A 72,089-nucleotide genomic window follows, 5' to 3' on the forward strand; every position below is an offset into this window, starting at 1 on the left:
ATTTTGTACATTTACACTTTACACTTTTTCTTTTTTTAATTTTTATTTCATAAAACTTATTTTAAACATTTTTACATTATTTACACATTTACACTGACATTTTTGAAATGTAAAGTTTTACACATTTAGACTTTACATTTTTCACTTTTTATTTGACTTTTATTTAAATATTTAGTTCAGGAGTTTTTTAAACTTTACATTTTACACATATTCACTTTAGAATTCTGTAAACTTTACACATTTTATACATTTATGCTGTACATTTTTCTTTTTTAATTTTTAATTTATAAAACTTATTTTGAACATTTGACATATTTACACTAGAATTTTTGAAATGTAATTTTTTAGTTCAGTTTTTTTTACTTTATTTTTTTTTTTACCACATTTACACTTTATATTACACATTTATACATTATATTATTATTATATTATTTTTTATATTTGTAGTTTAGGTTTTTGTTTTAATTTTATAATTTTTTATTTTTTTTACCACATTTTCACTTCAGATTTTTTTTTTAATTTTCAGTTCAGGGTTTTATACTTTTATTTTTAACACTTTTAGACTTTAGATTTTTTTTAGTAATTACACATGTGAATCTGCTCACCGTTTCTGTACAGCAGTAAATGATTTATACATCTTGATCTGAGCTCCTCTTACATGCAGTAGATCACGGTTCCTCTCAGATTGTGTTCTGTTCTACATAAACGTGTCCATGATGTTCTCACATGTTCACCACGTGTTTATGAGGTTGTAACTCTCGGTGTGGATCATCCTGACAGGTCAGGTGTCGGTCAGTCCTGTGGTTATTTACGAGGAACATGATGGACGAGCTGCACACCAGGACGCCACATTCCTCCAGCGCTCTCTAATGAAAGAGGAACCTCAGGAGCTCAGACTAGCATGATCACTCTGCTGGAGCCCAGCAGGCGGCTTTAAACATGATCTACCATCATTTAACCATCGAGCAGTTCAGGCTGGAGGTGAGAGTTTCAATAACTGACTGACCGACTGTGTGACTGTAGCAACACTGGTCAGTTAATCTGGACGTCTGTCCAGTAGGCAGGAACACTGCAGTGAGGAGACGGGGTCCACAAATCCTACAGCATTGTTACAGCTGAGGTCAAAGTTCACATACACTTTGTAGAGGACACGTCCAATATATGGTCAGAAGTATTCGGACACCTGACTATGAACTTTCCGAAAATAGACATCCCAAAACAGAGCGACCTCTGTGTGTTCTTTACAGCTAGAACAACAGCTGCTTTTCTAAGAAGACTCTGAAGTATGTCTGTGGGAATTTCTGACCATTCAAAAAACGTTTTTATGGCTGGTACTGATGTTGATCAAGAAAGCCTCAGTTGATGTTCCGGTTCATTCCAAGAAGAGCTGAGGCTGCTATCCACACTAGCATAAACATACTAAAATAAATAAAAGTATACTCATTTTCTAAAAAAAAAATAAAAGAAAAAAAACTTTTAAACATATCAATATTTATATAGTTTAATTATAAATATTATATAATAATTAAAATTAAATATGTTATATATGTTCTCGCCAGCAGATGGCACTATACCTTCAGTTTGCACCTCAGACATAATATAATATAATAATAATAATAATAATAATAATAATGTGGGTGGCACTGTCACCTCACAGCAAGGAGGTCCCGGGTTTGATTCTCAGGTGGAGTAGTTTGGGGTCCTTTCTGTGTAGAGTTGTTTGTGGGTTTCCTCCGGGTGCTCCTGTTTCCTCTCACAGTCCAAAGACCTGCAGTCAGGTTAACTGGAGAGACTAAATTGCCCTGTGTGTAGGTGTGTGTGTGTGTGTAGGTGTGTGTGTGTGTTTAGGTGTGTGTGTGTGTGTGTGCTCTGTAATTGACTGGTGACTTTTCGCCCGGTGAATCAGATCCATCGTGACCCTAAATAGATCAACAAAGTGGTAAAACAGACAATAAATAAATGAATTAATAAATGAGTAATAATGGGCATCTGGGTGGCACAGCGGTACATTAGGGATTCAGGGTTCGAATCCCCAGTGTTGCCCTGAGTCAGTTGGGCATCTGCGTACAGACATGACTGGTTATGTCACAGTGGGATGTGATCGAGGCCCTGCGACAGATTGGTGTCCTGCATTACACCCAGTGATTCCAAGAAAGCTGGACCCACTGCAACCCTGACCAGGATAACCTGGAGGTAAAACATTAAAATAAAGTGAAAGTGCACTTGCATACACACACACACACACACACACACTTGTGGACTTGCATACACACCAACACACACACACACACTTGTGCACTTGCATACACACCAACATACACATTAACACACGCAAACACATTTGTAAACTTGCATACACACTAACACACACACACACACACACACACACACACTTGTGCACTTGCATACACACCAACATACACATTAACACACGCAAACACATTTGTAAACTTACATACACACTAACACACACACACACACACACTTGTGCACTTGCATACACACTAACACACACACACTTGTGCACTTGAATACACACTAACACACACACACTTGTGCACATGCACACACACAAACACACACTTGTGTATGTGCTTACATACTAACACACACACACACCTGTGGATGTGCTTACATACTAACACACACACACACTTGTGGATGTGCATACACACTAACACACATGCACTTGTGCACGTGCATACACACTAACACACACACTTGTGCACTTGCATACTACACACTAACACACACGTTACACACATTACACACACACTGATGTGTTTATATTTATATATAAATAAAATAATAACGCATTAAGTAGCTATAGCTGAACGTGTGTGTGTGTGTGTGTGTTTAAAGCAGCAGATCTGCAGTGAGTTTCGAGCCGTGCCGAGATCGACCGAACGGTGCGGCGCTCCGGTTGCTGCGATGGCATGGTTGCCATGGTGAATTTCTAGTGCCCTCGGTGTGTCGAGCATCTACCAGTGAACAAGCTTGACGAGAAAATTAGCCACAAAAAGCTGGGCAGAGGAGGCGGGCAGCAGGAAACCGCTCTATTGTGGCTTTTGTGCCAAAGCTTTTCCAAAGACGATCAGAAGCTACAAGCTTCATAATCAGCGGGTTTAGAAAAGTATTCAGACCCCTCGACGTTCTTCACGCTTTATTGTTCTGTGGATCTGAAGTTTGGATGATAGAACCTGTCGTTATACCACCATGATGAAGTAAAATATATTTTTATTCCAAATTCATTTAAAGTCGAACACTGAGATCTGTTTACAGTATTCAGACCCTTCGCCTTGCTGTGTGAATCCAGTCTCTGATCAGGTGCATCTTACTGGCTTTAATTACTCTTGTAATGGGTCGAGAACTCAAGTCCACCCGCTGCAGTTCCAATCTATCAGACATAGTTTGGAAAGGTCCTGACCAGAGTCCACACTGCACGGTCAGGATCCAAACCAAACCAAGAAGTCCAGGGAACTCCACAAAGTCTGTGGAGCTTCATTATCAATCTGTGGCAAGGACATGGTGGCAGTCAGGCCAGATTTGGCATCTAGGTGAGCAGGGTCTTGGTCAGGGAGGTAAGAAGAACCCAGTGGTCAGTCTAGAAGAGCTCCACATGTCCTGTGCAGAGATGAAAGAACATGTTGGATGGACAGCCATCTCTGCAGCCTCCATAAATCAGAGCTTTATGTCAGAGAGGCAAGACGGAAGCCATCGCTGAGTAAAAGACCCAGGCGCTTATCCATAAAGTATGTAGACACCTACTTAAAATTGATGGGTCCTTCACACCAGCAGTGTCCATTCTTCTGGGAGGAAGTTCCACAAGGTTTTGGAGTGCTCTACCTCTGTTCTGACCAAGGAGTACTGTCGACCATGTCGACCACACCTCATCCAGTGCCAGAAATCAGTGCCACAGCTTTTCTGGCTGAATAGGCACATTGGTGACAAATTGGTATTGGCAATCCGGCCATATTTGGCATCCAGGCAAGCAGAGCCCTGGTCAAGAACTCAATGGTCAGTCTAGGGAAGCCCCAAGACAGATGGGCACAGAATGGCTGTTTGGTGACAATGAGAGAGGCGCCAACAAGGTTTTGGATTATCATGTCCAGCCACTCATGGTTAGATGCCCATATTGTTGTTGTAGTTGACCTGGCACACAGAACACTAAGTATAAACAGTGATAAATATTTGGACGGTGTAAAACAGCGCCATGCTCGGTCGCCCTTTCGGTCCCTTTGTATGAGCGACTCGCCTCCCCAGCGCCCAACATGTCACTTCCAACACGGTGGTGTATTCAGCAAAGCTCTCGCTCATCTCACAGCCCTCACAACACCTCCACATTCTCACACTCGCTCCTCCAGCCCGAGGCTGAGAGGAATATTTGTTAGATTCCATTTTTTAAAGATCTACAGCTACGTGGTCACATGACCTCTGGTGTGTTTCTTCAGCACTGGAACCTGTTTACTGTTGATCAAGTTTTACTGGCAAACTGAGAGTCGGTGATCAGAACAGGGTGTGGCGCCCTCGAGCCCTACAACCAAATACATACAACCAAATACAACAAGCACTTAATTACTTGTTTTTATTATTATTTATAATATTTATAATACACCATATAGCCAAAAGTGTTTACCAGTATTTTAGGATTTAATATATACCAGTATGGACCAGTATTTTAAAATGTAATATACACCAGTATGGACCAGTATTTTAAGATGTAATATATACCAGTATGGACCAGTATTTTAGGACTTAATATATACCACTATGGACCAGTATTTTAGGACTTAATATATACCAGTATGGACCAGTATTTTAGGATTTAATATATACCAGTATGGACCAGTATTTTAAAATGTAATATATACCAGTATGGACCAGTATTTTAAGATGTAATATATACCAGTATGGAACAGTATTTTAAGATGTAATATATACCAGTATGGACCAGTATTTTAGGATTTAATATATACCAGTATGGACCAGTATTTTAAGATGTAATATATACCAGTATGGACCAGTATTTTAGGATTTAATATATACCAGTATGGACCAGTATTTTACCAGTATGGACCAACCTCCACTTCTGACGAGGAGGGTTGTAACCGCTTCTTTTCACCTGCATGGAGATCCGAATTGCGCACGGAGAGTCACACACCTATCCCCATTATCCCCCGTCTCTGTGCAGCAGCATTGATCAACCAGCAGAGGTCGTAACTGCAGCAGTTATGATGAACCCCTACGACCCTCTCTCCCTCAGACCAGCCGATCGTGGTCCGTATGAATGACTGAGATTTGAACCCATAAGCTTGAGATGTCAGAAGCGGTGATCTGGTGTGTGAGTGTGTGTGACGGAGATAATGAAGTGGATTTTAATTCCACTGTGGAAACTCCTGACACACTTTCATTAGCTGATGGTTCCTCGACGTTCCTCTGATGCCCCCGACGCCGTTACTGATTAAACATGCAGCAGATGAATTGATGAGAGCAGAACATCTCCGCGTGGGGGTTCCACCTGATTGATCTTTAGTTTCGTTATAATGGCGGTAAACTGTCGCCCCTGGCACAAACCTCAGGAACGTTCTGCTAATCGAGGCGCTGGAGATTCGGAGTTGGCACCATTAAAAGCGTCAGCTTCACAACGAGCGATCTCACGTTCAGTTCAGAAAAAACACAAACGCAGAGCAGAAGAGAACGGAGCGCCGACTCCAACCAGCCTGGAGACAGTTGCCATGGCAACCGCTGGCAAACTAGCATCACTTCGCCTCGCGGATTTTGTGCCCTGCTGCAGCTAAACAGGGCGACAATTCGTGCCAGACCTCAGATACAGAGAATCATTTTAAACCCTGATTTTACATCAGACACTTTCATTGTTTTGAATGGGCACCGATGGGTCGTACCCACTCATACCCCCTCATACCCGCTCATACCCACTCATACTCGCTCATACCCCCTCATACCCACTCATACCCCCTCATACCCGCTCATACCCACTCATACTCGCTCATACCCCCTCATACCCGCTCATACCCACTCATACCCACTCATACCCGCTCATACCCACTCATACCCGCTTATACCCCCTCATACCTCACCCAGGTCACCTTCAGCTCAAACTGGAGAGGAATAGAAATGGAAATATACTCAGTCCTTAAAATACTGGTTCATACTGGTATATATTACATCTTACAATACTGGTCCATACTGGTATATATTACATCTTAAAATACTGGTAAAATACTGGTCCATACTGGTATATATTACATCTAAAATACTGGTCCATACTGGTATATATTACATCTAAGAATACTGGTCCATACTGGTATATATTACATCTTACAATACTGGTCCATACTGGTATATATTACATCTTAAAATACTGGTAAAATACTGGTCCATACTGGTATATATTCCATCTTAAAATACTGGTCCATACTGGTATATATTACATCTTACAATACTGGTCCATACTGGTATATATTACATCGTAAAATACTGGTAAAATACTGGTCCATACTGGTATATATTACATCTAAAATACTGGTCCATACTGGTATATATTACATCTAAAATACTGATATATACTGGAATATATTACATCTAAAATACTGGCAAAATACTGGTCCATACTGGTATATATTACATCTTAAATACTGGTAAAATATTGGTCCATACTGGTATATATTACATCTTAGAATACTGATAAAATACTGGTCCATACTGGTAAATATTACATCTTAAAATACTGGTCCATACTGGTATATATTACATCTTAGAATACTGGTAAAATACTGATCCATACTGGTATATATTACAGCTTAAATACTGGTAAAATACTGGTCCATACTGGTATATATTACATCTAAAACACTGGTCCATACTGGTATATATTACATCTAAAATACTTTTAAAATACTGGTCCATACTGGTATATATTACATCTTAAATACTGGTAAAATACTGGTCCATACTGGTATATATTACATCTAAAATACTGGTAAAATACTGGTCCATACTGGTATATATTACATCTAAAATACTGGTAAAAACTGGTCTATACTGGTAAATATTACATCTTAAAATAAAAAGTAATCACACGTCGTACTGAGACCGAAAGGCGTACAGAGCGCCTCTTTGTTTTCGGCTCTTGCAGATGTCTGCACAGATAAACATCAGCTCAGCCAAAAGTATTCGGACACTGACAGCAAGCTTGTCGGGTGTCTGGTTTTAAAACCAAACTGTAGTAAAACAGAGTGACCGTCTGTGGGAAATGTTCAGCTAGAACGGTGGACACACAAAAGACACTGAAGTAGGTCTGTGGGAATTTGTGTCAAGAGATGACAGTATTTGTATGGCTGGGTGCTGATGTCTGTGTTCCGGTGCTCTGTGCAGGACCTTCCCTGACGTTGCTGCTTTTATATCACTGATTTATTCCACCTTTTAGCAGCTGTTGTGTCTGAAACACATGAGTTTAAACATTAGAAGGGGTGTCCTTTATATTTTTGGAACGTCCTCTGTACTGCGTTCTCCTTCTCTTTCAGTCTCACTTCCGTCCTTTAGTTCTGGTTCCTCGGGGACAGTGCAGAGCTGCAGCGCTCCTGATTTAGGTCGCTTCCCTGACCTACATAAAGCCGCTGATAGCAGCACCGAGCAGACCCAGTTTCCCTGAACTCCAGTCCACAAGCCATGTTCCATCTGTACAGCCGACCAGGAACGGTCACTGCAGGGTGATCAAGCATCCAGTGGGTTCAGATATGAGAAAACAAACAAAGGGTCTGTTAGTAAAAGATGAAGGTGAATGGAAACCCATCAGACTGTCAGATGTTCTCATTCACGCCGGTGCAGATGGGCTGGAGGTCCAGAGAAGCTCCGGAGGTGTCTGGAGGAGGAACACCAACTGTTCCGCAAAATGTTCAGTCTGAAGGAAAAACGACACGCTGCCAAACCGCCGAGAGAAAACGGAACGCTCGGATTTTATTATTATACAAAATCTACAGCGTTTGGAGCTTCAATGCTCAGATTTGAGCTCCCCTTACCATATAGAAGCACTTTGTAGCTCTACAATTACTGACTGTAGTCCATCTGTTTCTCTACATGCTTTTTTACCCTCCTTTCACCCTGTTCTTTAATGGTCAGGACCCCCACAGGACCCCCACAGAGCAGGTATTATTTAGGTGGTGGATCATTGTGTGTTAGTGTGTGTTGTGCTGGTATGAGTGGATCAGACACAGCAGCGCTGCTGGAGTTTTTAAACACCTCACTGTCACTGCTGGACTGAGAATCGTCCACCAACCAAAAATATATCCAGCCAACAGCGTCCCATTCGCAGCGTCCTGTGACCACTGATGAAGATCTAGAAGATGAACGACTAAAACAGCAGCAATAGATGAGCGATCGTCTCTGACTTTACATCTACAAGGTGGACCAACTAGGTAGGAGTGTCTAATAGAGTGGACAGTGAGTGGACACGGTATTTATAAACTCCAGCAGCGGTGCTGTGTCTGATCCACTCATACCAGCACAACACACACTAACACACCACCACCATGTCAGTGTCACTGCAGTGCTGAGAATCATCCACCACCTAAATAATACCTGCTCTGTGGTGGTCCTGTGAGGGTCCTGACCATTGAAGAACAGGGTGAAAGCAGGCTTAAAAAGTATGTAGAGAAACAGATGGACTACAGTCAGTAATTGTAGAACTACAAAGTGCTTCTATATGGTAAGTGTATATACATATAGTATTGGACTGTGTTAAGCCACAACGGTTTTCCGAATTACGTCCGAGCCCACATGGCTGTATTTATCATGGTCTTTCATAGGTCCAGCACATCCAGAAGTGGCTTCCGGCTTGCCTTACACGGACCGAGATCTTTCCAGGTCTTTGAATCTATTTACAATGTTATGTACGGTAGATGGTGAAAGAAATTATTGTCAATTAAATAATGGTTTAAGAGAATCAATCGATGGATCCAGTTAAACTGTGATACCAAACATTTATTTCAATATGTAGAAGATATATCATCCCCAAATCAAACACTGTAAAGCAAACATGAGTTCAGAAAATTAATCCCTCACATATTTCTCATTATCTCAGAAAAAAAGATGAAATATTATTATTATTATATAGCACTGATTAAATGTGCACCTTCCTAAAAAAAAGTCCTCATATTAAAGTTCAACATGTTCATCAGCACAAAATCTCTCTGTAAACGTACACATATCTACACACACCCATACAAATGTCCCAGGTTCTCTCGTCCCAGCTCAGTAAAAGATCGTAAATATACGGACACACGTCACCAGCATGGAAATGTTCATCGTTTACAAAAGCAGAATAAAAAAGAGCGGTTACAGGACGTGAGAAAAGAAACCACCATGCAGCTAAAAGATCCGACGTTTATACTGTACAGCCAGGGATCGAATCCTTACAAGACATGAACCAGCTTGTATTCAGGACCTACACTACATAGGCAAAAGTATGTGGACACCCTGTTATTACTGACATCGTCTGGCATGTAGAATCTAGATAGATAAATAGATAGATAGCTATATAGATAGATAGATAGATAGATAGATAGATAGATAGATAGATAGATAGATAGATAGATAGATAGATAGATAGATAGATAGATAGGCAGATAGATAGATAGACAGACAGACGATAGATAGACCGACCGACCGACAGACAGACAGATAGATAAATAGATAGATAGATAGATAGATAGATAGATAGATAGATAGATAGATAGATAGATAGATAGTGGGGCAGCTGTAGCCTAGTAGTCAAGGTACTGGACTAGTAATCACTGGTTCAAGCCCCACCCCTGCCAGGTTGATGCTGTTGGGCCCTTGAGCAAGGCCCTTAACCCTCAATTGCTTAGACGGTATACTGACACAGTACTGCAAGTCGCTTTGGATAAAAGCGTCTGCTAAATGCCATAAATGTAAATGTAAATAGACAGATAGATAGATCAATAGATAGACAGACAGATAGATTGATAGATAGACAGACAGATAGATAGACAGATAGATCAATAGATAGACAGACAGATCAATAGATAGACAGACAGACAGATAGATAGATAGATGGTAGATAAACAGATAGAGAGATAGATAGGCAGACATAGATCAAAAGATGATAGATAAATAGATGATAGACAGCTGGATCGATTGATAGACAGACAGACAGACAGACAGACAGATAGAAAGATAGATAGATATGAGGGATCTTCTAAAAGTTTCCTCACTTGTATATTGTGGTTATAAGTGGTGAGGGTGTAGTAGGAGGAGTAATTGGTCGTGTCTGACAGACTGAGAGACGCTTATAGTCTGGATTAAGCTCCATCTGATTTCCACGTTTTTGGACACTCAGAGAAGCTTTAAGAGGAAGAAGATTTTCATGTGATAATGATGTGAAAGCAGCGGCGCATCAGCAGCTATGAGCTCAACCAAAAACCAGATTTTATGCTCACAGAGTTACAAAAAATTGCGGAAACTTTTTGAAGATCCCTCGTAGGTAGGAGTCGTACCAGAAGACTGTCGGCTTTCAAACGCTGTTGATTGAAGGAAAAAGAGCGAATGCACATATAGTAGAACTAAATATTAAAATATTAAATGTACTGTACGAATATATCCAACCCACCTGATTAAATAATAATAATAATAATAAACTCCAAAAGCCCTTCAGTCATGGACAAAGTTGCAGAAATCACTGATGTACTTTAGTGTATTTAAACTCTTGACTCCATCAGACTGGTAACGTCATGTATAAGTAAAATGAAAGCGTGACCATGCCGTATGAACGCATGGTAGGAATGAGATATGCAAAGATATCAAAGATAAATCCTGGTTCGGATTAAAACTTGAAGCGTTAGAATTAGTATTAGAGATCCTGTATGAATAAAAAAATCGTATAATGATGCTAAAGATTACATACCATGTGTCCCATTTTAAATATATACACTGAGGACAGCATACAGCCGTGGTGCTCAACCTTTCAACAAGCTGGGCCCCGACAGGTCACGACAGGGGCCACGAACTAGTCCTTGGTGGACTGGAATAACGGGTCTTTAAAACAGGGGGCCACAGGTTGAGACCTCTGGTAAAAGGTAAAAAGCACCGGCATGTTGCTGTATGACACAGCTGACCACTGTACACGTACTCTAGACTGTCTTGTTCCAAACGTTTCTTCAGTATAATAATATTATTTATTATAAAACTCCCAACAGTCTCAAAAAATGACCTTGTGCTTTTGATTCAGTACCTCAAAAAGATAAAATTAAAAAAAGGTAGCGTTTTGGAGGGAGCCAGGTACGGGCGAGCTGTGCCCCTCCAGAAAGTCTAGTAAGAGAGCAAGGCCACTCTGGGATTGGAGAAAATGGAACTCACTCTTTGAAGGTCACAGTGGGAGGAGGCGTGGGTGACAGTTTGAAAAAGTGCGGCAGGTTCCTGGCGTTGTCCGGGCTCGGGCCGCGTTCGGGCAGCAGGATGACGTTCTTGCGGCGCAGCGTGGAATCTCGGCTCGAGGCGAGCGAGAGGGTCTCGGATGCGGCCTCCGTCTCGCTGCTGGACTCTGCCGCCGAGACGCGGATGGTGGTGATGCCCTGGTGGTGCTGGTGGTGAAAGTGGTGATGGTGGTGGAAGTGTGGGTGATGCGGGTTGCCCGTGTCGGGTACCGAGCCGTCCCTGAGCGAGTCGCAGCTCTCCGAGTTGCGGTTGAGGTCGTTGAGCTCGAAGCACTGGCGGACGCTGACTCGCTCGGGCGGCGCCTTCCACCTCCAGGAGCCACCGGGGTCCACGTTGGGTCTGTTCTCCGGATGGGCGTCGATGTGCACAATGCCATCGCCGGGCTCCTGCTCGGTCAGTGCCTTGTACCGGATCGAACCAGTGCGGCTCACGGCGCTACCCTCGCTCTTGGGACTTCCGAGTATGATGCCCTGCTGTTTAGACATGGCGATGACCTGCATGATCCTTGGCTGGTTGTTAGTCCTGCATGGTGCACTCTGCTCTGCCATCTTCATCCATTTTGCCCGTGCGTTTCCAGCCGATCCCTCCCCACCATCGCTCATTTCGCCGCTGTCCTCCTGTGGATATGTGCACAAGTTCTCCTGCACCTCTTCAGGAATGTGAACCAGCTGTGAAGATCCTGGTCGTGATTGGATGGTCACCCTGGCCCCACCACCACCACCGCCGCCATTGTGATTAGCCATGGGCAATGGCACAACACTAGCAGCCATCTTCATGTACTGCGGAGGTCCTTCCAAACTCATAGCAGAGGGTTCGGAGCTGCACCTGACATCCATGCCCGCCTCAGGACCCTCCCCGATCTGTAGCTTACGGTTTTCATTCTTGGTTTTCCATTGAGAGAGGAGCTGTTTGGAGCGCGTGGAGTCCATCGAGGTATGAATGGCGGCGTGGCGCCTTGGCACGGGCTCATCTCCACTCACCGATTGTGTCCTGGGCAAGGTGTTGCTAAAGGTCACCATGTTGTCTTGGTACAGAGGGCTGGACGCCGTGATGCACTGCAGCTCCGTGCTGGCTCTCTTCATGGTGAAGGAACCGGTGTCCCGGCTTGGACCTCGGAGAAGGATGCTCTCCGAGCGAGCCGAGGTCGGCCGCTCCCTGACGCTCAGGCTTTTAGCGTGAAGGAGGCGAGGGAGCTCTGTGTTAAAGTTTGGCAGGGGGCGCAGGGGCTCACGGAGGGCAGAAGGAGGCATGATGGGCTGAGGCTGTGGGGGAATCTGCATCGGTGGGGGCACGGGCTGGGGACGTGGCTGTGGCTGTGGACGAGGGTGCTGCCGCAGAGACGTGTCCTCACTGGGTTTAAAGTTTCCCACCGCATAGAGACCCTGAAAAGAATCCCAGTAAGCAATGTTAGGAACATATTCCCAATCCCAACACTATAAAGGGGGCATTGCCACCACTATTTAAAGGTGGAGGCAGCCATTTTAGAGAGCAGACACCCTTGCGTCCAAGTCAAGACTCAAGTCAGCAACTGTCGATTTCTAAACAAGTCATCTCAGTCTTACATCCAATGTCAGTCTAAAGCTTCTATTATTTGTCTTGGTTATTTTAGGTCTTGAATTATTGTTAAGTCTGAAAGGCAGAGTCAGCGATTTTTGAGAGCTGACACCCTTGCGCCCAAGTCAGGACTTGAGTCAGCAACTATCACCTCTCGGCAAGCCAAGTAATCTCAGTCTTACATCCAATGCCAGTCTAAAGCTTCTATTATTTGTCTTGGTTATTTTAAACGTTAAATTATGGTAAAGGGAAGCAGGTAGGGGGGCATTGTCACCATTACTGAAAGGTATAGTCAGCAGTTTTTGAGAAATGACACTATTGGGTCCAAGTCAAGGTCTCGGGTCAGCAACTGCCAATTTCTAGGCAAGCCAAGTCTTCACAGCTTTACTTGGAGTCCAAAGTTTTCTTTGTCTTGGTCATTGTAACTCTCGAACCGGGGTTAAATAAAGAAGGTGGAGGCAGCAATTTTAGAGAGCTGACACCCTTGGGTCCAAGTCAGGACTTGAGTCAGCAACTGTCAAGTCCTAGACAAGCCAAATCATTTCAGCCGTACATTCAATGCCAGTCTAAAGCTTCTATTATTTGTCTTGGTTAGTTTAAGCCTTAAATTAGGGTTAAGGGAAGACGGGGGCATTACACTAGCACTGATTGGTGTAGTCAGCAACAAGATAAATCATCTCAGCCTTACATCCGAGCAAATCAAAAGTTTCTCTACGTTGACTTGGTCATTGTAAATCTTGAATTGGGGTTGAGGGAAGAAGGGGGTATTGTAACCACTATTTAAAGGTGGAGGCAGCAGTTTTAGAGATCCAAGTCAAGGCTCGAGTCAGCAACTGTCAATTTCTAAACAAGCAAAGTCATCTCAGCCTTACATCCAATGCCAGTCTAAAGCTTCTATTATTTGTCTTAGTTATTTAAAGTCTTGAATTATGGTTAAGGGAAGCAGGAAGGGGGGCATTGTCAGACACCCTTGGGTCCAAGTCAGGACTTGAGTCAGCAACTGTCAAGTCCTAGACAAGGCAATTCATCTCAGCCTTATATCCAAGGCAAATCCAATGATTCTTTTCTTTGTCTTGGTCATTGTAACTCTCAGATTCAGGTTAACGGAGGAAGCGGGCATTGCCAGCAATTATTGAGAACTGACACCTTGAGCCTAAGGCAACTCTTGAGTCAGCAATTATCTACAGTATATGCACATCAAGTCATTTCAGTCGTATATTCAAGGCAAATCAAACATTCTGGAGGTAAAGAGGGGGCATTGATACCATCACTGATAGGTGAAGACGGCAATTTATTATAACTAACACCCTTGGGTCCGACTTAAGTCTGAAATCTGCAACTGTCAAGTCCTAGACAAGGTATCTTACCTTAAGTTTCTTTTCTTTGCCTTGGTCATTATACATTTTGAAGTGGAGTTAAGGGGAAATGGGGGCATTGCCAACACTATATAGGTACAGTCAGCAATTTATGAGGACTGACACCTAGAGACCAAGGCAATCTTGAGTCAGCGACTATCTATATGCAAGCCAAGTCATTTCAGCCGTACATTCAAGGCAAATTCAAAGTGTCTTTTCTTTATATTGGTCATTGGTAATCTTGAACTGGGGTTAAGGGAAGAAGAGGGCATTGATACCACCATTGATATGTGAGGTCAGCTGTTTTAGATAACTGGCACCCTTGGGTCCCACTCAAGTTTGAAATCAGCAACAAAAAAAATGCTAAATCGGGTGTATAATATATTAATCTCGATTCTCCAAAAGTCTGAACTCTTGGAAACAAGGCCACACCAGCGCATTATCACAGCACACACAAAAAACTCTGTACAGTTTGAGATTTACTTAGATCAGCATGCTAGTGATCGTAACACGGGGAAGGGGAGGCTTGTTGGCGAAGAACAAGCGTGGGGGCGGATAGCAGCGATGCAGCCGCATGAGATTTGCTTAGGGTCTATTTATAACCCCATTAAACACTGCCTTCTCTCATCACTCCCAAACAAGCGTCCACGGAGCAGGAGAACAGACCGTGTGAAGCTCCTCCAACGAGGAGCCAAAAGTCTTCAGGGTTAGCCAGACTGAGTCAGATTCATTTAATGTGACCCGAATGAATCAAGATTCACACCCCGAACGCAAACAACGATCCACCTTAAGCCCGACCCCATTTGTTTTCTCACCAGGTAGACGGCGATGGCTCCTCCAATGAGGAAGCCGCAGTAGATGTCCATGGCGTGGTTTTTAAACTGGATGATGCGCGTCAGGCCACAGATGACGCCACACATGATGAAGGAGAAGACCAGCAGCGGTTTCAGCAGCTTGGAGGAGTCGGTTAACGTAGCGTTGAAGTACATCTGAAAAAACGCAAACACAGCAACACTAAGTTACACTAATCACGATTCATTCCAGTCATACCTTAACCTTACAACACTACATGGTCAAAAGTATCTAGACACCCATTCCATATCTGTCTTCTGCTGCAACGGTCCATCCAATGACTATTCTATTCTATCGGTCCCCTCATTCATCCAATACTGCATCCATTCCCTTTATTCTTATATTTATACATTCAACCCTACATTCATCTATGAAGCCATCAACCCATCCATCCTTCCATCTATCTGTCCGTCCAGCCATCCATCCATCCGTCCGCCTGTCTGTCCATTCATCCATCTGTTCATCCCAATTCATCCATACTTCCATCTATCTGTCCGTCCAGCCATCCATCCATCCGTCCGCCTGTCTGTCCATCCATCCATCTGTTCATCCCAATTCATCCATCCTTCCATCTATCTGTCCGTCCAGCCATCCATCCATCTGTTCATCCCAATTCATGCATCCACCCATCTGTCTGTCCATCCATCGATTCAATGACCATTCTATATGGTCATTTATCCATCCATCCATTCATCCATCCATTCATCCATCCATCCATCCACCTGTTCATCCATCCATCCCATGACCATTCTATATGGTCATTTATCCATCCATCCATTCATCCATCCATTCATCCATCCATCCACCTGTTCATCCATCCATCCATCCCATGACCATTCTATATGGTCATTTATCCATCCATTCCATCACTGAGCCGATCCTATATCCATTAATCTATTTATAAATTCTTGACCCCCAATTTTCCATAAACTAACTTACCCACGTTTGTGTTCATCCATCCATCCATCCATATCCTACCTAGATACATCCATGCTTTTACATGAAGATCCATTCATCCCTTTATTCATCCAAAACTCAATCCATCCCTCCATTTTCTTCATTCTTATACTTATACATTCAACCCTACATTTATCTCTCAATCCATCAACCTATCCATCCATCTGTCCATCCATCCATCCATCCATCTATAAATCCATCCATCCATGCATCCATCCATCCATATCCTACCTAGATACATCCATGCTTTTACATAAAGATCCATTCATCCCTTCATCCATCCAATACTCCATCAACCCATCCATCCGTCCATCTATCTGTCCGTCCGTCCATCCATCCAACCGTCCATCCATCCATCCCAATCCATGCATCCATCCATCTGTCTGTCCATTCAATGAACATTCTATATGGTCATTTATCCATCCATCCATCCATCCATCCATCATCATCTATTTAATGACCAGTCAAGCCATAATATATAGATTGTTATATTTCTGTGCTGATATTGCAGGTATGTTTATGAATTTTCTGAACGGTTTTCCTGCAGGGTGACACTGTGTATAATCTCTCTAACATAAACAATAACGTTAAATGCGTGAAATGGAAAATTTCATGATAGTGCCCCTGTGGCAGTGCGGATAGGTGGATTACTTACTGAGACGTACACTGCAGCAAAGGCAGCCAAGGTGGCGTGTTGTGAGGGGAACGATTTCCTGCAACAACAAACACCCGGTTATTCAGATTCACTGAAAAAGACACCGTAGCATCTATAATACATATTCATGCTCTTTGTTTCATTAATACGAGCGAGGACACTCTGTCTGCTGGACGTCTGAACGTCTCAGGCACGATTGTGCTGAGATTATGAGAATGAGAGCGGAGAGGCTGATGAGGACTGAATAACGGAGCTGTGTGAATGCACGCGTGGGTGTTTCCAAGCTACAGATTCACAAGAGCACCGGGACTGAACTCTGTGTGGGTTCTACACAGCGCCGAACGCTGAAGGTCCCTCCGCACCTCCAAAAAAACACCCTACACACGGCAATACGGGTGATTTACACCCAAATCATTCCGGTTCTGAGAGGATTTACAATTAGGGAATGTTTATTCATTCGTTCCGACTGTGACTGGCACCGCCAGGAAACACAGGGCACGAGGCTAGAACTCAGTCTAGACAATGCGCCTGTCAATCACAGGGCGCTCGATATTTTGACTCATCTCCTACACCTAGGGGCGAGGCAATTCGGGTGAGAGGAAACCCACGCAGAAGCGAGGATCAAACCCGAGACCTCAGGACCCACTGTGCTGCACAGCACCCACTCTACCAGCTCCATGCCCTCCGCAAGATGTGGGCGAGTATACACCATTTTAAGGAAATGCCAAGTTCCTGCTCGTACCTCTTTTCAGTTTAAATTTAACTGGTTTGTTGGCACAAATAATCAATACATGGCCAAAAGTATGTGGACACCTGACCATTGTTGGACGTCTTATACCCTACACCTACAGTATATCAGCTACTATTCTTCGATTTGGAACACGTCTGTGGGATTTTGTGCCCACTATGGATCAAAATCAGTGTTCCAATTCATTCCTAAGACTCAAGGCTTGGGACCAGCACTAAGAGCGCACTGACAAGTGCACCTGACAACAGCAAGTCTGTTTCTGCCTTTATTTACAAATGCTTTTTGACTGAATGGGCACAAATTCCCATACACAGACTTACTTCAAGGTCTTGTGAGAAGCCTCTCAGAAGAGTGGCTGCTGTTATAGCTGAAAACACATAGAGGTCGCTCTATTTTAATAGTTTGTTTATTAAATGGGACGTCCAACAGCCCAGGTCAGGCGTCCAAATACTTTCGGCCATGTAGTGTATCATGCAGTTTCATATAATATGATGAAAGGATGAATGAGACCTGGATATATTCTCTTTAAACAATATTAATTGAGGTTCCTGACCTGCCGGCGTTGATGGCTGCAGAGTTGGAGCCGGAGCAGATGTCCTCCACGATGAAGGCGTTCTCGTCACACGTGGTGTTGAGGATGGTGAGGTTGGGTTTACACACCGTGAGGAAGTACGGGGCGTGGTACCCCGTACACAGCTGGATGATGTCTGTGATCAGGGCCGTGACGCACAGGCCGAATATGTGCACCCCTAAACGGAAACATGGGCGTGAGTAGGTACACCGAGTGTGCTGTTGCACGTGCTGCCCCACTATAGGACCCCTGAGCAATAATATTCACATATTCAAATATTCACCCATCTATTAATCTGCACACTTTGTCCCCCCTGTACCCATAAATCAATTAAAAGGGAAAAGTAATGGTTGTATGTGTTCAGTTACATTTACTTTACTTTTATCCAAAGTGACTGGTTAAGGGCCTTGCTCAGGGGCCCAACAGTGGCAACCTGGCAGAGATGGGGCTTAACCCAGTGACCTTTTGATTACTAGTTAACCGCTAGGCTACAACTGCCTACAGGACACTGTTGGCTTTATATTCTTGGTTGGACCACAAGATCCAAAATCCCAACAACACTGCTGCACCTGCTACACTTATACAAGTACAACACACACTAGCATGTCGTTACCGCTCGGAGATCGTTCAGTCAGTGTGGCTACTATGGGGTTCCTAACTGATTGATAAATGCAGATGTACAGAGAAACAGACGGCCTACAGTCTGTAATTGTATACCCTCAAAGTTGATCTGTACGGTTGGTTTGTATGTAGATAGACATACCTAATGAAGTGCTCAGTGAGTATATACAGAATAAACCTGGGCGTCCTCCATGTCTAATTATTTTTAAGCACCAGGAACGACGCTCTTCCCTCCCGAAATATTGCAACTGGCATCACAACGAAAAAAGGGCATGAAAAATGAGTGCCTACCCACAAACCTTACAGCCCGGCGGATGAAGGAGTTGAAGTTGCAGCCGGCGGCGTTGATGTTGGCTTCGGTTTTGGTGGTGACCCTTCGTTTAATCTGGCAGCAGTACAGGATCCCCTCGCCAATCATGATCTGTGGGGAGACATGTCACCGTGGTTACCAGTGCCAGCATCCAGGCCTTCCCACAGTCGACTGGACAGCCAACCATAATGGGAGTGGCACCATTCATTGAACAGGGTGCCAATCCATCCCAGTGCATCACACACTCATATACTCACTCACAACTTGGGGCATCTGTAGGCCAACTGCATGTTTTTGGTAGGTGGGAATACATCTGTGGACTATATACGCAGATCCCATTGACTAAATGGGCACGAATTCCCATACACAGACACACTTCAAAGTTGTGAGAAGCTTCTCAGAAGAGCGGCTGTTGTTCTAGCCGAAAAGATCACACAGAGGTCACGGGGTGTCTAACAAGCTCATGATCAGGTGTCCGAATACTTTTGACCATTTGGTGTATTATAGTTTCTAATAGGTCAACCCATTTGTTCTCTCAGTGACCAACAGGAAACCAGTATGAGGTGTGCTGGAATTGTACCGATCGCTAATATATAATATAATAATAATAATAACGCTTCGGCCATCTTAACCCACAACACACACAATGGGTAAGTGTTCCAGCCAGCTTCCGGCGTAGTGATGCGTCGCTCCCTACTTAAAATGGTGGAATACCCTACGTAGTGCACTTCACAGTAACAGATAATGTGAATGGAACGCTCCAACAGAATTGGCGCTAATGGTTGTAAGAACCGCTTTCTGAACCAATCAGAGCTTCTGATTGTAATTGTTAGTAAGAAATGCTGTTATTTGCATTTATTCAGTTTGCAGCGTCACACAGATGACGTGGTAATGAAACGCTCGATCGGCTTTCTAACGACTTCCTGTTTTACTTCACAACCGGGAAAAGTTTGGAGGTTTTTAATTATAAGCACATTTACAAAATAACAGATTCTATTCCTAATGGGACACACGCTTATAAATTTAATAGCATCTGGAAGAACAGAAGCTAAGGTAAGCAGTATTATGGATGTTTTTGCTGCGTTTGGGATTTTGGCCGCTGTGCCGTAATTTGTAATAAAAACAAAACGTCAGTTTAAGCTTTTAACTGGAACCCAGGAAAGTAAAGGCACGAAGTAAAACGGCTAAATAAACTCGCTAATCTGTTGTTGTTTTTTATCTAAACTTACAGATTATTTGTTTATTTCTACGCTACATTTCCAAGATATGTTTTGTGTTTATTATATTGACTCGTGACTTGACTCGGACTCTAGCCTAAAGACTCATGACTTGACTCAGACTCTAACCTAAAGACTCGTGACTTGACTCAGACTCTAGCCTAAAGACTCATGACTTGACTCGGACTCTAGCCTAAAGACTCATGACTTGACTCAGACTCTAACCTAAAGACTCGTGACTTGACTCGGACTCTAGTTTAAAGACTCATGACTTGACTCGGACTCCAGCCTAAAGACTCGTGACTTGACTCAGACTCTAGCCTAAAGACTCATGACTTGACTCAGACTCTAGCCTAAAGACTCATGACTTGAATCAGACTCTAGCCTAAAGACTCATGACTTGACTCGGACTCTAGCCTAAAGACTCATGACTTGACTCAGACTCTAACCTAAAGACTCGTGACTTGACTCAGACTCTAGCCTAAAGACTCGTGACTTCACTCGGACTCTAGCCTAAAGACTCGTGACTTGACTCAGACTCTAACCTAAAGACTCGTGACTTGACTCAGACTCTAACCTAAAGACTCGTGACTTGACTCAGACTCTAGCCTAAAGACTCATGACTTGACTCAGACTCTAACCTAAAGACTCGTGACTTGACTCAGACTCTAGCCTAAAGACTCGTGACTTGACTCGGACTCTAGCCTAAAGACTCATGACTTGACTCAGACTCTAACCTAAAGACTCGTGACTTGACTCAGACTCTAACCTAAAGACTCGTGACTTGACTCAGACTCTAGCCTAAAGACTCATGACTTGACTCGGACTCTAGCCTAAAGACTCGTGACTCGACTCGGACTCTAGCCTAAAGACTCATGACTTGACTCAGACTCTAGCCTAAAGACTCATGACTTGACTCGGACTCTAGCCTAAAGACTCATGACTTGACTCAGACTCTAACCTAAAGACTCGTGACTTGACTCAAACTCTAGCCTAAAGACTCGTGACTTGACTCGGACTCTAGCCTAAAGACTTGTGACTTGACTCAGACTCTAACCTAAAGACTCGTGACTTGACTCAGACTCTAACCTAAAGACTCGTGACTTGACTCAGACTCTAGCCTAAAGACTCATGACTTGACTCAGACTCTAACCTAAAGACTCGTGACTTGACTCAGACTCTAGCCTAAAGACTCGTGACTTGACTCGGACTCTAGCCTAAAGACTCATGACTTGACTCAGACTCTAACCTTAAGACTCGTGACTTGACTCAGACTCTAACCTAAAGACTCGTGACTTGACTCAGACTCTAGCCTAAAGACTCATGACTTGACTCGGACTCTAGCCTAAAGACTCGTGACTCGACTCGGACTCGTATTTCGTGACTTGTGAACATCATTCCGAAGCCACAAGTCGCTTCATATTCTGTGCACATACGTCCCCCTGAGCCGTGCATTGTGGGTAGGTGGCAGCCAAAATGAACTGAAAACTAATGTGACATTGAAATCTGCATATTATAAGACGAGTGAACTCTGACAGCTTGTGGAATTTATATTCAGCCACCGTATGCGGCACGATTAGCATTCGCCGTCGTCCTTTAGCACAGCTGCGCCGCGGTCACGCGCTGCTCCTTTAGCAGAAAGTATTCGGACGCCTGACGTCTCATTTTAGAAGTGCACGGTGTTAAAATAGAGTGACCTCTGTGTGAAGACTGTGGAGTGTGTCTGTGGGAATTTGTGCCCGTTCAGGTGTAGATCGAGAAAGCCTCACTGGATGTTCCGGTTCATTCCAGAGCTGGTGAGGTTCAAGTTCTTCTAGAGATGCTTTGTGCACAGGGAAGGATCTTCCCTAAACTGTTGCTGCACCTGATTCAGACATTAGACAGGGGTATCCCTCTGTAAAGCAGTGGAAGCAGGATCATCTAATGGTCGAGTAACTGTGCAGTGTGTGGTTGGAATTCAATTACTGACAGTTCCTCTCCACTCCGTGCAGTCTGAATAAAGTCTTATTACTTATTAAGTAACAGACTGGTCCAAACTGGAACCATTAGAACCAGTAAAAGTGTTTAGTTCTGCTTTATTTTCATTATATTTAGAGACAGCTGAACAGTCGCAGTGATCATGCAGGTCAGCAAGTCACAACATTACAGTCCAGTCCCGTAATTAAGTCACACTAAATTAACCTGCATGAGCCCTAAACGAATAAACGTTTAGTTAACATTTAATTTTTTATTTAATCATGAGGTAATCACATGTGGGAAGTTAACAAAACAGGTTTTTGATCGCTTCCCAAAATTACTCGGCTCAGCTCGGCTTGGCTCGGCTCTTCGGCTGTATGAGGGTGTGTTCACCGCCACTGCTTTTTTGTGTTGGAATCTGTTCACCGCTGCTCCACTGCTCGATTCTTCAGCTGTGTGTGGCTGATATCACCTCTGCTGTGTTGCTATGTTTTGTGTTTCTCGTCTGCATGTCTGTTATTATTGTTCTGTCTGTACATTTCTATTGTGCAATTTGCTCTGAAATTAAAAATTTAGGGTTTTATGTTTAGAGATTTAACATTTTTCATTCATGTAGTGTTCAAGTGCATCAAATTTACTGATTAATCTGCACTATAAGGCGTCCTAGCAATCCTACGGCAATTCAGTTGGTCAAACTGTCCAAGATGGCAAAGTGTAAAGCAGCTAAAAACATGACTCGGGTGAATTTTTGTAAAACTAACAACCCATTCTGTGAGCGAGAATGCAGACGAGTATTTTCGTCTTTGGATTAAGGGAGCTGTGCTGTGTATCATAGCTTTTATTTATTCTATCGTTCAATTTATGAGTGTAATTTAATGACTGAGGTGAAATGTGGCTCTTTTCTTTATAAATCTGTGATATCTGTGATTTCTGAAAAGCAAGGTCAGTGAAATTAAGCATGTATTCCAATAGATTTATTAGGGCCCTATATAATATAAATAATAGTGATGATGATTTAGATGAATGAAATTGTATTTTGAGATTCCTCATTATTAACAATTGTTAATACCCATAATGCTCTGCCTAAAACTTTACCTTGAATTTCATACATTCATAATAAAAACAGAGTTATATAGAACAATGTGGCCCTTCAGTTTGAGGACACGTGCTTATTTACTTGACATTACAGAGCATCAGAGCATCATTACACTGTTACGAATGCGATTTAAGACATCATGACTGACCGTGGCTGCTGGGATGACAAACGCCAGGCTAAAAAGCATGAGGAACGGCACCACCTCCTTGCTGGGCTCGATGTAGGGCATGCTCAGGGTCCGGTCGTTACAGCTATAGCCCGAATGTACCGGCTTAAAGAGATCGGTCAGCTCCAGAAAGTACAGACTCACCACCGAGGAGGCCAGGATGGGCAACTGCACACAGGACGAAGAGAAAGTCGAGATTAAAAGAGACAACAGTGATAAAAATCAGTATAAATAAACAACATCGATCAAAAATTTTTTATTTTTATTTTAGAAAGGATCTTTTGTATCTTGAATCTTTGCCGTGCCTTAGCCGTCAGCTGCCAGAGGTCTGAGGGAGCATAATCATCCATAATCTTTCATTCATTCATTGTTTCAACACTGCTTTATCCTGGTCAGGGTCGTGGTGGGTACAATTCACTGAGTGAAATTTAGGAACCACCCTGGACAGGTCACCAGTCCACACACACACATATCTCCAGTTGACCTGACTGTATGTCTGTGGACTGTAAGAGGAAACCCACGTGGACACAGGGAGAACATGCAAACTCCACACAATAAGGACCTGCTCAGCTCCACCTGGAAATCAAACCCAGGACCTTCTCGCTGTCACTACCCAGTACTACCTAAAAAATGCATTTGTTTTAATTGGACTATATAACAACATCTGTTAAATTAAAGACCAGGACAGTAAAAAAAATCAACAACATCGATTGTTGGCTACTTTACATTCTGCACCAGGCATCCGTTCTCATTACTGACCTTTGGGATGAATTAGAACATCAACTGTGAGTCTTACAAATGCTATTTAGACTGAATAGGCACAAATCTCCACAGACAATCCAAAATCTTGTGAAATAAACAGCATATTAATGCTCAGGGTTTCGGAACTGGACGTCCAACAAGCTTAATGTAAGATGTCCGAATACTTTTGACTACATAGTTAATTCTTACAAGTGACTAAACACAATCAGTTCTGTTCTGTTTTACATTCATATTGATTGATTGATTACTTTATTGATCCTCAAAGGGAAATTGCAGTGTAACAGCAGCAATTCATAAACATGACCACGTAGAGCAAAAGAAAATTAAATACAATAAAAAAAATTTAAAGTAAATATAAAAACTAAAACTGTACAAATATATAAAAGTAATAAATAAGAATATAAAGCCCAAAGAATATAAAAAAGCGACTTGCACACCAGCGCTGAGATTCTGAACTCCTCGGTTCAAATTTCGGCTCTGCCATCGGTCGGCTGGGCGCCATCTAGCGGGCACAATTGGCAGTGCCTGCAGCAGACACTAACTGGCCACTGTGTCTGCTGGGTGGGATGACCGGACTACGTGTGGGTGGGATCTTCATACGCTGTGCAAGGACCCTGGTTAACAGATAGAGGCGCCTGTGGGCAAAAAGAAGGGGTCCGCTAGGACTGCGCATGGGTCGGACGAGGCGTGAGCAGCCACATACCCTCCTTAAATGCCATCGGGGATCCTCAACAGCAGAAGACAAAATCAGGAGAAAATGGACAGAAAATGCATAAATAAATATAAAAAGCCATCAAAAACTAAACGGTGCATTTTAAAATGACCTGTTAGCAACTGATGTGGCTGAAAGACATGAATTCAAAAATGAAAAGGGGCGTCCAAATACTTTTGTCCATATAGTGCAGCTTATTAAAAGTACTTTAGCCAAAACGCTGGGAGAACAGAAGCGTGTAGGCGAACTCCCACTCGTACTAGCGCATCGATTCAAACCGTCGACTCGGTGTTTGATGTGTGATGCAGAAAACACTGAGTTACACTCAATCCACGGTTTTCTAGATGTGGCAGAAACTTCTGAGGCAGTTCAGGCACAAACGGGCACAAACGGGTCTCAGGTTTGCATATAAATGTAAATAAAAATAAATATTGCTGAACGCTACTGGCTAACTACGTGTCCTTCTGTATTGTATGACAGCCATCGAGCTGGGAGGGTGAGTGGCAAACATGTGCTTCCTCCAGCACACATACAGACGATGGTACACCCTCCTCTCACATAAACGAATTACCGGCCAGACGTTACTGCTATAAAAGCAGAACTTTTGTTGTAGTTTGGTAGTTTGGTGTTCTGGAGCACCCTGGTGTGTGTCTACATCATGATACCAACAGAGGACGTCAGCCTGGACCTCAAAGAAGCAAGAGGTTCACAAGACCATCCCCAAACTATTTAAAAGATCATCATGAAGTTGGTGTGACTACCTCTATAAAAGGAACACCCCGGACAAGGTGCCAATTTATCGCAGGACTTCAGCCACCCCCCACTCCCCCAAACATCAGTCATGTCTGTGTAGATGCCAGGCTGGCAGATAGCACAGCTGTGATTCTAAACCAGATTTCAGCGGTGGTGGGCAAGTGTAATAGACTCATTTTATTAATTATCCATAAAAATGTGGTTCTTTAGGGGTGAAAAGTGGCCTTTTAGGGTGCGTTTCACCCATTCAGGGTGATATGTGGCCATGCAGGGTATGAATGTGGCTTTTAGGGTGAGATGTGGGCATGCAAATTAAAATGTGCTCATGCTTTAGAGTTGAAATGTGCCCATGTAGGGTGAAATGTAGGCATGCAGGGTAAGCTGTGTGCATGCAAGGAGAAATATGGCCTTTTAGGGTGAAATATGGTTGTTTTAGGGTAAACCTGCGCCCATACAGGATGAAATGTGCCAATAGTGTGTGAACATGGGCATGCAGGGTGAGATGTGCCAATGCAGGGTGAAATGTGACCTTTTAGGGTGAAATAGGGCTTTTTTAGGGTGAAACGTGCCCATGCAGAGTGAAATGTGGGCATACAGGGTTGAAATGTGGCTGGCCATGCAAAATTAAATGTGCCCATGCGGAGTGAAATCTGGTCTTTTAGGGGTGAAATGTGGCCTTTTTAGAGTAAACCTGTGCCCATGCAGGATGAAATGTGCCAATAGTGTGGGAACATGGGCATGCAGGGTGAGATGTGACCTTTTAGGGTGAAATGTAGGCTTACAGGGTGAAATGTGGGCATGCTAGGAGTGAATGTGGCCCTGCAGGGTAAAATGTGCCCATGTACAGTGAAATCTGGTCTTTTAGGGGTGGATTGTGGCCTTTTAGGGTGAATTTCATCCATTCAGGGTGATATGTGGTCATGCAGGGTATGAATGTGGCTTTTAGGGTGAAATGTGGACATGCAAATGAAAATGTGCTCATGCAGGGTTAAATGTGGGCATGCAAGGGTGGAACGTGTCTATGCAGGGTGAAGTGTTGCCTTTTAGGGTGAAATGTGGTCTTTTAGGATAAAATGTGCCAATGCAGGGTGAAATGTGGGCATACAAAATGAAATATGGTCATGCAGAGTGAAATGTGCCTATCTATGGTGAAATGTGGTCCTTTAGAGTGAAATGTGGTCATGTAGGGTTGAAATAGATCCATGCAGGGTAAAATGTGGGCATGTAAGGACAAATATGGCCTTTTAGGGTGAAATATGGCTTTTTTAGGGTGAAATATGGCTTTTTTAGGGTGAAATATGGCTTTTTTAGGGTAAAAAAAAAATCAGCATTATCCTGTGCTCATACAGGATGAAATGTGCCAATAGTGTGTGAACATACGCATGCAGGGTGAGATGTGACCTTTTAGGGTGAAATGTTGGCATGCAGAGTGAAATGTGGGCATGCTAGGAGTGAATGTGGCCATGCAGGGTTAAATGTGGGCATGCAAGGAAGGAGAAATGTGGCCTTTTAGGGTAAAATGTGCCCATGTATGGTGAAATGTGGCCTTTTCAGGGTGGAATGTGTCCATGCAGGGTAAAGTGTTGCCTTTTAGGGTGAAATGTGCCCAAAAATGTGCCCATGTATGGTGAAATGTACCTATGCATGGTGAAAGGTGGCCTTTTAGGGTGATATGTGGGCATGCAGGGTGAAATGTGACCATAAAGGGTAAAATGTGCCCATGCAAGATGAAATGGGTGAAATGTGCCCATGCAGGGTGAAATGGGTGAAATGTGCCCGTATGGTGAAATGTGCCCATGTAGGGTGAAATGTGCCCGTATGGTGAAATGTGCCCATGTAGGGTGAAATGTGGGCATGCAGGGTGTAATGTGTCCATGCAGGGTGTAATGTGTCCATGCAGTGTGTGAACATGGACATGCAGTGTGAGATGTGACGTTTTAGGGTGAAATGTGGGCATGTAGGGTGTGAACATGGGCATGCAGGGTGAGATGTAGCCTTTTAGAGTAAAATGTGGGCATGCAGGGTGTGAATGTGCCCACTTTGGGCGTTTTTTACCTCCACAAAGTAGAAGCAGGGCAGCAGGGTGACGCTCTCCTTGCTCATGGTGCTCTTCAGCCTCTCTTTAGCAGACATGATGAAGGTCTGAGGGCCTCCTGCCTGGTACCTTAATGCTGAGTGATGATTAAGCCCCTCCAGATCTGGATCAACAAGCTTTAGTCCCCTGGTTCGGTTCTAGACCCGGTTCGGTCTGGTTTAGTCCCGTGTGCTGCCGGACATCATGAAGATCTGAGCGTTTCTCAGTGCAGACTGATGACTAAACCCCTCCAGATTGGGATCGATTCCCCCCGCTGGTCCTGCTCCAGTCCTGTAGTCCTCTGTTAGTCCTGATTTAGTCGTGCACGGCGCTCAGGGTGGGAACGAGCGGAAGCAGACCCACTGCAGCACCGGGAGCCCATGCAGCATCCTTCACCCCCAAAATCCTCCACGCAGGTCACGCGCGCGCTGTGGGGTGCAGAGATGATCCGGTTCGGTCCCGATTCTTCCCTCCACTGACGGTTTCTGAGACGCTCCGGAGGATCAGACGGGAGGAGAGTGGGGGGGGGAAGAATGAACGAAATGACGTCACGCGTGTGCTAAAAACCCACTTTCGCGCCGACAAAGTGTGCGTGTGTTTGCGTGTCGCGAGCTTTGCTTGCGGGTGTGCGCGCGCGCGCTGCTGGTGTGTCGCCGTGATTTGAGCGCGCGGAGTTCGGTGTTTGCTTGCGCGCGCGCTCGCGTGCGTGCGTGCTTTTGCGTAGTGTATGCTGTTGCGTGTGTGTGTGTGTGTGTGCGTGTTGGTTTGTGTGTTGTATGGTGTATGGTGTGTTTGCGCCTGTATGCTGTTTCGCGTGTGTTGGTGTGAGTGAGTGTGTGTGTGTGTTGGTTTGTGTGTGCGTGTTGGTGTGTGTGTTGTATAGTGTGTTTGCGCCTGTATGCTGTTTCGCGTGTTAGTGTGAGTGAGTGTGTGTGTGTGTGTGTGTGTGTGTGTGTGTGCGTGTTGGTGTGTGTGTTGTATGGTGTGTTTGCGCCTGTATGCTGTTTCGCGTGTTGGTGTGTGTGAGTGTGCGCGCGAGTGTGTGTGTTGTATGGTATATTTGCGCGTGTATGCTGTTGCGTGTGTTGGTGTGAGTGAGTGTGTGTGTGTGTGTGTTGTATGGTGTGTTTGCGTGCATGCTGTTGCGTGTGTTGGTGTGTGTTTGTGTGTGTGTGTTGTATGGTGTGTTTGCGCCTGTATGCTGTTGCGTGTGTTGGTGTGTGTGAGTGTGCGCGCGAGTGTGTGTGCTGTATGGTATATTTGCGTGTGTATGCTGTTGCGTGTGTTGGTGTGGTGTGTGTGTGTGCGCGCGTGTGTGTGTGTGTGTGTTGTATGGTGTATTTGCGTGTATGCTGTTGCGTGTGTTGGTGTGGTGTGTGTGTGTGTGTGTGTGTGAGAGAGTGTGTGTGTGTGTGTTGTATGGTGTATTTGCGTGTATGCTGTTGCGTGTGTTGGTGTGTGTGCTGTATGGTATATTTGCGTGTGTATGCTGTTGCGTGTGTTGGTGTGTGTTGTGTGGTGTGTTTGCGTGTATGTTGTTGCGTGTGTTAGTGTGGTGTGTGTGTGTGTGTGTGAGAGAGTGTGTGTGTGTGTGTTGTATGGTGTATTTGCGTGTATGCTGTTGCGTGTGTTGGTGTGTGTGCTGTATGGTATATTTGCGTGTGTATGCTGTTGCGTGTGTTGGTGTGTGTTGTGTGGTGTGTTTGCGTGTATGTTGTTGCGTGTGTTAGTGTGGTGTGTGTGTGTGTGTGTGAGAGAGTGTGTGTGTGTGTGTTGTATGGTGTATTTGCGTGTATGCTGTTGCGTGTGTTGGTGTGTGTGCTGTATGGTATATTTGCGTGTGTATGCTGTTGCGTGTGTTGGTGTGTGTTGTGTGGTGTGTTTGCGTGTATGTTGTTGCGTGTGTTGGTGTGGTGTGTGTGTGTGTGTGTTGTGTGGTGTGTTTGCGTGTATGTTGTTGCGTGTGTTGGTGTGGTGTGTGTGTGTGTGTGTGAGAGAGTGTGTGTGTGTGTGTTGTATGGTGTATTTGCGTGTATGCTGTTGCGTGTGTTGGTGTGTGTGCTGTATGGTATATTTGCGTGTGTATGCTGTTGCGTGTGTTGGTGTGTGTTGTGTGGTGTGTTTGCGTGTATGTTGTTGCGTGTGTTGGTGTGTGTGTGTGTGTGTGTTTTGTATAGTATGTTTGTGCGTGTATGCTGTTGCGTGTGTGTGTGTGTGTGTGTGTGTGTGTGTGTGTGTTGGAGTGCCTACATGTGCAGAACTGCAGGAGTTCCTGTGTGCAGCAGGTGGTGTGTGTGTCACAAAGCTCCAGTGACCCAGGTTCGATCCACATATATTGTCTTCCACGCATCACTCACGTTCCCTCCCACCTCCCCAAAACATGCCAGTAGGCGAATTGGTGTTTCTGAATAGACAAAGTGAGTCTGTAGATGCGTGATGCCACCTGGTGCCCGGTCCGCGATAGGTTTTTTTTATTTGCTTGTGCGCTGTTTCCTACATCAGGGTTCGAATCTCTGCGACCCTGACCACACTTGAATCATTGGAAATGAACGAATGCATAAATAAGTCCAATACATCCAAGCACCTTTACTTTTACTCCCTAAAACCTGCGAGAGGTGGATTGGCTGCTCAGTCGCCTCTAGGTTTAAGGACGAGAGACATGTGCAAGTGTTTGTGTTGCCCCGTGTGATGGACCCACCGCGACTCTGATCAGGATAAATTAATTGCTAAAATGAATGAAAACAATAGTTTCTGCTCAGATTGTTTTATTAAGCGACCGCGCCATCTTGTGGTGGGTTATAACTATTGCACTATATATAATAATTACACTATATGGTCAAAAGTATTTGGACGCCTGACCATTAGCATAAAAACAAATAGTGTTAAAATAGACTGACCTTTGTGTGACCTTTCCAGCTAGAACAAGAACCACTTTTATGAGAAGACTGTGAAGTATGCCTATGGGAATTTGTGCCCATTCAGTCAAAAAATGACAGCATTTGAATGGCTGGACACTGTTGTTGGTCTGATGGAGGTACTGGACTTGTCACTGACCAGTCAGGTTATTTACAGTCTGACTTGGCACTGATGTGGCACTGAACACCCTATTTAAAAAAATTACGAGCATTAACATTCACCCGGCCCCCCTTGTTGATGGCTCACCTCAAGGATTTGAACTCTGACTATGGAAACTTGGGCTCATTTAGTAAAACAATGTTTGTGAGTCCAGACTCATAGGTACAGGAGTATGGGGGTATGTCAGTGCCAGGGTCTGTCATGGTATGGGGGTGTGTCAGTGCCAGGGTCTGTCATGGTATGGGGTGTGTCAGTACCAGGGTCTGTCATGGTATGGGGTGTGTCAGTGCCAGGGTCTGTCATGGTATGGGGGTGTGTCAGTGCCAGGGTCTGTCATGGTATGGGGGTGTGTCAGTACCAGGGTCTGTCATGGTATGGGGGTGTGTCAGTGCCAGGGTCTGTCATGGTATGGGGTGTGTCAGTACCAGGGTCTGTCATGGTATGGGGGTGTGTCAGTGCCAGGGTCTGTCATGGTATGGGGGTGTGTCAGTACCAGGGTCTGTCATGGTATGGGGGTGTGTCAGTACCAGGGTCTGTCATGGTATGGGGTGTGTCAGTACCAGGGTCTGTCATGGTATGGGGGTGTGTCAGTGCCAGGGTCTGTCATGGTATGGGGTGTGTCAGTACCAGGGTCTGTCATGGTATGGGGCGTGTCAGTGCCCTTGGTAAAGGTCATTTACACTCTGTGATGCAGCATTAATGCAGAAAAGTACATTGAGATCTTAGAGCAACATGTGCTGCCTTCAGGACGTCGTCTTTTCCAGGGACGTCCAGCATTTTTCAACAAGACGATGCAAATCTACCTGCTGCACACATTACAAAGGCATGGCTGTGGAAGAAGAGGGTACGGGTACTGGACTGGCCTGCCTGCAGTCCTTACCTGTCCCCAATAGAGAACGTGTGGAGAATTTTGAAACAACGACGACCCCCGTACTGCTGCACATCTTAAGACGTATAAAAGATGAAACACTAAATCACTCGGTCTCCTCAGTGCCAAACCGTCTTTTAAGTGGTGAAAAGGAACGGCAACATTACAAAGTGGTAAATGCTTTACTGTCCCAACTTTTTTTGGAATGTGTTGCAGGCCTGAAATACAGGAATGGATGTTTATTAATAAATGAAATGAAGTTGAGCAGATAAAACATGAAATATCTCAGGTTCATCCTGTCTGACATCAAATAATCAAAGTTAATGTAAGAAACTCTGTGTTTTTTATTGTTTGCATTTTCCATGTCGTCCATTATTAAGAAATGCAATCTTTCTCAGGTGTCTATATACTTTTGGAAAGTCACCAGCAGGTGTTTTTATGTTCTGTAGTGAGTGGATGGTTCCCGCCTCCTCAGCGGGCGGAGCGGCGCTCTGGCACTTCAGCGCTCGTTCATTCATCCATGCGTTCATTCACCGGAGCGCACTGTGTACTGTGTGCCAGGGAGAGCTGGCACCACGCGGGGTTCATGACCGGGAGAGATATTCGGGATCGATGACAGAATCTGATCGGTGATCAGAAGTTTCCCGCAGGATTCCACTCGATCCCCGATCCGTTCTCCGCGATGCTCTACTTCCAGCTGGTGATCCTGGCGGGAACGGTGATGCTGGCGTATTACTTTGAGTACACGGACACGTTCAGCGTCCACGTGCAGGGATTCTTCTGCCACGATAAAGCCCACATGAAGCCGTACCCGGGACCGGAGGAGGAGGGCTCCGTGCCCCCCGCACTGCTCTATACGCTCGTGTCCGGAGTGCCAGCGCTCCTGGTGAGTGATGCACCGATCCATGATACACAGTGTTGCGCACCGGTGCGCGTCTGGAATCTGGGAGGACGGGGCAGGCTGGCACAGGTATTTTTAGTAACACTAAGAGACGCTGTGGCAGCTGGTACACCGGGTACCACTGGGCATCATGCCACTGCTCTCTGAAGCAGCCTGGCATGCTCGTGTAAGTTTTCATTCAGGTTCTCCTGTTTGTTTTCTTTCACCATCCAAAACACTCAGAAGGTGGATTGGCTGGCATTAAATCGCCCTGCCATGGCATTGGCATCCTGCTCAGCCACAGCGCGCATCCTGCCTGGCACCCGGTGTTTTCAAGTGGCACCAGATCATGTCAGATCATGTGTGTGCAGAAATGTAAAGGTACTGTATGTCCTCCCACCTCTCAATAACATGCAGAAGGTGGATTGGCTGGCCTTAAATCGCTCTGCACTGGCATCGGCGCCCTGTCCAGCTGCACCATGCATTCTGCCTGGCACCCCAGTGTTTTCAAGTGGCACCAGATCCTGACCAGATCATGTGTGTGCAGAAATGTAAAGATACTGTATGTCCTCCCACCTCTCAATAACATGCAGAAGGTGGATTGGCTGGCATTATATCGCCTTCCCTGGAATTGGCACCCTGCCTTGCACCCTGTGTTTTCAGGTGGCACCGGTCCCACCACGATCCTGACCACTTCATGTGTGTGCAGAAATGTAAAGGTACTGTATGTCCTCCCACCTCTCAATAACATGCAGAAGGTGGATTGGCTGCTCTAAGTTGGCGCAGGCATGGGTGATGGTGTGGTTCTTTGGGATCGGCTGAGCTGGTGGCTGGGTGGGAACGGATCCCAGGACCTGGGTTTGATCCTCAAGTTCCGTCTCTGTTTTTTAGGAGATTAGCATGTTCTCCTTGTGTGTGTTTACTGTACACACACACACACACACACACACCTAGGGGCAATTTCTAGTAGCTCCAGTTGCTCCCGGAGGAAACCCACACGGACACGGGGAGAACACGCAAACTCCACACAGGGAATCAAACCCAAGACCTTCTTGCTGTGAGTCACAGCAGTCACAGACAAATAACAGTTGCAGAAATCGATCAGGCTGGTGCTTTAATAGTCGCTGTGAACATGTGACCTGAAGCGCATTTCCACCCTGACGCCAAGGCCACGGCGGAGACGCGGCACTGATTCATGTGCTCGGTCATTTATCAAGCGTTTCCCTCCGGACTGAAGTGCGAGCGCTAGCAGAAGCGCAGACGGTCACGCGCTCTTTAGCGTTCGCTCCGTTAGCCACTGAAGGTCGACCAGCACCATCTTCTTCCTCGATCGTTTAATCGGCATGACGGATGGACGGACGGAGCGGCTAAATCGAGATCGATCAGATGAAGAAAATTTCATATAAGAGCCAAATCTGAGAAACTGGACCCGGCGTGTTTAGCTAGAAATGATGAACAGGGCTAAACTGGGGGCAGAAGTGTGTGTCCTACTGCATTGCCATTTTTGGCCTGCAGAGGGGGCATGGAGGCGCACATGACCCAGCCTGGCATCACGGTTTCCGAACAAATCAGGTTTACCAAACAGAGGAGTTGGCAAATCTCTCTCACTCACTGTCTCAACCGCTTATCCAATTAGGGTTGCGGGGAGGTGCTGGAGTCTATCCCAGCTTTTTAATGGGTGCAAGGCACACAGTAATACCCTGGATGGGGTGCCAGTTCATCGCGGGGCAGACACACACACACACACACACACACACACACCCATTCACCTATAGGGCATGTTTTTTGGACTGTGGGAGGAAACCCACACAGACGGGGAAGAACATGCAAACTCCGCACAGAAAGGACCCGGACCGCCCCGCCTGGGGATCGAACCCAGGACCTTCTTGCTGTGAGGCGACAGTGCTACCCACTTAGCCACCGTGCCGCCCCGAGTTGGCAAATCTGTGCAAGAGAAACTGTGATATATAGAAAAATCCCACCTGGAGCGGATTCATGCTAACGAGGAGCAATCAAAAATCTGTGCCTCCGTGCCCCCCTGCAGGCCAAAAATGGCAGTGCAGTAGAACACATTTACATTTACATTTTCGGCATTTAGCAGACGCTTTTATCCAAAGCGACTTACATTACAGTTACAGTATACAGTCTGAGCAATTGAGGTTTAAGGGCCTTGCTCAGGGGCCCAACAGCAGCAAACTGGCAGTGGTGGGGCTTGAACCAGCGACCTTCTGATTACTAGTCCAGTACCTTAACCACTAGGCTACAGCTTGCCCACTTGAACACGACTCTCACCGTTAGTACAGGTCATCCCTCCTGAACCAAACTTGGACGAGAATGCTCTGTAACGTCATCCGTCCAAAAGACTGACCACCCCGGCGGTTACTTCAAGGCTCCGCCCCTTTACTTCACTTCGTCTCCAGGTCTTCTATAATGCATAGTATGTGGCCAAAAGTATTCAGACGCCTGACCATGAGCTTGTCGGACGTCCCATTTCAAAAACAAACTGTATTAAAGTAGAGCGACCTCTGTGTGATCTTTTTAGGTAGAACAAGAGACGTTGAAGTACCGTATGTCTGTGGGAATTTGTGCCCGTTCAGTCAAAAAAGACGAGGGTACGCGGGCAGGGTGGAGACAAAGGAAGAGAGAAATGAATGGAGGCTTTGAAATGATGTATAAAATGAAACACATCAGGGACAATAGATGGACAAAAGTATGTGGACACCTGACCATGAGCTTGTTGGACATCCAGTTCCAAAACCATGTATGTTTTATATATTTACACCGATCACGTATACATTATGACCATCTTCCTAATATTGTGTTGGTCCCCCTTTTTGCTGCCAAAACAGTCCTGACCCGTCGAGGCATTGACCCTGTCGCCAGTTTACCACTGCTCCTTCCTTGGATCACTTTTGATCGATACTGACCACTGCAGACCGGGGACACCCTACAAGAGCTGCAGTTTTGGAGATGCCCTGACCCAGTCGTTGCGCTTGATCATTTTTCCTGCATTCTTCCTCTAACATCAACTTTGAGGATAAAATGGGGCGGGGCGGTCGGGGCCCTTTCTGTGTGAAGTTTGTATGTTCTCCCCGTGTCTGTGTGGGTTTCCTCCAACAGTCCAAACACATGCAGTCAGGTTAATTGGAGCTATTAATCTGCCCTAGGTGTGTGTGTGTGTGTGTGTGTGTGTGTGCGTGTGTGTCCTGTGATGGACTGGCGACCTATCCAGGGTGTTTCCTACCTTTTGCTCGGTGAATTGTACCCACTGCGACCTTTAATAAAATAAAGCGGTAATGAAACAGACAGTACATGAATAAATGAATGATTAGATGATTAGATGATGATGTTATTAAATAGAGATGGAATCACTCTCAGGCTCTGGATGATGATGAATTCTCACTGCTGAGTGGAACCTGGTCTGATGATTATAGGACCGGATGTTATGACTGTTATTATTAGTGAGCGGTGAGTAAATCACGTTCCTGCTCATCATTCTGCTTCTGCTCGTACAAGCTCGTGGTGGCCGTCCACATTCTTTTGGTCTTTAAGGTTTTAACAAATGTCCACGGGTGCCGGCAGAATTAGGAAGCAGAGTCAAGGCTTGAGCTGCAATCACGACGACTCCAGAAAAGCCCTTCAATCATCTCCATTGTACCTGGACATTCCTGCTCACGGAACCAACGTTCTGCATGCAAATGTCACAGTCAGATCTTTCCTCAGATCTTTCTACAGATCTTACTTTAGATCTTTCTTTATATCGTTCTTTATATCGTTCTTCAGATCTTTCTTTAGATCTTTCTGTAAATCTTTATTTATATAGTTCTTTAGATCTTACTTCAGATCTTTCTTTAGATCTTTCTATAAATCTTTCTTTAGATATTTTTTTAGATTTTTTTTATACTGTTCTTCTGATCTTTTCTTTAGATCTTTCTTTAGATCTTTCTTTAGATCTTCCTTTAGATCTTTATTCAGCTCTTTTTTAGATCTTTTAGATTTTTCAGATCTTTCTTCAGATCTTTCTTCAGATCTTACTTCAGATCTTTAGAGCTTGTAGATCTTTCTTTTGATCTTTCTGCAGATCTTTAAAATTTTTCTTCAGATCTTTCTTTAGATCTTCTCAGATTTTTCTACAGATCATTCTTTAGATCTTCTCAAATCATTATTTAGATCTTCTCAGATCTTTCTTCAGATCTTTCTTCAGATCTTTCTTCAGATCTTTCTTCAGATCTTTCTTTAGATCTTTCTTCAGATCATTCTTCAGATCTTCTCAGATCTTTCTTTAGATCTTTCTTTAGATCTTTTTAGATATTTCTTTAGATCTTACTTTAGATCTTTTTAGATATTTTAGATCTTTCCTCAGATCTTTCTGTTGATCTTTCTACAGATCTTTTAGATCTTACTTCAGATCTTTCTTTAGATCTTTCTTTAGATCTTTCTTTAGATCTTTCTTTAGATCTTTCTTCAGATTTGTTAGATCTTTCTTTATTGAAATGTTTTATTAAAATGTTTTGGATCTTTCCTCAGGTCTTTTCAGATCTTTCATCTGGTCCATCTGGGTGCAACTGGGACCAGTTAGACTGGAAACTGTGTGTGATTAGACCAGTATTATTCATTTGATTATCTCCTATTGTTTATTTAACCTGATCAGGGTCACAGTAGCTGCAGTCCCTTCCATAGGGTCTCTAAGCAGCACCCTTGTGTTTACTAGACATCGATCATGCGATCTTTACTATGAGGGAACTTCAGCTGGTTAAACCTTTTCATTCTGTTCAGGGTCACAGTGAGTCCCTTAACCATCTGTAAAGACTGGGTACAGGAACTAAAGAAACTCTGGATAGAGAGCCAATCATTTTCATTGTCGCCAATCCACCTTCTGCATGTTTTCCCAAGCCTGAGTGGCCAGTAGAGCGTTTGTGAGGTCAGACTCTGATGTCGGTGTTCAGTGGGGTTGAGGTCAGCGCTCTGTGCAGGCCACTGAAGTTCCTCCACCCCAGACTTCTTTAATCATGTCCTAATAGACCTGGCCATGCTGGAACAGGAAAGGACCTTCCCTAAACTGCTGGTATAATCGATTATTATTTACTACACCTGTTAGCAGCTGTTCTGGGTGAAACACATGACTTTAAAAGTGAGAAGAGGCGTCCTGATACTTTTGACCATGTTTGTTTGTTTCGTTGGTGTTTACAGATCACAGTGACGGAGTCGGTCCTGTTCATGCTGCAATACCTCTCTGAGGATCTGGACAACCGAGAGAAGATCATGGTGATGGGCGACTGCTGTTACCTCAACCCACTGGTGCGCAGGACGTTTCGCTTCCTCGGTACGTAACTGAACCCCCCCACCCCCCGAGTACCCGCTCATGTCCGAAAATGTCCTGCATTAAGTGCACTTTTGTATCAGGCATCAGCTGAGCCGGCTCTTAAACCCTGGAGCCACATCATGCCATGTTTTTTATTTATATATTTATATTTCTGCCCGCCCGGGCGCGGTCATGTGAGAGCTAATAAGACGTGAAGCTCGATCCTCAGAGCCGCCGGGCGCGGCAACATCAAAAGCTTCTGAGGTTTCTGCCTCATTCTGATCCCTTTGAAGTCTGCTTTCATAACCCATACGGATCAAAAGTATTGGGACGCCACTTCTAATTCTGAGTTCTGAAGTTTCAGACTCGACCGTCGCTAACAGCTGTAATTAATCAGTTACATAAAGGAAATCACTTACACTTGCAGCAACAGTTTAGGGAAGGACCACCCGCCACCTGCAACCATAATAGCCTTTACTCTGTTAGAAAGGCTTTACACAAGACTTTCAAGTATGTCTGTGGGAATTTGTGGCTATTTTGTTATAAGGACCTTCCCCAAACTGTTCCAGACAGAGGTGGAACACAGCTGTATTAATTCTTTAATATTATTAGATTTTATACAGCTGTTAGTGACGGGTGTTAGAAACACCTGATCTCAGTAATTAGGACTTCTTAATTCACTCATTCATCTACTCACTCACTCACTGATTCACTGATTCACTCACTGATTCACTCACTGATTTACTCACAGATTCACTCACTAATTCACTCACTCATGCATTCGTCTACTCACTCACTCATTGATTCACTGATTCACTAACGCACTTATTCACACTTATTCACCCTCACTCACCTACACACTCACTTATTCACTTACTCGTTCACTCACTCATTTACCTACTTACTCACTCATTCACTTGCTTACTTGTTTACACACTCACTCATTCACTCGCTTGTTCGCTTGCTAACTCATTCATCTACTCACTCGCTCACTCACTCGCTTGTTTACACACTCACTTGCTCATTCACTCACTCACACACTCACTTGCTTATTTACTCTCACTCATTCACTCACTCACTCACTCACTCACTCACTCGCTCACTTGCTTATTCACTGATTCACTCACTCACTCACTCACTGATTCACTCACTCACTCACTCACTGATTCACTCACTCACTCTCACTGATTCACTCACTGATTCACTCACTCACTCACTCATCTACTTACTCGCTCACTTACTGATTCACTCACTCACTTACTGATTCACCCACTCACTCACTGATTCAATTACTCACTGACTGATTCACTCACTCACTCACTCATTCATCTACTTACTCGCTCACTCACTGATTCACTCACTGATTCACTTACTCACTCACTCATTCATCTACTCACTCACTGATTTACTCACTCCCTCACTCACTGATTCACTCACTCACTCACTCACTCACTCATCTACTCACTCACTCACGGACGGTCCACATACTGTAGGTGATAAGTTTCCGTATGTGCACATAATGAAGCTCAAAATTCTATTTTCTGTAGAATTGTATCTGATCATGAGAGCTGTAGATTTTACTTTCGTCCAGTCTTTTATGGGATCTGATCATGTCCATCATTTCTCTCTCTCTCTCTCTCTCTCTCTCTCTCTCTCTCTCTCTCTCTCTCTCTCTTCACAGGCGTTTATGCGTTCGGCCTTTTCGCCACCGATATCTTTGCGAATGCAGGTCAGGTGGTGACGGGTAACCTGTCGCCGTACTTCCTGTCGGTGTGTAAACCCAACTACACCGCGCTGGGGTGCCAACAGCATGCCCGCTTCATCCACCAGCGGGACGCCTGCACGGGCGACGCAGAGGACGTCCTGAGGGCCCGCAGGTCCTTCCCGTCTAAAGAAGCCGCTCTCGGTGTGTACGCCGCACTTTACACTGCGGTAAGTTTGTTTAGGGTGTATTCCTACTGTGCTGTGTATGGGAATTTGTGCAACCCTGACCAGGATAAAGCTGTGCTAAAACATGTTCACCCTGTGTGTTTGTACAGATGTACGTCACATGCTTGGTGAAATCTAAAGGTACACATCTGGCCAAACCACTCTTCTCTCTGGGTCTGATGTGTCTGGCTGTGCTGGCGGGAATAAACCGGGTGGTGGAGTACCGGAACCACTGGAGCGACGTCATCACCGGGTTCCTCATCGGAGGAGCCACCGCCGTCTTCCTGGTGAGATGAACGCATGGTTATTATTTTTACTCGTCTGTGATTCCTGCCTTCTGCCCAGCAAGAAGGTCCTGGGTTCGAATCCCAGGTGGAGAGATCAGGGTCTTTTCTGTGTGGGTTTCCTTCGGGTGCTCCGGTTTCCTCCCACAGTCCAAAGACGTGCAGTCAGGTCAACTGGAGCTTCTAAAATTGACCCTATGAGTATGAGTGTGTGTCCTGTGATGGACTGGCAACCTGTCCAGGGTCTTTCCTACCTTTCGCCCTGTGGATCGCACCCACTGCAACCCTGACCAGGCTAAAGCCATAGCAAAACAGACAATGAATTAATGAGTGAATGTCCCTGAGTAGCTGTTTTAGCCACCTAGCTATACCCTAGCAACCACCTGGAATAACACATGAACTGCCTTCCATCACCTCTGGAACCACCTAGATCACCTTAGCAACCACCTATGATGCTATTGTAAAAGCCCGGCAACACCTTAGCAACCACTAGGAATAACACATGAACTGCTTTACAACCTAGCAACTGCCTTCCATCACCTCTACCACCTGGAACACCCTAGCAACCACCTATGATGCTATTGTAAAAGCCTGGCAACACCTTAGCAACCACCAGTAAAACATAGCGATCACACAGTAAGGCCCTAGCAACACCAATTTTAATGCAATAGAATTAAAATATTAATAAAAAAATACAAATTCAATCCTTTTTTGTTGACATATCGTATTCCTAAATATTAAATATAAACAGATCAAATCAACGGCTCACAGGAAAGGACTTTCAGACCAAATTCAAATTGCTATTTAATATTTGATGTTTTCAGCGTCTTATATTTTCGTAGGAAGCCTTAATTAAAGTCACGAGGGCGAGTTGGAAGATAAAAGTTGGAAGATCTTATAAGCCGCGGCAAATTTACTGTTTTGTTCTTCAGAGATAAAAACAGATAAAACGGATAAAACATTTAAAATAGATAAAACAGATAAAACAGATAAAAAAGATCAGGTCACATTGAAAACACGAGAAATACACAACTTTAACTGAAAGTCAGTTTCTTTAATAATAAATAAATAAATAAATAAACTATTTCAATGAGATTTTAATGAGATTCCAGGATTGAAAGCACAGATGAAGAGACGAATCCCCCGATCCTCCAGTCCTCCAGTCCTCCGGGCACTCGGGTCCTCGCTTTTAACATCTTCTCTCTTTAATCACGCAGCTTTTCAGAGGAGGTTCGGCTCAGGAGGATGTGAAGGCTTTCATTTGTGCTCATCAAACCATTTTTTGTACGCACGGACTTGGTCACAGGATCTGTGTCTTGTTAGAAAGTCCAACCCCAGCCTGAGTCGGCCATGTTTACATTTTAAATCCCGTGGTACTTTAGGGAGTCGTGATGCCAAGTATCCGTACAGTGGTGTGAAGTTAAAACTACACACACACACACATTTGTGGTTCTCTTTAGCTGGCGTACACGTTACCTTGACCGTTACAGACAGCGGTTGCATCTAATGCCTAGTTCACACTACACGATCTTAGCCCTGATTTTCGCTCGGCGGCTGGTCGGCGCTAGATTTGCCGGCTCGGGAGCAACTCGGCGTTCGCACTGCGATCGAAACTCGGCTCTCAATCGCCATGTGTGAACTACTCAACAACTCGATCCGAGCGGCTCGCCGAGCGCTCGAGATTTCTAGCATGTCAGATATCTGGATCTGAGTTGGCCGACTGGCAATGAGTGCGGTGTCGAACAGCCAATGAGAACGCAAGATACGGGGAGAGGGGAAACGCAGAGGAGGAGTGTAAAAAGGTGAGACAGGGGCGTAATATAGTTTATATCAGAATACATCGACACACACACACACTTTACAGTATTTCTGACATTATTGTTCTCTACTATACAAAACACCCACGCTGCATTGCAAAAATATTTATTAACCTCCAACTCACTACAGAACAATCCATGCTGTTCACTCAGATTCATTTATTTTTCCTCTTTGATTTTACGCTGCACATCAGCGCACAAACTTTGATCTCTCGCTACTTGTTGACGTGCATTTTTAGACGTGGTGTCATTAAACCCCTCGTCACTTCTCACGAGTGTTTTCGTGACTAAACGTAGTTTGGGAGACCAGAGAAGCTCGTCTGTGATTCCAGTCTGTGATAGATGGTGTAGTGTGAAACCCCCTATCACCCATCAGTCGTGTAGTGTGAAATACACACCGACCTGAAAGACTCCCGATTACAAGAGATCCAGTCGTGTAGCGTGAACTGTTCAGAGACCTGATGACTTGGAAAGTCGTGTAGTGAGAACTTGGCATAAATGGCATAGGGCAGTTGTAGCCTATCGATACTGGGCTAGTAATCAAAAGGTTGCCGGTTCAAGCACCGTCACTGCCAGATTGTCACTGTTGGACCTCTGAGCAAGTGTATGTTTGGGATTCAGAGGATTTGTTACCCTGAAACGTTGCCATGTTTTGCAAAATCCATCCACGATCTGTGGATTTTTTCCTCTCTAACCATCCTCCTCACTGTGCAGGAAGGTGTGTGTGTGCTTGGGCGAATACGGTACCTCTTTAAGGCAGGTTTTTTTCCTTCGGGTTGCCTGTTTATGTGAATCCCGCACTCACTTTAGTGGCTCGGTGGGTAGCACTGTCGCCTCACAGCAGGTCCAAGAAGATCCTGGGTTTTAATTCCCAAGTGGAGTTTGCATGTTCTCCCTGTGTCTGTGTGGGTTTCCTCCGGAAGCTCCGGTTTCCTCCCTTCCTAAAATTGCCCTGCGTAAATGTGTGTGTTTGCCCTGTGATGGACTGGCAACCTGCCCAGGGTGTTTCCTACCTTTCCCAGAATCGGACCCACCACGACCCTAAAACAGACCATGAATGAATGATGATATTTACTTTAGCAGTAGCTTTTTATCCAAAGCGACTTACAGTACTGTGTCAGTATATTGTCTAAGCAATTGAGGGTTAAGGGCCTTTCTCAAGGGCCCAACAGTGACAACCTGGCAGTGGTGGGGCTACTAGTCCAGTACCTTAACCCCTAGGCTACAACTACCTTAATAATAATGATATTTATTGGCGGCGCTGTGGCTCGATGCGTAGCACTGTCGCCTCACAGCAGCTCCAAGTAGGTCCTGGGTTTGATTCCCAGGTGGAGCAATTCGGGTCATTTCTGTGTGGAGTTTGCATGTTCTCCCTGTGTCTGTGTGGGTTTCCTCTGGAAGCACCGGTTTCCTCAATGATTCAATGAATGATGATATTTACATTAGCAGATGCTTTTTATCCAAAGCAACTTACAGTACTGTGTCAGTATATTGTCTAAGCAATTGAGGGCCTTGCTTAAGGGCCCAACAGTGGCAACCTGGCATTGGTGGGGCTTGAACCAGCGAGCTTTCGATTACTAGTCCAGTACCTTAACCACTGAGCTACAACTGTTTATAGGAGGCATGAGCATCGGCATCTAAATGTTTTATATATTGCTGTCTCATATTAGTTCATTTTTAAATTCTATTTAAGCATTTTTATCTTATTCTCTCAATTTAGTCATATCTAATTACCCATATGTGTCTCTTTAATAAGAAAAGAAAGTACAAGTGAAGTCTCTGCACTCAGTCAGTCAGTAAGGGGGGCGATTACTTTTTCACACCACGGTTGGTTTATAATGTTATATATTAATATCGTGCTCTTGTATATTAACGGTCAGCAGAAGCTCAGCGTTCTGGACGTTCTGGACGGCACGTGTTTGACTCTGAGCTTCTCCTCCGCCACATGGAGCCGAATGTGGAAATCACTGCAACATGGCTGGATAATCAGGTCACGCGTCTGTTACACTGGTGCATGATGGGAGCTTGTATGAATAATAAATAATGCATTTTAAACATGAGATATTTGATGTAGATGCAGCAGCTCAGCTCACAGTAAAACCTTCAGCTGCTGTTGAATACGGTCGGCCGCTCGGTCACATGACACCTCAATCCAAAACTATGGGCATTAATTTGGAGATGCTACCCACCCCAGCCCCCCCCCCCCCCCCCACCTTCCCTATTGTGGAGATAATGTCCTATAGCAGCTTTACACTGGATTTTGCAATGAATCTGTGGGAATTTGTGCCCATTTTGCAAAAAAAACCCATTTGGCACTAATGTTGGAAACGAGAGTTGTATGATTAACTGTCTGTCTGTCTGTCTGTCTGTCTGTCTGTCTGTCTGTCTGTCCCTCCGTCCGCCCGTCTGTCTGTTAATCTATCTATCTGTCTGTCTGTCCGTCTGTTAATCTATCTATCTGTCTGTCTTGTGCAGCCATGGAAAAGCCGACTTTCACCGTGCAATTTAGAACAGTATAGTGTAGAAAGTGTGTGTGTATCAAGTAAATGTGTGTGTGTGTGTGTGAGCTGATGTTTGGTTAGATTTATGCTGTTTGGTGTGGAATCGGTTCCTCTCGAGACGTTGATACACCCTGACCTATTTCCTCTATATTTTTGGTTGGTGAAGGTGGTGGAGGTGCTGGAGGGGGAAGGTTCTAGTGGTCTGAATATTAGCACAGTAGTTTTTTAGTGGTTGTGGTTCTGTATTAGAGCTCTGAAGGTTGCCAGCTCACTGTTGGGCCCTTGAGTGAGGCCCTGAAACCCCCAGAACTCATTAATTAAGTGGGGTATCATTATGCGTTCGTCCGTTCCCTTTAGGGGGCGCTAAAGTGGATCATTCATTCACATATTTTGATTTGGCACAGTTTTTAAGATGCCACCGTCCTCAATATTTGGGTTTGGGACTGTTTAGGCTCATGTTACCTCATGCACCTTCAGGATTTCTGATCCCAGAAACACAGAACTCAGACACTCTTATGGTTACACCACAGCAGCTCATGTTTAAGTTCAGACGTGCTGTGTGTTGGTGTAAAGTGGACGTCTGCACTATAAATTAATTGAAGGAACTGTTTGAAGACATTTGAAGACGATGATCTTTTATCTATTTAAAAGTCGACCCCGAGCCGCGCTCCACTTCGACTCATCGTCTTCTGTCGAGAACATTTTCCATGTAGTTCCAGTCCTCTTTCACCTCAGTAATGGATGCTTCAGCTCCCGGACACACCGCGTTTCATTAAGTCCAACGAGCCATGCGAGTCCCAGCGTTACATAAATCAAACCGCCGGCGGCTCTCTGAGCTCTGAAGATGCTCTACTTCCTTTTCTTCACGTTTTTCTGGTTCTGGTTGATTTAGGTGGTGTGTGTGGTCAAGAACTTCAAAGGAAAATCTCTGCTGAGCGAGACGCCGCCTGAGGAGAACGTTTCCAGCACCCCGACGCTCAGGGAGGCCCGGATAGAGCACAACATAGAGAAGTACATCGCCTCGCAGGTACCTCAGCACGATGGGTTCATCCAGAGCTGAACTTAGTTCTTAATAAATAATAACCTGGTCCTGAGAGGTTATGATACTATTTTAATGCTTTATGAGAGGTTATAACACTAATTTAATGCTTTATGAGAGGTTATAACGCTATTGTAATGCTTTATGAGAGGTTATAACGCTATTTTAATGCTTTATGAGAGGTTATAATGCTATTTTAATGCTTTATGAGAGGTTATAACGCTATTGTAATGCTTTATGAGAGGTTATAACGCTATTTTAATGCTTTATGAGAGGTTATAATGCTATTTTAATGCTTTATGAGAGGTTATAACGCTATTGTAATGCTTTATGAGAGGTTATAATGCTATTGTAATGCTTTACGAGAGGTTATAATGCTATTTTAATGCTTTATGAGAGGTTATAACGCTATTTTAATGCTTTATGAGAGGTTATAATGCTATTGTAATGCTTTATAAGAGGTTATATTGTTATTTAATGCTCTATGAGAGGTTTTAATGCTATCTTAATGATTTTTGAGTGGTTATAATGCTTTTTTAATGCGTTATAAGAGATTATAACGCTATTTTAATGCTTTATGAGAGGTTATAACGCTATTTTAATGCTCTATGGGAGGTTATAATGCTATTGTAATTCTTTATAAGAGGTTATAACGCTATTTTAATGCTTTATGAGAGGTTATAGTGTTTCTTTAAATACTTTTTAAGAGGTTATAACATTATTTTAATGCTTTATGAGAGGTTATAATGCTATTTTGATGCTTCATAAGAGGTTATAACGCTATTGTAATGCTTTATGAGAGGTTATAACGCTACTGTAATGCTTTATGAGAGGTTATAATGCTATTTTGATGCTTCGTGAGAGGTTATAATGCTATTGTAATGCTTTATAAGAGGTTATAATGGTATTGTAATGCTTTATGAGAGGTTATAAGGCTATTTTGATGCTTCATAAGAGGTTATAACGCTATTGTAATGCATTATGAGAGGTTATAATGCTTGCTAATGCTTCTGTTCTTTGTGTTTGTTGATCTTGTGATTTTCAGAGTCCTATTTTGTATGCCGAGGTCACATGATGCAGGAGAAGCGTGAACATCCCTAAAGCGAAGGACCGCGCTGCTGCTCTTGTTGAGGAACGACCCCGAGCGCAGTGGTCACATGATGGATTTATTCAACCGGACGTGACCGCAGGCATTTAGAACCCCGGATCCTTTCTCCTGCTCTTTTCCCAAATCTAGAACATGTTTCTATTTTTATAGAAATCATTTTGTTGGTGTTCCAGAATCTGTAGCGTGAGGAGAATATTTCACCTGGAGACTGAACACTTTGTGTTTCTGTCCTGGTTCCTCGTCGTGCTGTTTGTTGGAAGCATCATTTCCTTTACATCACTTATTTATTACACCTGCTAGCAATTGTTGTGGCTGAAACACACAAATTCAGAAATTATAAGGAACGTCCCAATACTTTTGACCATATAGTGTAGTTTATAAATGTTTTCCTGTTTTTATTTGCATTTCACCAACTTTTTTGAAAACTCATAATAATAATAATTATAATAATAATATTAATAATAATAATAATAATAATTTGAATAATAAGCGTTTTAAGGGGACTCAGGACACGGTAGAGATAAATTACAGCACATTAAATACAGTCTAAAAATACATTTTAATAAATTAAAATGATAAAAAAATGCAAAAAAAAATGCAGAATGCTGTATAAATAAAAATGTTAAACAGAAATTAAATAATAATAATAATAATAATAATAATAATAAGAAGAAGAACAACATGAATAAAAACAACAACAACAATAATAATAACAACAAGAACAGCATTAATAATAATAATAATAATAATAATAATAATAATAATAATAATAATAACAGCATTTATAAAAATAATAATATTAATAATAAAAATAATAATGATAATAATAAAAACAACAACAACAATAATAATAATAATTATATATAATTAATAATAATAATCTGGAAGCAAACAGTGGTACCTTGTAACTCGACGTCCCCTAAACTCGAAAACTCAACCCCCTTCGTCAAGAAATGTGTACCTCTAAACCCGACGTGTGTGTGCGACCCAGATCAACCACTATGCTACAAATGTGGTATGGTGATTGTAAATAAACAACAATAAAATATAATACTATTATTAATATATGTATATATTATAATATTCATATAATTAAATATCTGCAGTTCCACAGGACCATGGAACACATTAACAGGTTTCCCAAATATCCTTATGGGAAAAAATACTTTAAAACTCAACGGCAGAGTTTCGAGGTACCGCTGTATTTTCTTTATATCAGTGATTTATTACACCTGTTAGCAACTGTTGCGTCTGAAACACATGAATTCAGTAATTAGTCTGGGTGTCCCGATACTTTTGTCCATATAGTGTATTTTATATGATCTAATACTGTAGGAATTTGTGCCCTCAGTTCCCAAACTAGTAAAAAGTGTCATTATTTGAAAAGGTGAATGGTGAACACAGTAGTAACTTCTGTCCCAACTTTTTCAGAGTGTGTTTGAGTGGATTAAAAAATAACTGAACTCTGTTCAGTCTGAGCTTTAATTCTTTTTAACGAGAAGCTTTTTCAGGACGTGTCCTCCAGCCAGACTCGCCCAGCAGACGTTTACGATCCCTTAAAGCTGCTGAGACGGAGAAGATGTATTACTGTAGATGTTTATCCCGCGGCCGGACGGCCGGCTGAGTGCTGGTTCCGTCGACAGGGTAGCGCCGCGCCCTCAGCTCTCCGGGAGGAAGAAAAGCATCAGAGAGACGGAGAGAAGAATGAAGCTTTTTATCTCTGTCCTGTTAAATGGGAGAAGAATCTGGGAGCTCTGAATAAACGGCGGATCTTTTATAGAGATAAATGGACAGAAGAAAGCTCCAGAGGCTAACGCTAACTCTGAAGCATCGCCGCCTCCGTTATCCATTAGCGCCAGGAGGAGCCGCTGCTCTGTTCCTGTTATCTAATCTGCTTTTACTTCAGGACGGACGACGGACCTGGTGTCGCTTTTTTAGATGAGATAGCAGGTGAGCTTCTGAAAACAAAGCTCACGATCAGCTCAGGGTTCTTCATCACGTCCTTCACGTTCAGTCTGTGGAGGATGGTTCTTTTTCGAGGCTGTAAGGTTCCAGGTTCACCGAAATGTAAATAGATAAACCTGAACTGAAATGTAACATTTCCTGTCCTTGGGAGGACACCACTCTTCCACGTACTTCTACTTGTGCTGGTCCACAGTCATGCTGGAATATTAAATGCCCTTCCCCAAAGTTGGAAGCATATCACTTGTTTCGCATCATTGATTACATGGTTCCATTCCCTGGCTGAGTGGAGTTTGCATGTTCTCCTTCTTACACACCCTATTTGATATGTAAACGATCACCAACCGCTTCTTTTCACCTGCCAGGGAGCTACATACTGCCAGACAGCAGAGGACGCACTAACAGCAGTGATGAAGAACCCTGTTTCAGCCATCCTCCCTTTCCTTACAGACACAGCCTATTGTGTGTCTGTGTAGCCGCCAGACCGACTGATAGCACAGCTGAGATTTGAACCTGAGAGCTATCCTGGTGTCTGTGTGGAGTTTGCATGTTCTCTCTCTTACACACCCCCTCTGACATGCAAACAGCCGCCAACCACTTCTTTTCACCTGCCATGGATGGGGTCTTGTACAGAAAGCCACATACTGTCAGCCGTCGTACCTCCCCTTACAAACACAGCCTATCGTGTGTCTGTGTAGCTGCCCGACCGGCTGATAGCACAGCTGAGATTCAAACTTGAGAGCTATTGCGGTGTCTGTGTGGAGTTTGCATGTTCTCCCTCTTACACGCCCCCACTGACATGCACACAGCCGCCAACCACTTCTTTTTACCTGCCATGGACAGGGTCTTGTACCACATACGAGCCACATACTGCCAGCCAGCAGAGGACGCACAAGCGTCTGCTATATACCGCAAGCTTGTACTGATAAACACAAAACAAATATTAGAAGGACAGTTGTGGCCTAGTGGTTAAGATACTGGACTGGTAATCCAAAGGTTGCTAGTTCAAGCCCTACCAGAGCAAGGTTGCCACTGTTGGGCCCTTGACCAAGGCCCTTAACTCTTAATTGCTTAGACAGTATACTGTCACTGTACTGTAAGTCACTTTGGATAAAAGCTTCTTCTAAATGTCGAAAATACCGGCTGATAGCACAGCTGAGATTAGAACTTGAGCGCTATCGTGGTGTCTGTATGTAGACACCTGATTGGCTGATAGCACCACTGAGGATATGAACCCTGGATCACAGAAGTAGTGGGCAATTGTAATTGTAAGTTTGGTGCCTGTTTACTTTCCTTAAATTCCAAGAACATGCTAAAGATTGACTGGCTGCTGTCTATTACGCCTAAACGGGTCACCCTGCATGGGACTGGCACCCTGATGAGGCTGCATTTCTGTCCTGTGCCCAGTGTTTTTTAGCTGGTGCTTGGATCCACCGCCACTTTGTTTAGGATCAACCAGCTTTTAAAAATAAAATAATTCCTATATTTGATCCCCGTGATGTTTAAATCGTCCTCGGCTGTTTCTAAAGTCTAAGGACACACGGTCTGGTTGAACTGAACTCGTCAAGCTTTATAACTCAGTGCTAATATTTGATGTTTAACGTGTAAACACACAGTGAATGAGGCCGGATGTTCATTATCCAGCTCATCCGAGCACAGAATGTTAAATAAAAAGAATAAAAACACTAAAGCTGAAGAGAAAAGAGGCCGCAGTAATCAGAGCACATTCAGGGTGTCATGCTGGTCTCATCCATTTTAAAACTGAGCTGCTGTGAAAACTTCAAGCATGGACTGATTTACCTCATGAATTATTTCACGTGACGCGCCAGTCAAACAGAGTTTAAAGAATAAAACCTGAATAATAAAATAAACTCCACTTGTGTTAGTGTTAGGATTTCACCGCTTGTAGCTCCGGCCTCCCCGGAATCACTGGTCCCAGTGCAGTAACCAACACCAAAACACTTATCCTAAACCACTTACAGTTATGATTTAATACGATTTAAGCAACTGAGGATTAAGAGCCTTGCTCAGGGGGCCAACAGTGGCACCTTGGCAGCTTGAACCAGCAACCTACTGTTAACTAGTCCAGTACCTTATGACTCCGACTCTGCCGTCACTGAGAGTTTACACGTTCAACCAAAAGAGGGAGACATAACCTAACTAATTATACACTACATGACCAAAAGTATTTGGACGCCTGCCCATGAGCTTGTTTCAAAAACAAACGATATTAAAATTAGACCTCTGTGTGATCTTTTCAGCTAAAACAACAGCTGCTCTTCTGAGGAGGCTTCTCACAAGACTTTGAAGTATGTCCGTGGGAATTTGTGCCCATTCAGTCAAAAGATGACAGTGTTTGTATGGCTGGGCACTGATGTTGATGTCTTTGTGCAATAATAAAAAATACTACTACAACTACTACTACTACTAATAATAATATCAATTCTACTACTACTACTACTACTACTACTAATAATAATAATAATACCAAAACTACTACTACAACAACTACTACTACTACTACTAATAATAATATAAATTCTACTGCTACTACTAATAATACGAATACTACTACTACAACTACAACTACTACTACTACTAATAATAATAATACCAAAACTACTACTACAACTACTACTACTACTACTACTAATAATAATATCAATTCTACTACTACTACTAATAATAATATCAATTCTACTACTACTACTACTACTAATAATAATAATAATACCAAAACTACTACTACAACAACTACTACTACTACTAATAATAATAATATAAATTCTACTGCTACTACTAATAATACGAATACTACTACTACAACTACTACTACTACTAATAATAATAATACCAAAACTACTACTACAACTACTACTACTAATAATAATAATAATATAAATTCTACCACTACTACTACTAATAATACCAATACTACTACTACTACAACAGCTACTACTACTACTACTACTAATAATATCAATTCTACTACTACTACTACTACTACTAATAATATCAATTCTACTGCTACTACAAATAATACGAATACTACTACTACAACTACAACTACTACTACTAATAATAATATAAATTCTACTACTACTACTAATAATAATACCAATACTACTACTACTACAACAGCTACTACTACTACTACTAATAATAATATCAATTCTACTACTACTACTACTACTAATAATAATAATAATACCAAAACTACTACTACAACTACAACTACTACTACTAATAATAATATCAATTCTACTACTACTACTACTACTACTAATAATAATAATACCAAAACTACTACTACAACAACTACTACTACTACTAATAATAATAATATAAATTCTACTGCTACTACTAATAATACGAATACTACTACTACAACTACAACTACTACTACTACTAATAATAATAATACCAAAACTACTACTACAACTACTACTACTACTACTAATAATAATATAAATTCTACTACTACTACTACTAATAATACCAATACTACTACTACTACAACAGCTACTACTACTACTACTACTAATAATATCAATTCTACTACTACTACTACTACTAATAATAATATCAATTCTACTGCTACTACAAATAATACGAATACTACTACTACAACTACAACTACTACTACTAATAATAATATCAATTCTACTACTACTACTAATAATAATACCAATACTACTACTACTACAACAGCTACTACTACTACTACTAATAATAATATCAATTCTACTACTACTACTACTACTACTAATAATAATAATACCAAAACTACTACTACAACAACTACTACTACTACTACTAATAATAATATAAATTCTACTGCTACTACTAATAATACGAATACTACTACTACAACTACAACTACTACTACTACTAATAATAATAATACCAAAACTACTACTACAACTACTACTACTACTAATAATAATAATATCAATTCTACTACTACTACTAATAATAATACCAATACTACTACTACTACAACAGCTACTACTACTACTACTACTAATAATATCAATTCTACTACTACTACTAATAATAATATCAATTCTACTGCTACTACAAATAATACGAATACTACTACTACAACTACAACTACTACTACTAATAATAATATCAATTCTACTACTACTACTACTACTAATAATAATACCAAAACTACTACTACTACTACTACTACTACTACTAATAATATCAATTCTACTGCTACTACTAATAATACGAATACTACTACTACAACTACAACTATTACTACTACTAATAATAATAATACCAAAACTACTACTACAACTACTACTACTACTACTACTAATAATATCAATTCTACTACTACTACTACTAATAATACCAATACTACTACTACTATAACAGCTACTACTACTACTACTAATAATAATATCAATTCTACTGCTACTACTAATAATACGAATACTACTACTACAACTACAACTACTACTACTAATAATAATATCAATTCTACTACTACTACTACTACTAATAATACCAAAACTACTACTACTACTACTACTACTAATAATAATAATATCTTACTGCTACTACTAATAATACGAATACTACTACTACAACTACTACTACTACTACTACTAATAATATCAATTCTACTACTACTACTAATAATAATACCAATACTACTACTACTACAACAGCTACTACTACTACTACTACTAATATCAATTCTACTACTACTACTACTAATAATAATAATATCAATTCTACTACTACTACTAATAATAATAATAATAATATCAATTCTACTGCTACTACTAATAATACGAATACTACTACTACAACTACTACTACTAATAATAATATCAATTCTACTACTACTACTACTACTAATAATAATAATACCAAAACTACTACTACAACTACAACTACTACTACTAATAATAATATAAATTCTACTACTACTACTACTACTAATAATAATAATACCAAAACTACTACTACAACTACTACTACTACTACTAATAATAATATCAATTCTACTACTACTACTACTAATAATATCAATTCTACTACTACTACTACTACTAATAGTAATATCAATTCTACTACTACTACTACTTATAATAATAATACCAAAACTACTACTACAACTACTACTAATAATAATATCAATTCTACTACTACTACTAATAATAATATCAATACTACTACTACAACAGCTACTACTACTACTACTAATAATACTAATACTATTACTACTACTAATAACAATGATATCAATTCTACTACTACTACTACTACTAATCTTAATACTACTACTTCAACTACTAATAATAATAATATCAATTCTACTACTACAACTACTACTACTACTAATAATAATATTAATTCTACTACTACTACTACTACTAATAATAATAATACCAATACTGCTACTGCTACTACTACTACTACAACAACTACTACTACTACTACTACTACTAATAATAATACCAATACTACTACTACTACTAATACTACTACTAATAATAATACCAATACTACTACTACTACTAATAATAATAATAATAAGGGCAGCTGTTAAGATACTGGACTAGTTATCAGAAGGTTGCAGGTTGCAACCCTCCGTTGCCCAAAATGTATTCAGTTATAGTTGTAAGTCACTTTAGATGCAATAACGCCACATTTGTCAATACATTAGTGAAAATCTGTTGTCTTACCTAATCAGTAAATATTAAATAAACTTTAAATAAACATACAGTAGATACTGATAAAACTGGTAAAAAGCTCCTCTAACCAGTTATCATCAATCCAGTCTCACAAAAGCAACATTTACAGCTATTAATAGAAAAGCCACCATGTAGAAAAGTTTAAAATCTTGATTTAAGTGATTATAAAAGTTTTTTTACTCCTCAGACAGAATGTGAAGCCGTTTATTCAGCAAGAGCTGTAATGAGTCAGAAATGGGCCAGACGTTCATCAGACTCATGAATTGCTGCTTTTTACATTTGGAACTGTCAGTCATTTTAAACAGCACTCAGTAGAGCTCGATGTTTTAAAATGTTCTCTGTTTTTAATGGTGGGGTCTCGAATCTTCAGCTTTCAGGAGGAAAATTACCTCCATCAGGAGGACTGTTCAAAATCTCTCCAGCACTCTGAGTGAAGACATTAGCAGATTAATGACCTTCCATTCCAAAACATCTATACACTCTATTGATTCTATAAGTGATATTAGATTATATTACATTATATAAAACGTATAGGTTTGATTCCTCTACCAGGAACTGGTTTTAATCCATTAGTTTCAACTGAAGTTCATTTAATTGTAATAAATCATATTAGAATAGAGTTATTATTTCATTTTTAATAGCAATATATGGAACATTATGCAGGGGAAATGTTGTGAACGTGATTTCCAGAATTATTTAAATGTATTTTATTAGTTATATTATCAGACTGTAGAAATAGATATATGAAAACAAATCCAGTCCATGTTCTCTCACTGTGGCGTTTAGCATTGTTATGCTAACCGGATTAGCTAAAAGCTAATCGGCTACTACAATTTTATCAAATTACATATTAAAAAAGCGGATTTTATGACTTTTTACTACAAAAACAGTAAACGTGTGTGTCTGTGTGTATTTGTGGAAGCATTATGTTTAGTCTGTGTAATATTAATACCGTACAAACAGCGCCCTTATGTGGAGAAACGACACATGTAATACACAATAAGATTTATTTATTTATTAGTATTGATTTTAACGTCGTGTTTTACACACTAATGACAGAACATCATTACTGGTTACACAAGATTCATCAGTTTAAGTTTTAATGTCAAACACGTTAAGGAAACCCACACAGACACGTGGAGAACATGCAAACTTCACACAGAAAGGACTGCTCCACCTGGGAGTCGAACCCAGGACCTTCTTGCCACCGTGCCATCTTGATTTTTTTTAAAAACATTTTCCTCTCATATTTGTTTTACTTAAGATTGTGCTTATTGACCACAGTGTCACTTTTTAATCACATTTGTATTAAAATACAGCACATTGTCAACACTAACACAGAGATGTTACATACCCAGCTAACAGGGAACGTTCCCACAACTTTCACTAACGTTATGTAAAAGTTCTCCTAATGTTATGAGCAAACGTTCTTACAATAACGTTAATAGAAATACAAATGTCGTGTTTTCAGTTATTTTATTCTAAAACATGATTCTGCCAAACTACGTGCTTGTGTACTTCTTTGAAGATGAAAGTCCTGCCACATGTGTTATTGAGTCAGAGCTCATTGAAGGTCAAAAGAATCTGACAAGATCTCATCGACGGCTAAACTGTTGTCGTCAATTTACAGTGAGAAATGAAAACAAGATGTTCGTCAAGCGCCGCCCTGCTAAACTTAAACGGTTTATAATAATAATAAACATGAAAAATATAAAGTGCTCATTGTACAAAGTCGAAAACAACCCAGGTATCAGCATGAAATGTTTTCAAATGAGTAACTTGGGACGTTAGCTAAACGTTAACATTAGCCTTCTCACTGTGCATTTTAAATACTTAGTAATGCTTGTTAAGATGCATTACTTACAAGGTGCAATTGCTTAGTTTATAGTGCTGTTATTGTGCTGAACTGCACTATAATAAACTTATGACTTTTAATGATTTTAGGTTTACAGATAATATTACTTAGAAACGAACATAGAGAAGTTTGTAAATGCTTTTAACATCTCTTACGAGACAATTCACCTTGATGACATATCTATACACATGAATTAAATGTGGACGTTAACCTGCATGTTACACTTAAAATACTGGAGGTCCAAAATTTTCTTTCAAATAATAGGTTATATGTGTGCTTTAAACCACCTAAGCCCACCAACAACCCAGTTAAAACCCTGCATTTGTACCATCGTGTTTAGTTATTGTAGCATTCTGTTAACTACAGATTTAAAATATGAAATTAAAAAGAGGTTTTTTTATTCCAGGAAAATGTTCACATGTCAAGGAGGGCTGCTGAGGTAGAGAGAGTCTCAGTGTATTTGCCTTCATTCACATCAGCACAAAAGGACGGGTCGCCCATATTCAAGTTTATAATAGTGGCAACAAGTTTGACATTTAGTACACTGCTCCACAACCAGATTCACAGAATGTCAATGTTTTTGTAGCCCATATTCTAAATCAATTGAAGTAAGTGCTAGTTGACTTTTTTATTAAAATATATTGTGTTGAAAATATATTTGTGTAAAAATATATTGTGGAACAACTCGCTTTTTTCAGTTCTGGTGCTGACAATATCTATTCATTCATCCACCTTTGTACCCACTCGCCCACCTCTGTATGCTTAAAGCCCCGACTGTTATCACATTTTGTTGGGTGTGTTCACCTGAGCTACTTTGCAAAATAGATGTGAGGCAGTGCATTAGTGCAGGTGAAGGTAAGTCATGTTTTTCAGCAATAAATATTTTGTGCACCATAAAAATTAATGCTGAGATCACAAAAGTTTATATATCTCTTGCAATATACTGACCACCCAAACAACAGATTATCTTTAAAAATAACATTATCTTTGAAAATAACGATACTCTGTCCCTTTAACTCCTGCTTAGGCTCAATGAATGTTGTGACCATAAAAGTATTTTTCTTTTTAAAGATATTTTTTCAGTTGCTGCTACTATTAAAAAAACATTCATAGAGTTCAATACCATATTGCAGCCAAGAGAGTTGTACCAAGAGACTGTAAGAAAAATGCTCTTCCCAAGAGAAAGATTTAGTCTGACCAGTCAAACCAGCTGCTGACTCACAATCAGAGCCATAACAGGTAAGTTTATAGAGCCTCACATTAGAATGCTTAAGCAATATGGCACAAGTGAGAGTGGTGATGCATTCTTGATAATATGGGTGAGCAAGAACAACATCTGGTTATACGGACTGTACTCTGTTAGATGTGAACATTTAGATGGAACAGTACTGGGGCTGCGAATGATGACGTTTCTCAAGTCCATAAGAATGCAAGTACAGAGAAGAGCACAGATTGAGGAAGCAACCAATAGCTGATCTGTTGCTGCACAGTTTGTGTTTGTCATCGTCTAGTCCTTCATCAGTGCAAAAACAGATTTTTATTCATAACTTCAATAGCATTTAAAGTATTCAGCAAATTAATAACTTCAATAGCTGTTAAAATATTCATCAAATTGCTCCAAAACAAGTTGTATTTTATCAAGTGTAACCCACATTACATACTACAACGTTCTGAGAACATCAAGAAAATTGGACAAAATAACGTTGAGGGAACATTCCAATGCAACGTTCCCACAACCAAAATGGAACATTAAGGGAACGTTCTCAGAACGTAATTTTGTTAGCTGGGACATAACATTTAGTCCTTATAACACTGGACAAGACAAGACACAAACACCTGAATCTATGGTAAATGCTAATGCTAACCTAAACACACATGATACATGATCCTAAACTAAACCCTAAGCTAAGCTACACCCTGCAAGCTAACACAAATGCTAAGGCTACAAATTAACTAGGCTATGAGACAAGACGTGATTCTCTAAACAAGATTCCTAACAACATACATGAACTACAATATATGAGTCCAAACAAAGTGACCATCAAAACAACCTCCACTGAATGATCCACAGCCAGTCCCTAAATTAAATACCTTGAGTATTTAAAGTGGAATGAGGTTCAGCTGTGGATCATTAGTTCACTCTCTAATAATCATGAGGAGGCGTCGGCTTGAAACAAACAAAACCACCCGGAGACAGGGGCGTGGCACAGACACAAGAAACATGAGCTACGGGAACACAGAGAGGCTGGATTTGTGACAGTCTATGTCAGTAATGGGTTGACCGACTGTATTTGGCAGTGGGCATGATGACCAGTGACTTTAAATCCCTGCAGTTGTTGCGAGTCACTCTCAGTGCAGGTCACAAGCCTGGATAGAAATATGAGGGTTGCATCAGAAAGCTCCATGTTTGACTCTTTGTGCCCATCACCAAGCTTGGCAGGTAAAATGCAGCAATATGAGATATAAACCCTGTTAGAAGAAAAAGAAGAAGAAAACACTGTAGCTGGATTTAAGTTCAATACTGAAAAATATACACTATATGGACTAAAGTATTGGGACATCCCTTCAAATTTTTTTTAAAATTCATGTGTTTCAGCCACAACAATGTTTAGGAAAGGCCCTTTCCTGTTCCAGCATGACTGTGCTCGGCCCCACTGAACAGCTCTGGAATGAACCAGAACATCAACCTACATCAGTGCCCTTTCGACTGAATGAGCACAAATTCCCACAAGACTTTGAAGTATGTCTGTGGGAATTTGTGCTCCTTCAGTCGAAAGGGCACTGATGTAGGCTTGTGTGACACAGAGGTCACTCTGTTTTAATAGCATTTGTTTTTGAAATGAGACGTCCGACAAGCTCATGGTCAGGTGTCCAAATACGTTGGCCATACAGGGCAGCTGTAGCCTAGCAGTTAAGGTACTGGATTAGTAATCAAAAGGTCACTGGTTTAAGCCCCACCACTGCCAGGTTGTCACCCTTAACCCTTAATTGCTTAGACAGTATACTGTATGGTCACACTTCTCATCTTAATCTGCACCTTAATCTGTATATCATGTCTATAGCAATCTACAGTATATATCTTGTTTATAGTACATTCAATAATATATTCACCTGTATATCTTGTTCATACCACTGCCCATATCCTGTAAATAATGTATATCGTAGATACTGTACATCCTGCACTTGCTGCTTATTACACTTCTGGTTAGATGCTAAACTGCATTTTGTTGCCTTGTACTTGTACATGTGTAATCACAATAAAGTTAAATCTAATCTAATCTAATCTAATCTAATCTAATCACTTTGGATAAAAGTGTCTCCTAAATGCAGAAAATTTAAATATAAAACCTTTTTTCATTCATAAATTATACAGAAGCTTTTAAAATGTGTTGTATCAGGCTGCAAACAGTAACATTAATATGTACAGTAAATAAAAGAAATGTGAAAGACAGAAAGAAATTCATATGTTGTAATAATTTAATTTGTTGTATTTGTTTTGACCAACAGAGGTCAGTGTTGCCCTCAAAATTCCGGGGTGAAAGAGATTCATCAGGTCAAAATAAAACTTCAATCGAAGTTTAATTCAATTCACCTTTCAAATAATGAGATATAAACAGCATAAGGAAACACTTATTTACTCTCCTCACGGTCAGGGGTGTCATCACGGTGGGTATGATCCACTTGATCCGAGCACCTGATCACACTTCCCTACTTGATCACTGGATCACTTAAACACCTGACCTGGATCTGCTACTTAAATAGAGGATGACAGGACATGAGAAGGAAACCACAAACATATAAGATGAGGACGTCCTATTTAAAAAACAAACTGTATTGAAACTGAGAGACCTCTGTGTGACCGCTCTTCTGTTTGTCTGTGGGGATTTGTGCCTATTTAGTCTGTACCCCTTTATGGGGGCGCCCAGCCTACCGGTAGCAGAGCCGAGATGTATGTCCAGATACTTTTGACCATATAGTGTCAGTATACTTGTTGAAGTTGCCATGGTGATGGTGGACGCTGGCGCATTTGGCTGCCGCTACCGTTACCGTATTTTACCGTATTTTACCGTATTTTATTGTATTTTTTATCGTTTTTCGTTTTCATCTTTTTACACACCTTGTGGATCTATTTCTTTTATGTTACTTTTGATACTTTTATTTGTGCTTTTGATACTTTTTGTTCTTTCTACTGTACATCGCGTCTGCGGCCGGTGGTGAACGGTGGCTGAGTTTTCCTGGGATCGGCACGATGTTGAACTATTCCGTTGACCAGCTGATGAAGTTCAACAACTGCACTACTCCATCGTGTATTTCAGTCATCAAACAGCTTGGACTCCTTCGCCGGCCTCGTTATATTCACAGGGGCTCCCGGAGAAAGCTTGTTTATCTTCGAAACGGTAACGCTATTCCATCCTTCTGGTCAGCCGTGCGCACTGTCGCTCCGCAAACACGTCATCAGAGCGCTGCTGCCTTGCACACCAGTAGCGGTGTAGTCTCCATGACAACGCTGTCCACGGAGTGGGATGGGAAACGCGGAGTGGACTTAGCAAATCTCCGTTCTCTTCCTCGTTCCTCACAGCCAACTACACAACAATACCACTTGAAAATGGCATTGCTTAATGTTCGTTCACTCAACACAAAAAGTACTGTACTCAGTGAATTTATATCTGACAGTGAACTAGACTTTTTCTGTCTCACTGAAACTTGGCATAAACCCTTGGATTATTTTACGTTAAATCAGACCACGCCAATGGGATACTCGTATATTGATGAACCTCGTATGGAAGGGCGAGGTGGTGGTGTTGCTGCAGTCTATAGGGATGATATTAAAATAACCACTTTGTCTTTTCCTGCTGCTCTTTCTTTTGAACACCTGGCTTTCAAGTTGTCAGGGCCTACTCCTCTGGTCACTGCTGTAGTTTATCGTCCGCCAAAGCCAAACGCTTCCTTTCTCTCTGATTTTTCAGATTTTTTAACCCAGCTTAGTGCCCTCTCATCCTCTGTACTGCTTATGGGTGATTTTAACATCCATATTGATGACAACAACTGTAAATTTGCCAGGGAATTTTTGGAATTGTTACAGTGTTTTAATTTCACACAACATATACATTTTCCAACTCATAAAAAAGGTCATACTCTTGACCTTGTCTGCTCTACTGGTGTCCTAGTTCATCAGCCGTCCAGCCATGACCTTACTGTCTCTGATCATTTGACAATCATCATGGACATTGAGGTCACTAGGCCCATCACTAGAGCTAAACGTAAAATATCCTTCAGGAATCTTCAATATATCTCTCCCTCTGCTTTCTCAGATTCTCTTGTTAAAAAGATGTCTGTCTGTCCTGTACTGTCTAGTAATTCATCTGACCTTGTCGATTACTATAATGACATACTCGCCTCATGTCTTGATGAGCTGGCTCCTTTGAGAACCAAATTTGTTTCATTTAGTCATTCCGCACCATGGTACACAATTGAGCTTCACCAAATGAAATCCCGTAAACGCCAGCTTGAAAGACTTTATAAGAAAACCGGTCTAACAGTACATTATCAGATTTATTCTGATTATCTTCAACATTACAAAGACGCTCTTACGGCAGCCCGATCCACTTACTATTCCGAACTCATACATGCTGGATCAACAAATCCTAAGACTCTCTTTTCCACAATAAATAAACTTCTCAAACCAATTGACAATACTACCAATTCCTTTACAGTTGACAAGTGTAACTCTTACCTCTCATTTTTTCAAACAAAAGTTGAGAATATCCACAATTTTCTGACAGTTTCCCCTGTCATCTCTGTTTCTCCGCCTATCTCATCTCAATTTATTACCCAGCCTCTGTCTCAGTTCTCACCTGTGTCTCTTTTGGACCTATCTGAGATCTTAACAGGGATGCGAAGCTCCACTTGTGTTTTGGATCCTGCTCCATCAAAACTTGTTAAGGGTTGTTTTCCAGTTATCTCATCACTTATCACAGAGATAATCAATTCCTCTCTTAGTTCTGGCTCAGTCCCTCAATCACTCAAATTGGCTGCTGTTACTCCCATACTTAAAAAACCTGGACTTGACTCTAACATTATGAGTAACTTTCGGCCCATTTCCAATCTTCCATTTCTGTCGAAAATACTGGAACGTGTTGTTGCCTCACAGCTCAAAGATCACCTAAATTCCAATAATCTATTTGAATCATTTCAGTCTGGTTTCCGCCCCCAGCACAGCACTGAGTCAGCCCTCCTCAAAGTCACAAATGACCTTCTTCTTTCCTCAGACTCTGGACAAATTAATATTCTCGTCCTCCTTGATCTTACTGCAGCTTTTGACACCATTAATCACTCCATTCTTCTGTCCCGCCTTGAATCCTCTGTCAACATCACTGGTACTGCCCTTTTGTGGTTAAGGTCATATCTCATAAACAGACAACAGTTTGTTAATATCAACAATTGTAGTTCTGCCATTGCTCCACTGTCCCAAGGCGTTCCCCAAGGCTCAGTGTTAGGTCCCCTTTTGTTTATTCTTTATATGCTCCCCCTTGGTGACATCATACGTCGGCATGGTTTACATTTCCACTGCTATGCTGATGATATTCAGCTTTACATCTCCTCCAAATCCATTAATACTGAACTTCACTCCACTCTGACAAATTGCATCACTGAAATGAAATTGTGGATGAAAGCTAATTTCCTCAAATTAAACTGTGAAAAATCAGATATGATCATCGTAGGTCCTACAACCCTGGCAAAAACCACAAAAAATTTTCAAATTACCATTGATAATGACACTTTGTCTCCGTCTTCTAACATCCGAAATCTTGGTGTAATTTTTGATAGCAACCTCTCTTTTGACCGCCATGTAAATCACATCACCAAAACTGCTTTCTTTCATCTAAAAAACATAGCACGTCTACGTCCATCACTCTCCTTTTCTGCCGCCGAAACCTTGATTCATGCTTTTATTACATCCAGAATTGATTATTGCAATAGCATCCTTTATGGTACATCTAACAAAATCCTAAAAAAACTTCAGTATATCCAGAATTCAGCTGCTCGCCTCCTTACTCATACTCGCTCCCGTGATCATATTACACCTGTTCTACAAAAACTTCATTGGCTTCCCGTTGCTCAACGCATTCAATTCAAAATTCTTCTATTCACTCACAAAGCTCTCCATAATCAGGCCCCATCCTACCTCACCGACCTGCTCCATCAGCACATTCCCTCCCGTAGCCTTCGCTCTTCTGAGGCTAACCTACTGTCCATACCCTCTAGGACCAAGCACCGGACCTGGGGTGACAGGGCCTTTTCCATAGCTGCTCCATCTTTATGGAATGCTCTCCCCAAACACCTACGAGATTGTCCTGACCTGTCCAAATTCAAGTCACTTCTCAAAACTCATCTATTCAGAGTGGCATTTAACTTGTAACAACACAAAATAAATGCTTTTATTTTTGCTATTCTTTTTAATAGTTTTTATACTTAGATCACGACAGAAATGTGAAGTCCTAGATCCTAAAACTTGTAAAGTTTTCAGTTTCCTGATTGCATGTAAATCTGTCCTGCTTCTGTCTAATTTTAAGAAATTGTTCTATATTTGTTGTTCTCTCTCATAATTTAGCAAATTTTTAATGAACTGTCTTATGCTGCTCTCTTTGTTTTTATCTTAATTATTCTTGATGTTGATGTACTATTTTGATTTTGTACTATGATTTGTATGGTGTATGTACGTATTTGTTTTGATTATTTGTCTTATGTAAAGCGTCTTTGAGTATCTTGAAAAGCGCTATATAAATAAAATGTATTATTATTATTATTATATATAGAGCCAAGGTGGGAAAATGTATCTCACTACAGTCTTGGAGATTTAAAGCTCATCCGACTGTGGACAGCGACACCCATTTTCCGGAAGCTTCCAGTTTAAGTCGTTTGTACAGAGGATCATGGGAACTGAAGCTGCTAGGCACAGAGGTGCCATGGGTGTGGTCAGGCGTCTGAGGGAGCGAAGGCCGCGACTTAAGACCATATTACCGTCTGTTTAGGGGCGTGGTAGCTCCGTGGTTAAGGAACTGGACTAGTGATCAGAAGGTCGTTGGTTCAAGCCACTGTCACAAATGTGAAGGTTAATTTTCCAGGGCGCGCAGACAAATAAATGATGATGGGGAAGCTTAGTGGTTAACGTACTGGACTAGCAATCAGAAGGTTGCCGGTTCAAGCCCCACCACCACCAGTAAGTTGCTTCAGATAAAATCCCAGCTTTTTAATGGGCGCAAGGCACACAGTAACACCCTGGACGGGGTGCCAGTCCATCGCAGGGCAGACACACACACACACACACACACACACACACACACACACATACACACACACACATAGGGCAATTCAGTGTCTCCAATGAACCTGACTGCATGTGTTTGGACTGTGGGAGGAAACCGGAGCTCCCGGAGGAAACCCACGCAGACACGGGGAGAACATGCAAACTCTGCACAGAAAGGACCCGGACCGCCCTGCCTGGCGATCGAACCCAGGACCTTCTTGCTGTAAGGCGACAGTGCTACCCACCGAGCCACCGTGCCGCCCTCGGATAAAATTATTATATAAATGAATTATGCTACCTCACTAGCTCAGGTATCCAGGGTTTCTGAGTAAAGGGAAGGTCGACGCCCTGTCGAGGGTGTGTCACTGCATTACGCCCAGTGATGACCAGAATAATTCGGTTGTAAAAACATGAAAATGAAACGATTTTCGGATTTTATTCGAGCTGAACTGGGTGACCCTCGGTTCCCCCGAGCGTTCGATTGGCTCCGTCCGGCTCAGATCATATCTTAAGCTAGTTAGGCTTCAGCAGATGAAAGCGAGCGGCGGAAAGGTCATCGTAACCCAATCACCTCGCCTAACGCACTTTGAATAGATTTCTTCATCCGGATTGATTGAACGCGCGTCCGTTCCACGTCGCCGGTGAGCGCGCGTCGGCGTGACGAACAGATAAATCTGCGTGGGAACGTGGCGCCCCGAAATATGAAAGCGGCGGTCCTGTCGCGACCTCTAATCGAATCGATCCGAGACGCTGTACAGAAATATATTGTAGCGTTTTGCGGTGGAGCGAGAGGAAGTCGAGCCCCGGAGGAGCCTAACGCGTTTACGATGAGCCAAAGACGTCCTGCCGAAACGAGTCCGGGACAAGATGCCCCCCGGCGCAAATATATCAAGACTGATGTCTCCCGGGTGGGCATGGCGCACATGCCAATAGTGGGAGGCAGAGCCATGCATCGTCGGCCCAATTGAGCCCACCGGCGTTTCCTCGGCGCGGGCGTGAGTCAGACCTCGGCGCTAGGCCTCGCTCCATCACTGTCAGCGTGTAATTAGATCAACGCTAACCTCCCCCTCCACGCCCGCTCCCATACATCAAGCGCTTCCGCCTGGCATTTCCGTCCATTTGCTCCATTAGCGGGAGAAAGGGGCCGGAGCGGACCGCCTCGCTCGGCTCGGGCGTGCCGCCGTGAACCGGTGCATTAGACGCTATTAGTCCTGCTGGGTTGGAGGTCGCGATTGCGGCGCGTTCGCGGGAATGACGGCTCATTAGGGCCGAAGTGGCGCTCGGGTTCCAGCCTGAAAGCTTCAGCTTGACCTGAGAACGACTATAATTCAGCCGCCGGCCTTTCGGATTCCAGGAGTTTCCAGATGCGTTTTGATGAATTAAAAGCGTACGTTTTCTGTTCCGCCGCGACTCAGAGCCACTTTAAAGAACGGAATCAGAACGTGTTGTGGTCGTGACCCAGGCTTTTTATTTGAGGCTCTTTAACTGCGGGAAACGGGCACAAACTCCCACAGACACGTTCCAAAATATGCTGATGCGTTCATTCATTTATCATTGTCTGTTTCACCAAGGCTTTATCCTGGTCAGGTTCGCAGTGGGTGCAGGGAACACCCTGGACAGGTCGCCACTCCATCACAGGGCACACACACCCTCAAACTAACACACACACACACACACTAATACTCACACATACACACACACTCATTCACATGCACTCATTCATATGCACACACACACACACCCTCACACTAATACACATACACACACACACTAACAAACACACATACACACACCCTTACACTAATACTCACACATACACACACACACACACACTAATACACATACAGTGTATCACAAAAGTGAGTACACCCCTCACATTTCTGCAGATATTTAAGTATATCTTTTCATGGGACAACACTGACAAAATGACACTTTGACACAATGAAAAGTAGTCTGTGTGCAGCTTATATAACAGTGTAAATTTATTCTTCCCTCAAAATAACTAAATATACAGCCATTAATGTCTAAACCACCGGCAACAAAAGTGAGTACACCCCTTAGTGAAAGTTCCTGAAGTGTCAATATTTTGTGTGGCCACCATTATTTCCCAGAACTGCCTTAACTCTCCTGGGCATGGAGTTTACCAGAGCTTCACAGGTTGCACTGGAATGCTTTTCCACGACATCACGGAGCTGGCGGATATTCGAGACTTTGCGCTCCTCCACCTTCCGCTTGAGGATGCCCCAAAGATGTTCTATTGGGTTTAGGTCTGGAGACACACTTGGCCAGTCCATCACCTTTACCCTCAGCCTCTTCAATAAAGCAGTGGTCGTCTTAGAGGTGTGTTTGGGGTCATTATCATGCTGGAACACTGCCCTGCGACCCAGTTTCCGGAGGGAGGGGATCATGCTCTGCTTCAGTATTTCACAGTACATATTGGAGTTCATGTGTCCCTCAATGAAATGTAACTCCCCAACACCTGCTGCACTCATGCAGCCCCAGACCATGGCATTCCCACCACCATGCTTGACTGTAGGCATGACACACTTATCTTTGTACTCCTCACCTGATTGCCGCCACACATGCTTGAGACCATCTGAACCAAACAAATTAATTTTGGTCTCATCAGACCATAGGACATGGTTCCAGTAATCCATGTCCTTTGTTGACATGTCTTCAGCAAACTGTTTGCGGGCTTTCTTGTGTAGAGACTTCAGAAGAGGCTTCCTTCTGGGGTGACAGCCATGCAGACCAATTTGATGTAGTGTGTGGCGTATGGTCTGAGCACTGACAGGCTGACCCCCCACCTTTTCAATCTCTGCAGCAATGCTGACAGCACTCCTGCGCCTATCTTTCAAAGACAGCAGTTGGATGTGACGCTGAGCACGTGCACTCAGCTTCTTTGGACGACCAACGCGAGGTCTGTTCTGAGTGGACCCTGCTCTTTTAAAACGCTGGATGATCTTGGCCACTGTGCTGCAGCTCAGTTTCAGGGTGTTGGCAATCTTCTTGTAGCCTTGGCCATCTTCATGTAGTGCAACAATTCATCTTTTAAGATCCTCAGAGAGTTCTTTGCCATGAGGTGCCATGTTGGAACTTTCAGTGACCAGTATGAGAGAGTGTGAGAGCTGTACTACTAAATTGAACACACCTGCTCCCTATGCACACCTGAGACCTAGTAACACTAACAAATCACATGACATTTTGGAGGGAAAATGACAAGCAGTGCTCAATTTGGACATTTAGGGGTGTAGTCTCTTAGGGGTGTACTCACTTTTGTTGCCGGTGGTTTAGACATTAATGGCTGTATATTGAGTTATTTTGAGGGAAGAATAAATTTACACTGTTATATAAGCTGCACACAGACTACTTTTCATTGTGTCAAAGTGTCATTTTGTCAGTGTTGTCCCATGAAAAGATATACTTAAATATCTGCAGAAATGTGAGGGGTGTACTCACTTTTGTGATACACTGTACAAACACACTAACAATTCTAATACTCACACACAGACTAACAAACACACACACACACACACCTCACACTAATACTCACACACACACTAACAAACACACACACACACACACACACCCTCACACTAATACTCACACATACACACACACACTAACAAACACACACACACCCTCACACACACACCCTCACACTAATACACATACACACACACACACACACTAACAAACACACACCCTCACACTAATACTCACACACACACTAATAAACACACACACACACACACACACACACACACACTCACACTAACACTCACACATACACACACACACACTAACAAACACACATACACACACCCTCACACTAATACTCACTCATACACACACACTAACAAACACACACACACACACACCCTCACACACACTTACATATGCTCACACAAACACACACACACACACACACACACACACACACACACTCACGTACTCACACACACCCTCACACTAATACTCAAACTCAAAAGAAGCTTTATACTTACACACTAATACTTACACATACACACACACACTTAAACACATGCATTCATTCACACACGCACACACACACTTAAATATGCTCACACAAACGCACACACACCCTCAAACTAACACTCACACTAACAAACCCTCACACTAATACTCACATATACGTACACACACACTTAAACACACGTACATATGCTCACACAATCAAACACACACACACACACACACACACACATTCACACACACATACTCTCACACACACTGCTCACATACACACTCATACAGACACTCTCACACACACTCATACATACACACTCTTACACACACATGCAATTTAGACTGTGGGAGGATACCGAAGCACCCAGAGGAAACCCACACAGACACGGGGAGAACATGCAAACTCCACACAGAAAGAACCCACATCGTTCTACCTGGGAATTGAACCCAGGACCTTCTTGCTCTATCAACGAGTGATACGTATTTTCATAAGAATGGAGGCTCTTACAGCCACGCGGCTTTAGAATGAGACGTCCAACAAGCGGGTGGAGCAGCGGTCTGTCTACCGCGGATCAGGAGATCTGGGTTCGAATCTCAGCTCTGCTGAGGCTCTACACAGACCTGATTGGCTATGTCTCAGTTGCCGTTGTCATGGCTTTTTGCCACTGCATCTGTACTGGAGAGGAAACAGAAGAGACGTAGCACAAGAGACGTCACCTGATCTTTTTACGTTCCTCCAGTTTTATGTTCTTGACGTGGAACACACGCGTGTCGAGCAAACATGGAAATCAATAAACGTGAGCTGCAGACCAGCTGACCCACCCGGGTGTCCAGCTAATAAAATCCACCCCATAAATATTTAACTCCCTGACAAGGAAAGGAAAGAATGGTTTCTTTGTTTGTGTTTGAAACTCGTGCTGAATAAATCTCTCCTGGCGTCGGTGGCTGCAGGTTGAAGACGAAGCTTCTCAGAGAGGTTTTTCTGTTTTATTTCTTATTTATTTATTATCTGAAAAATCCTCCTGCTAATCCATAACTCAGGTGGGGTCGGCAGGGGGCGAGTCGATACCTGTAGTCCATACAGTGAGTCAACGGTACGAGAACTAATAGAGCACAAAATACCAGCGGAGCGGTAAATGTGAGGAGTGCAGGGGTCAGTGGAGGGGTCAGCGCAGGGGTCAGTCAGGAGTAAAATGCCCACAATTATTCCTTTAGCTGAAATATATCAGCACGGCGGGTGGTGCAGCAGTAAAGCACGCTAGCCCATTGAGTTTGAGAGTTTGAATCTGAGCTGTGCTATCAGCCGGCCGGGCGCATACACAGACGATGATTGGCTCGTCTGAGGGAGAGCCAAAGGGCAGGTGGGATTCATTATAACTGCTGCTATTGCGACCTCTGCTGGCTGGTCGATGGGCTGCACAGGACGGAGCATAACGGAGATCGGTGCGTGACTCTCTCTCTGTGCGCGATACGGATCTCCATATGAACACGCCTGGTGCAGGTGAAAAGAAGTGGTTGCCACTGCACGTTTCAGAAAATGTTAGTCCTGACAAAGGGGCACGGTGGCTTTGTGGGTAGCACTGTTGCCTCACAGCAAGAAGGTCCTGGGTTCGATTCCCAGGTGGAGTGGTCCGGGTCCTTTCTGTGTGGAGTTTGCATGTTCTCCTCGTGTCTGTGTGGGTTTCCTCTGGACTGACCTCCATCATCCTCCTCAGAACCTGCTGTAGGCTCATCACTGTCTGTGACCAGCACTTCATCCTGGTCAGGGTCACAGTGGGTCAGATTCATCGGGCGAGAGGCAGGAGACACCCAAGACAGGTCACCAGTCCATCAGAGGGCAAACACGCACACACACACCCCAGTTGGCCAGACTGCATGTCTTTGGACTGTTGGAGGAAACCTGAGCACCTGGAGGAAACCCAGACAGCGGAGACAGCTCCACCCACCGCGCCACCGAGCCACCCCCAATGTCAACACCCAGTAAACCAGTCAAACTAAAAATGGTTCGGTACCTGCCAGCAGGTGGATTTGATCTGATGGACTACATGAATAAAAAAACACCTCCTTCATGGTCTTTTTTCTATCAGTCAAAAGTATGTGGACACCTACTTTTAATCAGTGTTTAAAGTGTAGAAAAAAGTGGCTGATTTTGAAGTATGGCTGTAGGAACTTGTACCAAAGAGTGTTTGTATGGCTGGGCGCCTATGCTGGTCAGGAGAGCCTCAGTTGATGTTCCGGTTCATCCCAGAGATATTGAGTGAGGCTGAAGTCAGGGCTATGTGCATGCTGGAACAGGAACGGACCTTCCCTAAACTGTTGCTGCAAAGTCGGAAGCATCTAATTTCCATTATGTAACTGATTTATTAGTAACTCTAGTGGCTGAAACACACGAATTCCATTATTAGAAGGGGCGTCCTGATACTTTTGACCATATAGTGTGCGTTCAATTAGGCAGAATTGTTGCTGAAGGTTGCCAAATCCTGCAAAAACAACCCAAAAATGAAGTTTTTACTTGTTTTTTGTGTTTAGGGACGGTTTGGGATTCTGAGCAGATCCGTTCGAGTCGGCGGGAGTTTTTATTCACAGCGGTGGTCCATAAATAAATAAATAAATAAAACTGGTGGAAGATGCAGGAATTCATGCTGCGTCCACAGATTTCATGAAGCGCCGGTCCTCTCAGGAACCCAGGCTGTCATGAGATCTGAAAGATTACAGCTCCGTCTTTCTACGATCATCGTCCACCGCAAACGCTACGCTTCACGTGTTCATAAGCAGCTGCTGAAATCCGCCGCTTCACCGAACACAGCCGGCGGCGGCGAGCAGAACTCAGCGAGCAGGAATTAAGCTCACGATCGATCGGGCGGATCTATGAACAGCAGGCGGACATCCTTAAAAGCCTGGCAGCACTCGTCCGGCTCGATACCGCCGACCAAACCCTGACCGGGCCGCCGGACGGACGTCTCAGCTTCATCGTTTCTACAAACGTCACGGTTCACGGGCGGCACTTTCACACAGAATTCACAATCAGTGGGTCGAGTCCCTGTGGGTCCTGAAACGCTACGTCTTGGACACTCATACACACCAAGGGTCAATCTGATGTAGCCAATATATTCTGAATGCTAAGAGAGATGTTGACGCAAAGCAGCTTGGAATCCTAGTGACCTGGGTCCGAGCCCTGGGTTCAAGCCCCACCAGCGCCATGTATAAAGTACACTGTTGGGCCCCTGAGCAAGGCCCTTAAACCTCCACTGCTCAAACTGTGTTCAGTCATTACTGTAAGTCGCTTTGGATAAAAAGCTTCCACTAAATGCCACAAATTGAGTCCGGCCACTTGTAGTCGTGGTTCCAATAATAATAAAAATAGGTTTGAGGTCAGGACTCTTTTTTAAAAGGACGAAACACTATATGGACAAAAGTATTGGGACGGTCCTTCTAATGACTGAATTCATGTGTTTCAGCCACAACAGTTGCGGAAATTACATGCTTCTGACAAGCTCTATAAAGATATGAAGAAATGCTCGGTTCATCCACTCAACAGCTCTGAGGCCTGTGCCAAGCCATACAAACTGAATGGGCACAAATTCCCACAGACACACGTCAGACACACAAGAGCGGCTGTTGTT

The 72,089-nt window shown here is 42.8% G+C and overlaps 2 protein-coding genes across 4 annotated transcripts; one reads left to right on the forward strand and one right to left on the reverse strand.

Annotated features, from left to right (window-relative positions):
- Window positions 1-11,325: 11,325 nt before the first annotated feature.
- Window positions 11,326-28,294, reverse strand: plppr4a (phospholipid phosphatase related 4a). 3 transcript variants are annotated; one of them, XM_063016398.1, is made up of 8 exons: window positions 27,813-28,294; window positions 23,513-23,698; window positions 19,077-19,206; window positions 18,147-18,342; window positions 16,846-16,903; window positions 15,197-15,370; window positions 12,800-12,854; window positions 11,326-12,712 (listed from the first exon to the last, which is right to left on the reverse strand). In XM_063016398.1, exons 1-8 carry the CDS (start codon window positions 27,888-27,890, stop codon window positions 11,391-11,393), a joined length of 2,199 nt encoding a protein of 732 aa, XP_062872468.1. In that variant the 5' UTR covers window positions 27,891-28,294; the 3' UTR covers window positions 11,326-11,390. The 3 variants fall into 3 exon arrangements, with proteins under 3 accessions (XP_062872468.1, XP_062872466.1, XP_062872465.1); XM_063016396.1 differs by having other exon boundaries at window positions 11,326-12,698; window positions 12,765-12,854; XM_063016395.1 differs by having other exon boundaries at window positions 11,326-12,854.
- A 4,162-nt stretch (window positions 28,295-32,456) lies between these two features.
- On the forward strand, window positions 32,457-46,638 carry plppr5a (phospholipid phosphatase related 5a). The gene is made up of 6 exons (XM_063016402.1): window positions 32,457-32,660; window positions 37,845-37,977; window positions 39,638-39,888; window positions 39,996-40,172; window positions 45,380-45,514; window positions 46,572-46,638. The coding sequence occupies exons 1-6, from the start codon at window positions 32,457-32,459 to the stop codon at window positions 46,599-46,601; spliced, it is 930 nt and encodes a 309-aa protein (XP_062872472.1). The 3' UTR covers window positions 46,602-46,638.
- The last annotated feature ends 25,451 nt before the right edge of the window (window positions 46,639-72,089 follow it).

The sequence above is a fragment of the Trichomycterus rosablanca genome, chromosome 20 (genome assembly GCF_030014385.1).
Source record: "Trichomycterus rosablanca isolate fTriRos1 chromosome 20, fTriRos1.hap1, whole genome shotgun sequence".
NCBI lineage: Eukaryota > Metazoa > Chordata > Actinopteri > Siluriformes > Trichomycteridae > Trichomycterus > Trichomycterus rosablanca.

Coding starts and splice junctions, on each gene's coding strand:
- plppr4a (XM_063016395.1), bottom strand. CDS start 27,890: ATGTCTGCTAAAGAGAGGCTGAAGAGCACCATGAGCAAGGAGAGCGTC. Junction 19,207..23,512: donor TTGTCATCCCAGCAGCCACG/GTCAGTCATGAT, acceptor GTCTCCCCACAG/ATCATGATTGGCGAGGGGAT. Junction 15,371..16,845: donor TTGCTGCAGTGTACGTCTCA/GTAAGTAATCCA, acceptor GCGTTTTTTCAG/ATGTACTTCAACGCTACGTT.
- plppr5a (XM_063016402.1), top strand. CDS start 32,457: ATGCTCTACTTCCAGCTGGTGATCCTGGCGGGAACGGTGATGCTGGCG. Junction 39,889..39,995: donor ACGCCGCACTTTACACTGCG/GTAAGTTTGTTT, acceptor GTGTTTGTACAG/ATGTACGTCACATGCTTGGT. Junction 40,173..45,379: donor GAGCCACCGCCGTCTTCCTG/GTGAGATGAACG, acceptor TGGTTGATTTAG/GTGGTGTGTGTGGTCAAGAA.